Here is a 72,089-nt window from a genome sequence, read left to right as displayed (position 1 = left end):
GGAGGGTAATTATAGAATTGTAGAGCTCGGATCGTTCTTACTTTGATGATAGAGCAAGGAAACATTACAGTGCTATGCACTGTAACTTGAAAACGCAATTTGCTTTACTGGCATATGCTAGTATTAATCATTTTTAAAGGATTTTTTTTTTTTCAAATGACATCTAAATTTAGGTTCCCACCTCCCTTATTGCATCACTGTCCCAAAAACGAAACAGTTCCCCAACACATGCCATTGGCTCTTCTTGAATACATCTTAGCTATTTCGTGTTGGTATGTCTAAGGCTTGAGAATATTGTATGCCAACTTTCTTCTTTTTTATTATTTTATTTTAGGGTCCTGGGTATAGGTAGAGGATGTGCATGTTTGTTACATAGATAAACGTGCTCCATGGTGGTTTGCTGTACCTATCAACTCATCCCCTAAGTACTAATCCCAGCATGCATTAGCTATTTTTCCTGATGATCTCCCTCCCGCTTCACACCCCTACTCTGGATAGGCCCCAGTGTGTGCTGTTCCCCTCCTTGTATCCATGTGTTTTCATTGTTCAGTTCCCACCTATGAGTGAGAACATGTGGTGTTTGGTTTTTTGTTCCTGCATTAATTTGCTAAGAATCCTGGCTTGCAGTTCCATCCATGTCCCTGCGAAGGACATGATCTCATTCCTTTTTATGACTGCATAGTATTCCATAGTATATATGTATCACATTTTATTTATCCAGTGTATCATTGATGAGCATTTGGGTTGATTCCATATCTTTACTATTGTGGATAGTGCTGCAGTGAACATAGGCGTGCATGTCTCTTTAAATAGAATGATTTATATTCCTTTGGTGATATACCCCTTAATGTGATTGCTGGCTCAAATAGTATTTCTGGTTTTAGGTCTTTGAAGAATCTATACACTCTCTTCCACAATTGCTTAACTAATTTACATTCCCATCAACAGTGTAAAAGCTTTCCTATCTCTCCACAGCCTCACCAGCATCTGTTGTTTCTTGACTTTTTAATACTAGGCATTCTGACTGGTATAAGATGGTATCTCATTGTAGTTTTGATTTGCATATTTCTAATGATCAGTGATGTTGAGCTTTTTTTTTTCACATGTTTGTTGGCTGCATAAATGTCTTCCTTTGAGAAGTGTCTGTCCATAGGCTTTGCCCACTTTTTAGTGGGCTTTTTTTTTTTTCTTGTAAATTTGTTTAAGTTCCTTGTAGACTGTGGATATTAGACCTTTGTCAGATGGATTTGCAAAACTTTTCTCCCATTCTGTAGGTTGTCTGTTTGCTCTACTGATACTTCATTTTGCTGTGCAGAAGCTCTTTTGTTTAATTATATACCATTTGTCAATTTTTGCTTTTGTTGCAATTGCTTTTGACATTTTCGTCATGAAATCCTTGCCTGTGCCTATGTCCTGAATGATGTTGCCTAGATTTTCTTCTAGGATTTCTATAGTTTGGGATTTTTTTTTTTTTTTTGAGACGGAGTCTCGCTCTGTCGCCCAGGCTGGAGTGCAGTGGCCGGATCTCGGCTCACTGCAAGCTCCGCCTCCCGGGTTTATGCCATTCTCCTGCCTCAGCCTCCCGAGTAGCTGGGACTACAGACGCTCGCCACCTCGCCCGGCTATTTTTTTGTATTTTTTACTAGAGACGGGGTTTCACCGGGTTAGCCAGGATGGTCTTGATCTCCTGACCTCGTGATCCGCCCGTCTCGGCCTCCCAAAGCGCTGGGATTACAGGCTTGAGCCACCGCGCCCGGCCTAGTTTGGGATTTTACACTTAAGTCTCCAATACTTTGTTGTATAGACTTTAGTTCCTTCACTTTCATGTACTCTACCTCTTGTTTGCATTGCCAGCTCCCTCTTTATCCAACTTTTCTTCTTTACCTCTTTTTTTTTCCTAACTGATGTTGTTTAATGGTTATGACCAGAGATTTTGGAGCCAGATAAAATGTGTATTTATCCTGATGCCAATACTTATAGATAATTTTTAAGTTTGGGCAAGTTACTTAAACTTCTGAAACTGCAAACTCCTAATCTGTGTGATGGGGTAACAATACCTTTGGCATGTGACTCTGGTTTACCATTGAATTAAATGATGAAAATACACAGAGTAGAGGCTGGTACATGATAAGCAGTCAATAAATAGTAACTATGAAGAAGCTGATAACGAGCTACTATGATGAAGACGATGATGAAGAGAAAGACAAGGATGAAACCCAACAGAATGAAGGAGCTGTTTTTCACTATAAGCAAAATGTTCCTTTTTTTTTTTTTTTTTAAATGGAGTATCGCTCTGTTTTCTAGCTGGAGTGCAGTTAGAGTGCAATAAGCCACAATCTTGGCTTATCGAAACCTCTGCCTCCTGGGTTCAAGTGATTCTCCTGCCTCAGCTTCTAAATAACTGGGATTACAGGCATATGCAACCACGTCTGGCTAATTTTTTGTATTTTTAGTAGAGACAGGCTTTCACCATGTTAGCCAGGATGGTCTCAATCTCCTGACCTTGTAATCCACCAGTCTCAGCCTCCCAAAGTGCTGGATTAAAATGCTCCCTTAAAAAAAAAAAAAAAAAGAAAGAAAGAAAGAAAGAAAGAAAGAAATACAATGAAAAACAATGGAGCATGTACTAAACTACTAAATGGATGCTTACATGAAATAATGTAATCACTTGATTGAAGTGATTGGGATCTAAATATAAAAACATCCATTGAACTAACATTTAAGATTAGTGTACTTGTTACATTAAAGTATATGTTACATCTCAAAAATGTTAAAAAAAGATAATATGTTATTGATATCATCACTAAATAAAGCTATGGACACAGAAATACCTTGATAAACTTGGTTAAAAAAGGATCTTCTTCCCAAAGCCATAAACTTGTGTCTGTTACCTAGGCTCTTCCCAGTCTCTAACAGTTCCTATTCCTAATTTAAAGTAAACAATTGATATTTGTTAAGTTAGTGAAAATGTATCTTTATTACCATGTACCTATCTTGAGATTAATCTCTGCTCCTTTCCATTTATTTCCTAAGTCTCTTACATGTCCCTGTCATGCACTTGCTTTCATAAATTTGGCTGACAGTTATCACTAAACAGAGAATCCTGGAAGTTGGCTTTTGACTTGTTGGAAAATTCTGGAATAGAAAATTCTGGAATAGAAACAAAGTAAGACCATTATTTCGTTATTTTTCAGTTACTGACTTGGAGGCAGTATGGCATCCAGATTAACAGTATCATCGCTAGATTCAGATAACTACTATAAAATAGCAAATTTTTATAGTGCCTACTGTGTGCCAAACACTGGTGTAGTGCTTCACAAATATTAACTTATCCCATCTTTATCACAATCCTGTAAGATATTCAGACAGTATCCCAAGGTGATTAAGAGCACACACTTAGAAGTCATTTGTCCAAGGTTCAAATCCTAGCTCAAAACACTAATCTATCCAGTGACTGTGGACATATCACTTAAACTTGTGGAACCTCAGTTTTTTGTTTTTGTTTTTTTTTCTCTGCTGCTCAAGTCATTTCTACTAAGGCTTGGTTAGAGAAATAGAACAATTCTGAGTAAGAGAGAATAAAGGACTTACAGGAATTAGATCTTATGATTTTGAGAATAGCTTGTGTAAGAATGTTGCCTCCAGTTTTGGATCTGAAGTCAGCTGGGCAGACAGTTACAAACAACGTTTAGACCCCACAGGAATGAAGTGAAACCCATGAGAATAAACTAGAATACATTTGGTCAATTGCTACCAGCATTGATCTCTCACCACCCTAAGACTCAATAATGTGGTTGATTTTCTGGGTAATTGTTCCTGTCAGCGTATCACTGCACACACACACCTTGCTGAGGACTCAGAAAAGCTGAAGGAGATTGGTGGGACCTGGATTAGCTGTATACTCCTGATACTGCCCTATGTCAACAAGGTTAGCCAGCAGATCAATGAAAACATGCATGAGATACCAGAGTGCACAGCCCCACACAGAATTCTGGAGTGTGAAAGTGGTTGTAGCTTAACTTACACCTTCTAAAGCCTACATATTTATTTTAGCCAATTCTAGCCCAATACCGGATAGAGAATTTAAGAGATGTTGATAATACCTTCTCTTACAGTATTTTTCTGAGGATAGTGAGAATTCATGAATATATAGTCTTTAGTACAGTGCTTGATATAGGATAAATACTCAATGACTTTGATGCTATTCTGAGACGAAATATAATGATCAGGAAAAGTGGCTTTATAAAACCAAAATGCACTGTACTTTCAGGCAAAGGCAATGTTTATCTTCAAGATAAAATTTTTAAGACGACCCTTTAAAGGTCTTTGGTTTCAGAAGGTAAAAGTTCCTGGTCAGTTTCGGGACTGGAGGAATGAAGCAAAGAAACAATACAATATTGCTGTACATAATAAAATAATTGAAATATTTAGTTCATATGGAGACCATATGGAATGGAGGATGAGGACCCCTGGAAGAGAAAAAAGAGACATATTCTAGAGAATTGAAAGGACACAAAAATACTCCTAGATGGTGGAACTTTCTAGACATATTGATGCCTAATATGAGATTTGAAATTGTTTTTTAAAATCTGTTTTTAATAAACTTCTATGCCTTAATATCACAAAAATTCTCCTACTTAAGACCATGTGTCATTATTATTCTAGAGGGAATAAAGAAAGGAGTATATTTCTATCACATCCCTGAAACAGTTCAGAAACAGTCAAGGAATCATGTAAGACAGATAAAGCCAGGTGCAATGACCAACCTGTTGGGCATGGACTGATCAGGGAGAAACATAACCATTAACAAAATCTGACTGGTTACTACCACCAATCTTATCAACATCATTAATAGTATTATATTATCATTCAGATGGCAGGTTAATCTTTTTACATATTAAGAATCTTTTTTCATATTAATGAAGAAAACTCTTTTCTCTCTCACCAAGGCCAATAGCTCCCTAATGACACAAACAAGGAATTCAGGATATGTTTTGTAAATCACTCCAAAGTTGTAACTATGAAAAATGACAAAAATATTATTTAGTAGTAGTAGCTAATACTCATGAAGTACTTTGCATCAGTCACTGTTGTAAGATGATAAGTACACACTCTTAAATAATCCTGTCCTTACCTCCTACCTTCTTTGTTTCTAACTAGAAAGGGTAATGACTGAAGCGACTAGGGAAGCCATGTATGGAAGATGATGTCAAAGTTATTCCCTGCCTGGAGCTCTGAATGGCTTTGTGGAGCAGAGGTCACCTACTGATCACGGACTCGTACATGAGACAGAAGTAAACCACTATCTCATTTGAGATACTACAGTTTTTAATCATATTGCAATAGCAACTTAGTATTATTTACCCCCATCTGACACCCAAAGGCATTAAGTAGTTGAACCAGAATGAGAATTCAAGTATATTTAATGCAAAACAAACCATATTGATAAACATCTTATCCTACCTCTCCAGCTTTTGCATGCTAGGTAGAGAAGCTTTCTGGATGAGAACCTCCTTCTTTGATTTCTGACTGATAGGAATGAAAGAGAAAGAGGTAGGATGTTTTAAGGGCAGCAAAGACAATTAAAATTTCTAGATGACTTACTTTCGCTCTTCAAAGAGGTAAGACCTTTAAACGGAGCAGGCAATGCTCTGTTTAACTTTTTATATCCAGAATGAAAAATGGAAATAGGGTTCCCATTAACAGCTGTGAGTCTCTTGGCCACTGTGTTTACATTTAGATATGTCAGCAGTGTTTTCTGTTATTCCATAGTGAGGATCTCTGCCATGCAAATATCATCCCCTAGTAACATGTGAGATACCCAAGAAAATGCATTAATATTGCTAGCTCACTAGGGCACTATCGAGAGTGCTGTAGAGGTAACTTACTGCCAGAATGTGACGCCAACACAGAGCACTAGGACCCCGTCTAAATCTTCACACAAATACACAGGGCAGTCAGACTCTGAGCGCAGTGGGGTTCATCATTTTAATATCCCTGACTTGCAATTACTCATTGTTTTTCTTTAATAAAAAGAATGAAATATGAGACAACAATGTGAAATGGTAACTTTAGAGAATGAATATATACAGAGGTTGTAGAGCAGACAAATATAAAGAGATATTCAGTCAAAACCTGATAAATGGCAGCACTGGAGACCTTCTAGTAGAAAGGAAAGAAGTGAAGACTTTGAATTTAAGCTCTGCTTCTAATTTATTTAAAATAAAAGGGCTTTTTTAAACATCTGCCTTCTCTCTCTGACCCTAAGTTTTAAGAATTCCTGATAACAACATGTATATTCTATTTCTTATAGACACACATGATAAAAACCGAAGTTTGGTTAACTTGCGAACAGTTTTTGGTTCCTAGTTCAAGGATTACTTTCTTACTCTGGTTTCTGTTCTAATTTAAGTCATAATTCTTCTCTCTGCTATGGTTATGAAAAAAGAGAAAGTCTGTTACAGTATATTTGGTAAATTAAGAACATTTGTTTTTTGTACAGATTTTCAGCTTAAAATATGATTTTTTTGAGACTTTTGAGACAGAGGCTCACACAGTCCCCCAGGCTGGAGTGCAGTACCAAGATTTCAGCTCACTGCAATCTCCACCTCCTGGGTTCAAGCCATTTTCTTGCTTCAGCCTCCTGGGTAACTGGGACTACAGGCATATGCCACATGCCTGGTTAATTTTTGTATTTTTGGTGGCGACAGGGTTTCACCATGTTGGCCAGGCTGGTCTCAAGCTTCTGACCTCAAGTGATCCCCCTGCCTTGGCCTCTCAAAGTACTGAGAGGTAAAATATGATTTTAAAGAAAAAAAATGTGAGATTTCTAGATAATTTAACATGAATCAATAGCAATAACCAATTAATTGCTGTGATGACTTATCTTCTTCACAATGTTGAGATCCTCAGAGGGGCCTGCCAAGTATACTAAGTAACTCAAATATTTTATTACTTGATAATGATTAATACATAAGAACATTGTATCTATTTCACTCTCCAAAAAAACTGACATATTTTAAGTGAAATAGCTCATCTTATTTGGATTTTTAAAGGGCATATTGTATATTATTTCTTAAAATATCCACTTTATTATTTCAAACAATGGAACAATTCCCACGATGGATTATCTTTCCTGCTAATATATCCAGGCTTCCTAACACACACATTCAGTCTTTTTAGAATAGCCTGTCAGAAAAACATATATATATTATTTATTTACATGATTTGTTAGTGAAGTGTAATTATTAGTAACTGGCATGATAACATTGGACACATAAGTTAACTGTTGAAAAAAGAATTTTATCCCAATACTATTTATTCAATAGAAACCAATTTTATTCTTATGGTTTAGTTTATATTGAAGATAGTCTCCTTCAATATAAGATAGTTTACTTCTAATGGAAAGACAGTATTTGTGTGCCTGGGATAGATCATACATCATACAGAAGAATGCAGAATGTTTATGGAAATACAGTATTTGTATACTTATCTTTAGCAAAATCATAGAGATGGATGGTTCTTTATTTTGTAAAAACATACCATTATGGATAGCGAGGTATTACGCTTAAGATGTATTTTGCCATAAAATTGAAGCAAAAGCCTCAATTTGGATGTAAGTAAAAAACAAAATCATTTTAAATGCAACAATGAAGATAATTAAACATTTTCAATTGTTTTATACCATTTCAACAAAACGTGGCCTTTTAAATATTTTACTTCAGTCAAAAATATCTCTACATCCTCCCTGATCCCCTAGAATAAAAGGCAGTTCTGCATCTTTTATGTTACCCTGTGACACTCCTTTATTGTCTTAATCATAGTTGTAATTTTAGATTTATTTTAATGGTTACTTAATGCCAGCATCCCACACTAGACTGTAAGTTCTTTAAGGGCAAGCATGTTGCCTTTTTAACTCATGATGTAGTCTTGTGTTTCTAACCCAAACTGAAACACGTAGCAAAAATAATTAGTTATTTAATAATTTATCTAACCCTGCTATTTTACTCTATCATTTTACTTCCTGACATTTTATGTCTTCTTAGAAGCCACATCAAATGATTGAATCAAGGCGGATATTATGAACCCAGACCTATAAGAAAATTGGTCAGCCTTCTATTTGATGAATTAAAGCACAGTGACCTAAAGCCCTAGTGAGACAGTGAAAAGAACTACCTTCTACAGTTCTAGTCTAGCCAGGTAACTGGTCTTCATTCCCCTTGGCAAGTCACTGAGGTACACTGGAAATCTGTTTTTGTAATTTAGCCCAGGGAGGCTGAGATGGATTCTTAATTTTCAAGACAAATTCCAGGATATTTTTTTGGTGGTTCCCACAAAGTGAACTGCCTGAGGGGGCAGGGATCTGCCCCTTACCTTAAACCAGAGTGACTTCATTCTTCTCTGATTTAGCTCTAAAATACTATGACTGTATATAGAAATATCTGTGGAGTGACATTTTCTAGGCTCTGAGAATGGAAAAAAGGGTCTCGTGTTTACCCTTATCACCTTGAATGTGATAAACATAACACAGTAGGATTTTACTCTTTTCTGTAACTTCTGTTCTAACATCAAAAATAATTGAACATTTGCAATTGAAAACATACACTTGGAATTTATGTGGATATTATGTAAACTCTCCTAAAGTGTAAAAACCATTCTGAAAAGAATATTAAAACCATAATTTTTAAATCAGAGGGGAGGGCATTGAACTATAAAACCCTAGGGAAGCAAAGGGCAAAAGACAGCTTATTCCTTCTAGCTTCATTCATTTAACACTTATTCTAAAAGGGATATAAAGGTTAACAAGTGATTATATATCATTTATACATAATATGGACATACATATTCATACCTTGGTCTTAATATTCGGCATTGCTTGGTAATATCCCTTAAGGACATCAAAGGATCAGCATTTAAAGTCATTTTGATATCTAAAAATACGCAGTTTGTGCCTGATTAATGTATACAGGAGGCACGGGCAAAACTAGAGGTAGTGCCCAGGCTCTGACATGCCGAAGGGGAGGTACATGCTACTTTTGATGAAGGTGAAGTTCCTGAGGGGTCCAGGAAAAACATACTACCCATCCATGTTTCTGAAAGTCAGGTAATTCTAATTGTCTAAGCTGTTTTAACTTCCAGTGGGAAGGTTTGTTGAAATATATATATCCAAGGAAAAACAAAGGGTGTATTTCCATCCTGTTTCTGTTACCTGCTATTACTTCAAACAGGCTCAATTTTAAATAACAAAATATTCTATTACTACATTTACTTGGGCAGAAAGAAAAAGAAATGTGTGTTGACACTAGTCTTCCAAGGAGCACTGATGTCATCTGGAGAGAAATAACTCAGTCAAAAGGAATCTAAGGATGGTGAAAGCTCTAGTTGATACTATGTTTGAATTTTGACAGTCCCAACACTTGCAACCTTTGTAAGTGATGGAGAGAGAAACATATAATGTAAAATTCATTACTAGATGATTCTATAGGGACTTGGGAGTCCTATGTGCCTTTGGTCAAAGCTGAATAAAATGGTGGTGCCTAAAGTCAAGGAAATGTATCACAGAAAACAACTAAGACAGGTGTAGCAGGAAGTAAGTTCACTTAAACAGTTTTGGGATCAAAATTCAGGGAACTGAGACAGTAAGAAGTAGCAGAATGTTGAGAATAGAACCTTGATTTTCTAAATAAAACATAAAAGTTTTAATCTCAACTCTGGCACCTGCTAGATATGTAATCTTGGGAATGGTTTTTACCTCTCCTAACTGGGTTCATCAGCGGTGCATACGGACACACGATCTTACCTTGCCTGGTGGGGAGAAGATCTCATATGTTAAAGGGCCAAATATGCTTCCTGGACCTTTTATTTCTTTATTATTACAAAAAACACTTATGCTGTCTATGTAGTAGGTGCTGGGATCTAATGGCAAGACAACACAAAGTCCCAATTTTAATTGAATTTAAATTCTAATCAGGAGATAAATATTAAGTAACAATCACAAGGAAAAATATAGCAGTTACAATTTAGATAGGATATTTATGGAAAAGTCTAGGAGAGTTGACAGAATAATAGACATTTTAGTGCCATAAAGAGAACGTGCAGAATTCTGGGAAAGCAATAAAATGACTAGGGGCTGAGGGCAGAGCAGGGGCGAAGCGAGGAGGAAAGATTCTCTGAGGTGGCATTGAGTTGGAATCTGAAGAGTTAACTTTTTAAAAAAAAGTGCTTGGAAGTTGGAAAAGGGCCGCACAGGCCTAAATGGAGAAGAGAGGACAGAGCAGGTGTTGAGGCCCAGGGGCAGGAGAAGGTCAGTTCCTTCTCCAAACTGGCGAGAAAGTCAATGTGATTAGGGTGTGGAGAGTGTGAGTAGACGGAGGATAAAGAGGAGCATGAGGGTGTAGATAAGGCCCTGTAGGCAATGTATAGAATCTTTATTATTTTGACATAAATGATCTAAAATACTGAAATGTAAAAATCTTTGTTTATTGATGTAGCAATGGGGAACAATAGCAGGCTTTCATCACGACAGTTGCATTATCAGTTATAGTTGGAAAGATTTTGCCAAAAATGCTTGGGAGGTGATAAGAATAGATGTGGGAGACCTGATAGGATTGAATTATAGGGGTTCTCTCTGAGGGAGGATGGTAGCAGAGCTAGTAGGGAAAGAACAGGGAAAAGGGAACTTGCCAAGGTAGATTAGTATGTAGTAGTTCTAACTCAGTGAGTGTGGAAAGGATCATGATGATTTAAGAGACCTCTACTCTCCCATATCCCATAGTGCACAGACTCCAGTGTTTGTAATTTGACATTCATATTGATATAGTCTTCGGACAAACACCCCAGAGAGAACTGTATAGCATAACAAGTCTATCACACTGTGTGCACTGATTTTGCCAAATTATTTAATTTGCTGAAAAGCTTTGAGTTCATTGGGATGAAAGTGGAAGCAAAAATTGGGGGGTGGGATATTAAACTTAGAATAAGAAATCAACTCTTTTAGAGTTTTCCTACAGTTAATTATGCCAAAAGGGAATATGAAGAAATAAGATTGCTGTTTATGTAGTTGGTATTTAAATGATACCATGTGAGGTTAAATATGAAGTGCAATGATTTGTTTAAAAAGCGAATTAGGGCAAGTAGTAGCATACTCTTCTTTAAACACTTTGTTACTATGAAATCAGAATAAGTAACATTTTAGACTACTTGCTATGCTCCAGGTCTCATAATAAATGTATCACAAGCATGATTTCATGGGTTCTGACACAACCTCCAGTGAATTGTCCACGAATTATCCCATTTTACAGGTAAGGAAACAGAAGGTTTCAAAGTTAAGGACTGACCCAGGAACTTAGCTGACACTCATGGAAACAGGACTTCTGGATAGTGTAAATTCAGAGCATATGTTTTTTCACTTCCATGTCACACTACTTGTTTAAATGTAAATGTACTTTTATTAAACCTATCCTTTAAATATCACAGATGATCAGGTGTGTTGACTTAGTCTAGCTTTCTGCTTTCTTTCTCTACTTTCACTTCAAAGCTCTCCCATGCTTCTTCCTTCTTTTCTCTCTTGCTCTTTTCAATCCCCTCCTGTTTTTTTTTTGTTGTTGTTGTTGTTTTGTTTTTTCCTGCTTATTAAGGCTGATAAATTTAAAGCCTTCATTTCTTTTTTGTAGGGCTCCTTTTTGCACCTCGTTTCATCCACCTCTCCTGATCTAACTCACCTTCTCTGATTATACTCCCATCATCTCTGGATTGACTTTCTAAGCTAGGTCCTTCAATCATAGGACTTTCCACTGATGATCACCTTCAGAAATCTTTCTGTGGCCACAGTAGTTGCAGACAAGATTTATTTCATCTTTGACCTGAATCAGTATTATAAAATCTAGCCACCTTTATGGATATCCTTGACAAGTGGGGTCAGGAATGGAAACAAAACTCCAGGTTTCAAAAATAGATTTTAAGCATAGATTTAAATAAAATGGAAAATACCAATTTACAACTACTTATTTTTATTATTCCCAGTGAAGTGAACTCAGTATAGTTCCTTCTTTTGTAAGTCAAAAACATAAATTAGAATCAAAATATTGTTTTTTAAATTACAGGAAGAGACTTATATATGCAAACTGGGAAAGCACTATATTGTGAAATTGGAAGATAATCGTAAGTGGTCAGTAGTGAAGGTTCTTACCTTTTCTTCTTTCACGAAATATGTGGTAAGAAGTGATGTTAACAAAGTCGCTTTACAAGCACCTAGCTAATTCATCCTGAGGGAAAAGTAAAGTCATTATTCAAGTACTCTTCTTACAAAGTACGAGAGTTTTACCATCTGTTTCCCCCCCATTCGAGATAGATGCAGGTGATTCCAAGAAAAAAATTGAAAATTGTAATGTACAAATGAACAAAAAATGTTAAGAATAATTAAATTAAGAGATCCCGCCATCCATAAACTTGGTGCCACCTCATTTGACAACTTTAGAGTTTTCAGTACAAAAACAATACTAGCAAAAAGGGAATGTGAACTGAATCACAAACTCTGAGAGTTCAAGTATGGCTTGGCAATGTGTGTGTAATCAGTCTTTATCAGCCCCTCAAGGATTTGTAAACGTGTGTGTAAAAGGAGAAGTCTGTTATCTTCTATATCATTAGCAAATTTCCTGCTAGAATCATTTGTTTGTTGGCATCGTTTTATATTGATACTTTTCTTTATGAAAATAAAAATGAAAAGACTTAAAAAGAAGTCTTCATCTTTATGCTGTATTTGAGATTCGTATTAGAGGGAAATGTAAGCAAAAGAAAACACGGCTAAGGTAAGGAGATGGGGGAACACTAGATGAATGGTAAGATAGCGGGAAAAAATAGGAAACTAACAAGACTAATATCAAATAGCTTTGTTAAAGGTGCATGGAAATACGAATTGATGCAGAGCCCTGATGCATGGACTTTCTCCTTGCCTCCTGTGCCTGCAATAGCTTCTTGAATTTGAATGTAGTAGCCAGATTCTATTCTTCAGTGCTTTGCATGCTCTTTTGGTCTGGAATGCTCTTGTCCTTGAATGTTATTTGACTGACTTCTCCACTGTCTCCAGATCTTTACTTAAATATCATCTTCTCACTGTTGCCCTCCGTATTCACCCGACACAAAACTATAATCCATGTACCCTCATTTCTTCCTCCTCATCCTTGAACCTGTCAAAATTCTGAGATATTTATTTTATGCTGTTTTTATTATAGTCCCTTTTGTCTATCAGATCATTTACCTATGTAAATTAGGAGGTTAAAAATGTTCAGAAATGAATGAAAATAAATAAAAATTGATGTAATAAGGACAGTGGCCATTTATGTGAAGAAGGAAGGATAAAAGGAAAGAAAGGCAAGTTATTTTGTCTTTATATTTGAAAAAAAAATACAAAAACATGGGAACATAAAAAGTGTTGTACTGAGGGAATTTTATTTTGAGATTATAAAGAAGATACAGCTAAAAGGATACTTGCTATCGCTTTGTAATGAACCAGAGGATAGCTGTGGGTAAACAATATCTGTTAGGGGAAGCGTTTTGTCTATTTTCTGAAAATGTGGTGAGCATCAAGGTTTGTTATCTCTCACAATCTCTGTATTTAATTCAGGAAAAATTAACTGTAGTTCCAAGGATCTGAACAGATGGTTCCCGGCTGAATCTCACCACCCGATGTGTGTTATTAGGCGATGATAGCAATTTTAAATTTATAAAATGTGGGAGACTTGAGCTGAGCTATCAGCCCTCCACCCACTCGCCATTGTCCTAACCTGACCTGTGCACGTTACCTGTAGAAGCTCTCAATGGATCTGGATCTGTTACCCCAGATTTATCCTTTGGGTATTGTAGGACTTCCTCGCTTAAGATCAAAACACAACAACAGAGAGAGACAAAACTCCAAATATTGAGTATAATTCCTATGTTTTATTTAATCAGATTAAATTAAAAAGGCAGCTGGAGAATTATTGGTTCTGTAAGAGTCCAGGGAAGATTCTGCAGTTTACAAACAGAATAAATTCAGAAGATTGTTAATTTTCTGAATAGATACAAACATCAGTATCACAGGCTCCTCTCTTGAACTGCTGTATGATCATGTTGGGAGTTTCCGACAGAATCCACCAGATCCTGTGAGCTTTGGATCTCACGGAAACCCCATTCTTCTATCTTTGAAGAGATACCTTGAGAGAAAAAATGTATTGGAGGAAACCAGCGTATTTTAAAGTTTTCCCAAACTGGGCACTTTTATGATTTGATTTTTCTATTAACATTGTGACACATGAGAACATATACAACTATTTCTTTTCTCACAATCTTTCACAAATAGACATCTCATTGTAATTTTCACTTCCAAATACATACATAATTCTGTTAATTTCCCTTAATCCTCTACAAATCTTTACTGCCCACACATTTAGGAAAAGGTGCCACTAGATAGGAACGTTTGAATGTGGTCTTTTCCGAACCAGTTTGGGAGCATGTCCTGGTTTCCTGGTTTCTAGTGGCAATTCATAATTGTTTGAAAGCAGACTATCTCCTACATTTATAATTTATGTCAAAATGACCATCCCCACCTCAAGATGCAACCCTGTAAATACAGCATGCTCCATGTGTCTCAAAATAATTATTTGCCTTTCGCTGGGGGAAAAAAAAAATTCTTTATACTTATACATAAATGAATTTCAGAGGAAAAGAAAATTATAGTTAGGAAATTTAGGTAATGATAACACAGGTAGAGAAGAAACCTTGGAGAGAGCCAAAAGTTTACATTTTGACAGAAGTTTAGATGAATCATTTTAAATGTCATTCTGTAGAATGTCAGTGGAATGCGTAAACAAGTTAATTAGTTTAGTTTTCTTTGTTTCTTCTTTTGCTAAATCCAGGCAAACAAAATGGGATTCCTAAAGCAAAAATAAAAAAAAAAAAGTTGTTTATCCCCCTTAATCCCAAGATTCCTGATTTGGGGTCTTTCAGTGTTTCGATGCTTCTGGTAACGTGTTCATTCAAATATAAATGCGATCGGCATCAAAGGCTTAACATTCAGATTAACCACTTTTTGGCATCTCACCTCTTTTTAGTTTGAACTTGGAATCTCCTCCATGTACAGACCACTAATGAGAAAATCCTTGCTTATGAATTCAGTTCAGAATGGGAGCAGTTTTCCCCCTCTCTCCTTTTGCATAATGTCTGCTTTGAAGTCAGGCAGTCCAAGAAAGTGATTGATCTCACCCACGTTCATAACTTTTTCAAAGTACTGCCGATATCATTAAATTTTAATTAACCCTTTGAGCTCCTTCTATGATGTAAAGATGAGGGAACATCAAAGGCTCATGTGTTGGAACAGCAGTGGCATCTTTTGTGCTCACATAGCTTTTTAGAAGATCTCTAAGATGCAAATATTTCAGTGGGGCCTTCAGCTTATTTTTTTGTGTGTATGACATTGTTATGCTGTTGCAGGGATAGAGCTAAAATCTATTGTTAGTCTTTCAAAGCTGGTTATTTAAGCATTGCTGTTTTAAAGACTTCGACGTGGTATAGCCTTCCACCTCTTCCACATAAAACATTGTAATCAAGGAGTCTGTTTAAAATGTCACTCAGTTTGTAGCTTCCTGTGTTGTTGTCCTTCACCAGCTCTCATTTATAATTTAATCTTTATTTCCATCTTATGACTTAATGTGTAATACTTTGCATGTGGTCCTGGGAAATGATACAGTTACATTTAAATCTGCTGGATGAAGAAACTAAGGTAGAAAGGGGAATGTGTACTGCTAGAGGTTACGGGCTTTGACGTTGCAAGTATAATGTGGAAAAGAGTTTTCCTTAAAGCATTTAGCAAATATTTATTGCGTGTACAGACCGTGCCAGGCATTGTTTAGGGGTATAGTCATTGCCCTCATGAAATGTACATTCTAGTAAAGCAGCATCTGCAAACCCAGGCATGTGTGTTCTGTGTGTCTTCACATCACCGACAATCACTGTCAAATGTTATGTTATGTGAATTTTACCACCATTTTCTTCAAAAAGATTTTTGAATATTGTTAATGCCTCCTAGTTCATGGATGCCTATCAGGCCACTAGGCAGTGCTAGCAAGTTCAGAGGACCAAGGATCCTGACCCCATGCACATGACAGTGGATAGACAGTGTTCATGTGATAATTACAAATGAAGAAACTTGTGAAGGTGGATACAAGTAACTCATTCACTGATGCCTTGGTTTTCCCATACTCCTATCTATTTTCTCTTTCTTGACGAAGGTTTTTTTTTTTTTTTTTTGAGACGGAGTCTCGCTCGGTCACCCAGGCTGGAGTGCAGTGGCCGGATCTCCGCTCACTGCAAGCTCCGCCTTCCAGGTTCACGCCATTCTCCTGCCTCCTCCGAGTAGCTGGGACTACAGGCACCCGCCACCTCACCCGACTAGTTTTTTGTATTTTTTAGTAGAGACGGGGTTTCACCGTGTTTAGCCAGGATAGTCTCGATCTCCTGACCTCGTGATCTGCCCGTCTCGGCCTCCCAAAGTGCTGGGATTACAGGCTTGAGCCACGGCACCCGGCTGATAAAGTTTTAATTAATATACATAAATGTGTTTTGAAATATTACTGTCTTAAGGGTAGTAAGCCTATTCATTTTAAACTTGCTAGTTAGGTGCAGGAAAATTTGACTAGAAAATATTTTCCTTCGTCGGGTGCCTTTTCCTCCTGTTGTTTCTCTTTTAATGTGAATATCCACTACCACAGTGTTCCTTCTAAAGATCTATGGGAGGAAGAAGAAGTGATAAAAGTCTTGATTGCTTCACTTCTTCAGAAGTAATGATAAGCTCGTTCCAAAACCCAAATGCACATTTGCCCCTTTTGGGTCACCTTAATCAAGGCGTTATCACAGATGATGCGTGTCTACCAAAATAAGATTTTATGACCTTCCGAAATGAACATGATCTGGGCATGCATTTGGGGCGTCTAACTTAATGTGCTTCATGTTTATAAGACTTAAACCTGCATATATTATTGGGGAGACATTCAATAATTTTACCAATAATTTAAAAAGTAATTGATAATCTTTTTTCTCTTAAATAGAGTTTGAGACCATTATAGCAAAAACACTTTAAATATTGAACTGTTAAGTGCCCTAATAATTCTAGGATTCCTGAAAAAGACAAATACATACTGTAAAAATAAAGTAGAGGTCTAAATGGTGTAATTGTTGTTTTGGTCTCAGAATGCAGATTAACCCATGTGACAGATGTGTCCAGTATAAACAATATATTCTGACTACACTATACAGTTGTGTGGTTTTTTTTTCCTGTTTTTCCCTATATTTGAAGAGGACACTGGATAAATTAATTTGAAAAGTCAGTATGTTCTAGAAATGGACAATAATAAAGGAAAAGTAAACCTTAAGTTTGGGTTGGTAACAGATGATACTTCATATAAAAGATGAAGTTTTTTCTTATATTTCACAGTGAGGAATGATAGCCACCTAACGAGTCACAGTGCCATTAAATGTTTCATATTATTTCTAAGTCTAAGCTGTGTTTTCTCAAATTGTTCATTGCATGCAGATTCTTATACATGTGTTCACCCCAGATTTAAGAATGGTTATCATGGAGAATCAGTCCACATACTTGAGAATAATATTTGAATCATATTCGAAAAGCCATCAATAAGAAAATTGTGAAAAATGAAAGCAAAATAAACAAATTAGATTAAGAGCAATCAAAGGTTTAAAGGTTTAAAGCTATACCCCTAAAAAGGTTTGTTAAAAACGAAATTTTGTATAGATACATAAGATGGAAATAATTTGGGGGCATGCATGCAAAACGAGCTTAAAATAGGTTTTTCATAAATGATGAACATATGGTGATCTATGAATGCAGTGGCAAATGGGATTCACTGGATAATATGCCCATTCCTCCTTTTCTCTCCAATTTCTCTGTCGAATGAAAGCCAGAAGAGATTGTGATTACAGTTATTCTGAGGAAAAACAAAATTCTGAGTCATAGATTATAAGCCCCTACTTGCTGTCTGCTTTCCAACTTCCCCAAATCTCTGTTTCTGCTCAAGGGCAAGATGACCTTAGTGTTACCTCCAGATGCCCTTCTAACTGGTGGTGCCATCCCAGCAGGAGAAAAAGATTCACAATGACTGTAACAAAACTTAGCCAGGAGACCCAGGGGAGGGCGTTGACTTTCTCTAGAGATTGCCTTCTGGTGCCCACTATTTCCCAAAGCAAACTCCTCTGATTTTGATCATCCTTATCATTATTTTGGCATTTAATTTTTACTAATGCTGCTAAATATTGCATTTCAGAGATTGCACCAGAAACTTTGGACACATTATCTCATACACTAACAAATGACTCTAGGATATGCATGGTGTTATCCCCATGGAACCGATAAAGAAACTGAGGTTCTGAGCAGTTAAATACCTTGCCCAAGGAATAAGAATCAATAAATCCAAAGTTAAGAATTTAAACCAAGTTTTACCTGTCTCCAATTCTTTAGTTCCCTTTACTAAGTTCTATTGAATTTCGCACTATATTTGGCCATCTTTCTTTCTTTCTTTCTTTTCTTTTCTTTTCTTTTCTTTCTTTTTTTTTTTTTTTTTTTTTTTTTTTTGAGGTGGCGTCTTGCTCTGTTACCAGGCTGCAGTGCAGTGGTGCAATCTTGGCTCACTGCAGTCTCCACCTCCCAGGTTCAAGTGATTCTCCTGCATCAGCCTCCCGAGTATCTGGGATTACAGGTGGCCACCACAGCCACCGAATTTTTGTATTTTTAGTAGAGATGGGGTTTCACCATGTTGGCCAGGGTGGTCTTGATCTCCTGACGTCGTGATCCATCTGCCTCAGCCTCCCAAAGTACTGGGATTACAGGCGTGAGCCACCATGCCCAGTCCATCTTTCTTAATGTTATGTAAACGAGCCAAGTTTGTTTCCCCTCTCTCTGCTTTTTGATTTGTTGTTCTTCCCACCAAAAACACTCCATTCTCTTTGCTGTTAGTTCTTTGAGCCATGACACAGATTCTAAATAATGTAAACTCCAGTTTTGTCTTCTCAGCTTCCCTAACACTCATTTTCTTCTGGTCATGTAATTCAAGTGGGCTGCTACCCCCAGATCTAACAGAAGTGCTCAGAGATGCCTCCTCCCTCTGACCATAGCAATTGTTTGGAGATGAATATGCAACTGAAACTGAATCAGTTAGACTCCTCCTCAAGATGTTGACATCAACAGAACGACTTTTCCATCCTAGTAAAGTAGTTTAACTTACAGCCGTCTTTCCTGCCTTGTAGAGCATCTCTTCTAAGAAAACATTCATTCAGGAGAAATCACAGACATATGGAAAAAGATAAACTTATTCGGTTAAGATTGAGACCCTGGATCTAGCTGTGCCTGAAGCAGTCTAATTTTTCCAGTGGCAGATGAAACCACTACCCCATATTTTCTATATAAATTTGTATTGTGTCTGAAACTTATATTGATTCTCACCAATATTCTTATTGATCTATCACATCTTTTCTGGTCATCTGGCTCTTTATTATGTTACATCCCTGAATAGCCACATTTCTCAGTACTTCAAAAATGTCCCTGAACCCTCTTCTTAACATTATTTGTATCAATTCATAATCCCAATAGACTATAACTTCTAAGACAGTACAGACCAGGCCCTATTCGTACTCATATTCATTTATGCTACTAAGCATATAATGTATATGTTCCAATACATTTAATACAACAATATAAAACACATGCTTAAGCATTATCACAGATATTGAGATTAATAAGATTGAGAACTACTTCTGAGGTACTTAAAATCATTTTGCAGAATAGGAGAAAGGCAAGGCATAAATATTGAATGAAGCAAATGACTTAAAATATTTTTTTATTATTATACTTTAAGTTCTAGGGTACATGTACACAACATGCAGGTTTGTTACATATGTATACATGTGCTATGTTGGTGTGCTGCACCCATCAACTCATCATTTACATTAGGTTTATCTCCTAATGCTATACCTCCCCCCTCCTGCCACCCCATGACAGGCCCCAGTGTGTGATGTTCCCCACCTTGCGTCCAAGTGTTCTCATTGTTCAGTTCCCACCTATGAATGAGAACAGAAGCAAATGACTTTAATACAGGATGGAGGAAGAGTGGGGATGGAGGCAGAAGCTCGTATTTAATGAGTGCTTGTTATGTGCAAAGCACACTGAGTTAAGACCTTGGCATGCATTATCTCCAGAAATCATCAAAATCACCCACAGAGAATTTAACACATTGTAATATGGAGGAAACTGAGACTGAACAGAGGTTATTATCTTGACCATGTTTTCATTCCAGATGACCATGTTTTCATTTCAGATGGCATGTTTTCATTCCAGATGGCAAGTGCCACTTCTGGGAGGAAAATATATGTAAGACTGAGCAAAATGTTACTTAGGTTCTCAAGCAGCAAGGTTGGTGGCTGGTGGGCGGATTCTACTTAGAGTCCAGGAGGGAAGGCAGTGTAGACAAAGTGGTGTCCAGTGAAATCATGTTAAAGGAGTAAAATGGAGCCAAAGATAGAAGGAAGATTGTGGATTCCGAATCAACTTGGACAATACATGAGAAAATGTCAGCACGAGCAATTCATACCTAAGACTGTGAATGGGTTGCGAGTGATGACCTGATGTTCTGACTATGAAATTCAGGGATAGTATTGGAGGCTTAAAATCATCTTGAAGGTCTGGACACACAGTCCCATAGTTAATAAGAGGGAGGAAGCAAGGATGATTGGCTGCAGTCCACCTCCAAAGTCCTCATTCTTTTCCTCTAACCCAGGTGCCTGAAGTGTCAAAGAGAATTTTAAAGTGCTATGGGAGCTCAAAGGAAAGTGAGATATACTTAGAGATTTAGGAGGCAGCTTTAGAAATGAATTTCAAGGGATACTTCAGATTTTAACAGAAAGAAATACATAGAATAAGGAACATTTGTGGCTGAAAAAAAAATGGTAAGAACTTAAGTGTAAGAAATGCATGTTTTGAGTGATTGATGAAAAAAGGATGTGAGAGTTAGTTCCAGAAGACATTCCAGGGAAGAACAATGGGGCTTGTCTTCTAAAAGCCTATCATCCAATGGGTGACTCCTGTCCAAACCCACATCTGTGGTTCTCAATCATGGGTTTTGATCTGAAAAATTATACTTTTAAAAACTATTCAGGTTTGGTTTACTTTTTCTTTTCACATCATAAAGGATTGTTTAACTAGATCATGGTGCAGGCATACAATTAAATATCCTCAGTTTTGAAGTCACTGTTGAGAGTTCTTCCTTATTTGCAAGTCTATCATATTAGAGATAGAAGAGTGAAAAAACTATGAATTAAAAATTTGAATTCATTTGGGATTTGGGATAAAATCACTTGGGCTGAAATCCAGACTAAATATGTAGGCACAGGAAAGCTATTTACATTGTACTTCCTTTATATCTTTGCATGATAGTCATGAAAATCATGAGAAGGCAAATTCAATTGTTTAGCAGACTATTATAGAATAAGGGCCTAATAATCATAAGCTATTATTCATAAATTATATAGAAAAATTAAGTGCTGTATCTGATTCGCATTAGAGAAATTTATTCTTCAAGAGCTAAAAAAGTAGAACTCTACCAAAAGACTTTATAACTCTGGTATTAAAATAGAGGTGGTATCCTATGCTATAGATGAGAAACTAAGACCCAAAAATATATCTGTGGTTTAACAAGATCAGTCAATTTTCTTTAGTTTCACCATTATGTCACATATCATCATCTTTCCAGCCTCCAAAATTTATTGAGTTTTCTTGCCACTCACTAGCTGGCTACAAAGTCAATCCCAAGTGTTTATTTATAAATTTATTATTTACAGCAATATTTCACTTTAAGGTACCAGTTTCTATATCACTTACCTTTAATAGTGAGGTAGAAAGAACTTCCAAGTTATCTGTAGCTTTAAAACCACAATGGTTGATCTCCTCGTGCATGACACATGCTGAAGCTCTGCTATGGCTCTTCTCCATGTGTCTGTTTATTCCAGGATCCGTGCTGACAAAGCAGCCCTTTGTGGGCTATGATGGCCTTGTGACAGAGGGAAAAACTGTGGCCAAACACACAAGGGCTTTCAAAACTTCTGCAAAGAAATGGTAACATGTCAGTTCAGCTCCTATTTCCTTGGCCACAGCAAGTGGCATGGCCCACCTCAATAGTGACGGCCTGGAGAAGTATAAGCTTCTCACCAGGTTAGTAAATGACAGAGTCATAATACTAATGATAGGGACGGGGGGTGGAGAAATTCTAGACAGAAAAGGGTGAGTCCCCTGCAAAATCCCACTTTCAAGCTGAAAAGCCTGAAACCATGACCCAAAGTGAGAACTTACGTCCCTGTTTTTCCACTCGAATGTTGCCTTTTCCTAAACCACCATGGCCTGCCCCACCACATCCTGTGTCTATAAAAACCCCAGACTCAGCCAGTAGATGGGACTGTGGTTGGACATCAGAGAGATGTGGCTTGACTTCAGAGGGACGGCTTGATGGTGTAACTTCAGAGAAGAATCCGGCCAGAGATGGCTGGACTTCAGGGGGGAAGATTACCTATGTTCCCCATCCCCTTTTAAGCTCCCCTTCCCACTGAAAGCCACTTTATTTGGTGATAAAAGCCCCCACATTTACCATCCTTCAATTCCTTCTTGCAACCCTGTTTTTCCTGGATGCTGGACAAGAGCTCAGGAGCCATGAGTGCAGATGAAACGGCTGTCATGCTTTCCCTTTGCCCTTGTGGAGTGTAGCCACCTCACACGAAAAGGCAGAGGGCCCACTGAGCTGTTAACACTTAAGTTGTCTGCAGACAGCAGAGCTAAAAGAGCACCATAACATGCCTTCGGGAGTTGCAGGCACCCACCCCACCTGGATGCTACTGGAGGGCCTGCATGGAGTTCATTTCTGCTGGCGCCCAAAAGTGGCCAGCCAGTTCCAGTGCTTGTTCACTCCAGTTCCTGCACTTGTTTGCTCAGGCAGTCCCTCCTGTAAGGAGCTGAGAGTGGCAGGCTGAGTAAGCAAGGCACTCTTGTCGTGGATCCCATGAAAGGGTCAGGAAGATATCCTGCTTCACTAATTTTACCAAGACCTTGGAGTGAATGCTCCAAGTCTTTACCAAGACTTGACAGAATGCTAAGATGTTTTCCTGGACTTTTCATCCCCTATTGATAGCCCTAAGGATTATAAGTACAGTGGATTTTACTCCCATGATCAGGTTATGTTTTATGGCACAGTTGATTTTAAGAGAGGAAGGTTATCTGAGTGGGATTGACCTAATCACATAAACCCTTTAAATCTGGGTCTAATAGTCAGAAAGAGAAAGTTAAAAATTGGAAGCACAAGGGAGATTTGATGGGAGAATTCCTCAGTTCCTGGCTTGGAGGTGGACAGGGCCACATGGCAGAAATTCAGGTGTTCTCCAGGCGCTGTGAGAGACCACTGGATCACAGCCGAAATGGGAATCTCAGTTCTACAACCGCAGGAAATCAAACCTCATTTCTACAACCACATGTAACTGAATTTGGCCAAGAGCACTGTGAGGCAGATTCTTCCTTAGAACCAGCAAAAAGACATGTAGTCTTGCTGACACCTCAATTTCAGCCTTGTGATCCCCAACCGTAGAACCCAGTCACTCTGGGCCCAGACTTCTGACATCCAGAACTGTGAGCTCATCAGTGGGTTAAGCTACTCCCCATATGGTAATCTGATTTACAGCAGTAGAAAACTAAATTCGTTTTACTCTCCTACTTACTAGCTCTGTGTCTTCAAGCCTATGCTTTGGCTTCTCTAAGCCTTAGTTTTCTCATATTTTACAAACAAAATATCTATTCCATATATTTCATATTGTGATAATCAAATAAGGTAAAATATGTAAAATTGATTGTAAACAAAGTGCTACACACAGGTAACAGATTGACATTGCAGTATATAACAGTAGTTTGGTCATTTACTTGTATAAAGCAATAAATACAGAAATCTTTTATTTTCCTGTAATGTATCACCAAATTCAGAAAATAGTCATGGAGAAAGAGAGACAAAATAAGCATTAGAGCTAAGCAACAAGGGTTCGGTTCCAACTCTGCCACTGGAAAAGTTACAGGAATTTGAGTAATGTACTCAATTTCACTGAGCCTGTTTCTTTAAGTGTAAAACATATTTAATATCTACAAAAGATTGGTTATTGAAGATTAGAGATAATACATATACTTCGTTCCCAGTGCAGGCACATATAAGCCCCAAATATTTATAACATTTATAATAATAAGTTAAATAACACTGTCTACATAATATTAAAAATATATATAGCATATTCTATGTCCATTTACTTTCTGGCCTGTCCTGGACCAGGTCAAATTATCCATTGAGGTAGAAGTGCAAAATGAAATCTGGCAGACTATCATCCTGGGCATATTGGCTTCAGGCTTAATCTGGATGGAAACATTCTCCACTCATCACATCTTCAGCTTTCAATGATGGGTTTTACATTAAAGTTCAGTGAGCATCATAGATAAGCTCTCTTGATTGAGATCATTAAAAAATTCTTTATCTTTAGTTCAGTGGCATCTTGCCTGCAGATTTATTAGGCTGCTTTTTTGGTACACTGCCTGTTTGAGGGAGAAAATATTCCACTACTACATAAGGGCAGGATAAAGATTAAGCACAATTGCCAATTGCACATACAGAGTCTGATGTGTTCCTGTTACCAAAAGGAATCTGTAGAGTCTGATAGCCAGGAATAGGAAGAAACTTCAGAATGTCCTGAAACCCAGCCTCATGCACTGAGTCACGTCAGGTGGTGGTACCTGTTTCACATGTGGAAGCACCAGAAATGTGGGTGCTTTGTTTAGTATCTTGTAACCAGCTTGCTATCTGATCTCAGGGGGCTGCATTCTTCCTGTTGTGCCACAAGATTCATAATGCTCTTCTCTAGAGGAGGTCTCACCCACTCACAGTCTCTTGATGGATAATAAGAAACTTTATTCTCTTGATACGTGTTTACAAAGTAGATAATTTACCAGTGAATCAAATATTTATTGAACACCTACAGGGGGTAGAGGATGTTGCCAGGCAGTAAAAAGAAACTGAGGTATCCAACATACAATTCTTGTCATGATGGAAATGATAATTTGGCTAAGCCACAAAATACTTTAGTGAAATTATAAGTAACATTATCATGAAATATATAAATGTCTCAGTGAGTCCCTCAGATCACTGGAATCAAAATCAACTAGTGGTTGCTACAACCACTATATTTTGAGAATTACTTTAATATGTGCTAAGAGTCAATTATATGATAGCAGAAAAAAGAATGCTCTATAGAACCAGAACACAAGACCTTAATATGATAAATTAATAAGAGACCAATGAGTAGATGAATATATGAAGCAGAGATTGAACAAATATCAAAACAAACAGAGGTGATCAGGGATGTTAGTGATGAAAATATAAACAATTGACTAGATTCATGACTAGCAGAGAAAGTGGCATAGAAATTCTATGGCATTAATAATAATGTTACTACAGATGGGCATTTTTAATCTTTTTATAGGCAAAATTATGGTCAAAGTGGAAAGCCTGAAAGGATGGAACATTTTTGTAAGGATTCATCGTCATAATCTTTTTTCTATGGACATGTTAAAAAAATACTGAAGGCTAAATGATAATATGCAGTCACATTAAAATATATTTTTTCATCCAAGTGAAAAGAAACATGATGTGTTACATGGTATTCTAGGTTAACAATGTGGTTATTTCCTTGGAATGAAAGGCAAAGACATGTAATTGTCAGCAAGACAATTTCTTTGTCACTAATATATTAGAAGCCCATTTTTTAAAGTAGATACCTCTAGAAGAATCTTTCCTTCTGATCTCAGATCTTTTATAATTTTAATTTTTTTCAGTAAATGCTTTTAACAAAAGCAATAGCAGCTCGACCCTTCCTACAAAAACCCATTGAAATTAAGAACATGTGAACTTGTTTGGTTTTTTGTTGTATATGTTTACATTCTGTATTTTGTCAGAATAGACTGCTACAGTTTGAAAAATGTATTAGAACTTCTCATGCACGACTGTATTGAAAAAGAATGCATTATTTGTGAGCGTGTGGTATCTGAGTTTGATTTTTATTTTTATAAGTGCATTGTATCTTGATTATAAAATAATGCATACATGTAACAAAAATTCAGGTAAAACTCTTGATTTCACCATAATCCAGTGACCTAGAGGTAAATATTGTTCATCATTATTTCATATATCAACATCTTTCTCTCTCTGCCTATATATATATAAAAAATACACACACAAACACATATATATTTCTTATGTAAATATATATAAACACATATATATTTCTTATGTGTATATTATATATTCTTATATAAATAATAGGAAGTATATATTATATAAAATATATAGCACATTATATAAAATATATTAATATAAGAGGAATAAAGAGAATATATTTTTTACTTAATATATTCATTAGGTAAAAGTGGAGTATTCAACCACTTGCTTTTTTCCTCCAAATTTGCTAATATGTATTGGATATTCTTCTAGAAATACTTTTGTCCTTCAGCAAGAACAGAGACTTGGAAAAGGGTATGAAGTGAGAAGCCTCATTACTCTATTATGAGTTACACCTAAATCAGATTGGCTGGAAAACAAATGGCCAGTTTGCATTCAACTGCTGTTGAACATTCCAATGATAGTTGGCTTCTTTGTATGGAATTCAGTACTGCTTCTGTGAAAACTGTGTACAACCCCAAACAGTCCATTCTAAATCTTGTTAATAGTGTTATTAAGTTGCATTATTGTAAGCTTCATTTCAATTATTAAGAACTATCAATAGGCTTATTAAAATACTCATTCTGTTAAAATGATCCAGTACTGTTATTGTAAGAGAAGACCAGCCACCACCTTATTCTAAAATTTCCTAGTGAGAAAATTGTTTAGAATCTTACGTCATCATTATCTTACTCCTCTAAAATAAAATTTCCACATGAAATCCATTTCCTTATGTATAGATACGATCTGGCACAGTGGTATGGTGTACTCATTAAAGGTAGGCTTATTTTTCAATATTGCTGAAACTAAAAGCGTTTTGTATGTTCACTGCATTCTTGAAAATCTTAGATAAAAAAGAACTAACATTAGTAAGTTTATGGTTTACAATGTGTTTTCATATTATTTTCTCTTTTAATAAAGAGAATTTGGAAAAACATGAGCTAGATGTCAGCATTCCTCCCGGGCATTTCAAGAAATATTTTTATTCATTTGCTAAACTTTTACTGAGCACTTACAAGATTCGAAACCCCATGATACAAGGTTTAATCCAGTGGTTCTTAACCTTGGCTGTATGTTGTAATCACCTGGAGAGGTTTAAAAAGCAAAGCAAAACAAAACAAAACAAAACAAAACTGGATGCCAAGGCCACAGCACAAACCAATTATATTAAAATATTGGGGATCAGAATCTCAGCATTCATAGTTTATTCAAATTTTCCAGGCAATTCTATCATGTAGCCAAGGTCAAGAATTAGAATTTTCAACATGAAAGCATAATATAAAGATAAAGACAATTTAATCAGCAGTTAAATGTTGTATTCAAACATAAATTTAGATTGGAGTAATTAGAAATACAGAGTTAAATGTTGGGGTCCGCGTGTTTCCTAAACAAAGGAATGAACACACAAGACAACACAAGACAAGACAAACATGGCGGCCGCCTCGAATGGCGCGCTCCACTTTATTTTATACAGTCGTTTGTGGAATGTTGCCAAGTCACAAGACACATTGTTGTTTTTCTGACCTTTCCCTGACTTTCTGGATTTTCAAGATGTTTACATATAAACAGGCCCCCAACGCCCTGCTTCCTTTGCAAGAGCAGGACTTATGGGGAACGCCCTGCTTCGTTTGCGAGAGCAGGACTTATCGGGAACACTGCCCACGAAACTGCAGAGATGTGGCTCTGCCTACACCTCTTTACTCTGCTTTTCCTTGCTACTTCTACTCTGGCCACCCTGGCCTCATTTCTTGAGCATGCTAAACTTACTGCCTCAAGGGCTGTGCATTTACTATTCCTTTTGTCTAGACTGGCGCTTGCCCACATTTGGCAATATTTGCAGAAATGTTTGATTGTCACAGCTAGAAACATGTTGCTAGCATCTAGTAGGTAGAGGCTGAGAAGGTTGGTAAATATGCTACAATGCCTGGGTCAGCCCCACCCAACAAGGAGTTATCTGTCTTCAAATGTTAGGAGTATAGAGGGTGAGAAATTCTAGTCTAAACCTCTTTTCCCAGATCCCTTCTGCTTCTGCATTTTTTGTTTTTTGTTTTTTGGTTTTTTTTTTTTGGGGGGGGGGGAGCGCTCCTTAAATGTAACTTGCATAAGAAGGTATTTCCAGATTGCCTTATCTAAAATAATAGTCGCTATCACACTGTCTCTATCCTGTTATGCTGCTTTCTGTTTATTTTATGGCACTTATAAATGTAGTGTTATTGATGTTAAAATGGACAGATGCATAAGACAAATGAAAAAGTATGTTCCTACTAAATGTTCAGCAAGTTCCAAGACGAATCGTACTTTCAGTAATATTAAATGATAGGAAAAAATTACCATGTATTTCAAGACTGAAAAAACACGAAATTATCCAGACTTTACAAAGAAAACTGAGGCTTCAAGAGGATAAGGAACTTGCCCAAGATCACATAGCTCTTAAGTGGCAGAGGTAGACAGCTGATAGTTAGATTTCCTCTGTGAAGTCTTTTGGTGGGTTAGGTTGGGGCTGGGAATAGGATGATAAAGAGGCTTCAAGGATACAAAGAAAAGAAAAATAAAGGGAAGAAAATGAAGAGAGAAAGCATACAATCCAAACAAAGCAATATCATACAACAAACAATTTCCCATACTCTAGGGCATAGCATTTAGCTCATCTGTAAGAAGCACAAACTACTAGTATTGGTCAAGATGTAAAATAGCAAGGTCATTTGACACAACTACACTAAAGCAATCATAATACTTAAACCGTGAAACGCCCTGCTGTAAAACACAGCCAACATTCTACCACACTGCTAAGTATCCCCCCTGGACTAATTATTTTTAAAAGTTAGACAGAAAACCGTTATAGTTTTAGGCACTCTTGTCGACCTAGAAGTGAATAAAGCACGTTTCTGCCAACCAGAGGATGTGGTTTAAGGTGCCTGGCACTCTTTTTCTTTTTACTCATTTGATGATGTTTTCATTATGTACCAAGCCGAAGAGCTCAGTGTAACAGTATGCGGCGGCGCTAGGTGGAATAGATGTACCGTAATGGATGGTGTTGCAGATACCGTACTATAAATGATACACAAATGTGCTTTCTTATTAAAGTCACAAAATAAGGGGACAGACTTAAACATTCCTAGATTGTAGCTGAAAAGTAAAATATAAGTTTTGGAAGTAGAAATTGAACCCTTTAATTTATACAACTATAGATAAACTGAACAATATAACTGGCAGGGATTCTGAAAGAAACCTCATTAACCGGGCACAGTGTCTCACACCTGTAATCCCAACACCTTCGGAGGCGTAGGCAGGTGGATTGCCTGAGCTCAGGAGTTTGAGACCAGTCTGGCCAACATGGTGAAACCCTGTCTGTACTAAAGTACAAAAAATTAGCCAGGCGTGGCGGCGTGCACCTGTAATCCCAGCTACTCGGGAGGCTGAGGCAAAAGAATTTCTTGAACCCGGGAGGTAGAGGTTGCAGTGAGCCGAGATCGCGCCATTGCACTCTAGCCTGGGCAACAGAGCGAGACCCTGTCTCAAAAATAAATAAATAACATAAAATAAAAAATAAAACTAATAATAAAGAAATCTCATTAAGTGTTAAAAAATCACTAGATAATTTTGGGGTCTATCTACATGAATTAACCTAACCCTACTTAAAACTAATTAAAATAGTTTTAAAGGAACAAACCTCCAGTCATAAGAACAGATGAATCCCTAGAGGGTGCAGACACAGTACAGAGGGTCTTTAGGCGTGCTCAGGTTTGGGAAGATCCTAGCTGGTTTTGAATTCAGGTTCTGCCAGTTACTCACTGTGACCTTGGCTAGTTTCTCAACTTCTCTGTGCCTCTCGTTTCTTAACAGTAAGGTGGCATTAGAAATGTCAGCTACACAGGATTTTGGTGAGGATTCAACACATTCAAGGCACATGAGAGTCATGCTGGCACTTGATAAGCATTCACTAAATCGAGGTATGATTGCTATTGATGGCTTCCACCCACTACCTTGGGAGCACCTGAAGCGACACAGTACAGACCATAGACTTTTGGTCAACTTTGCCTGTAGATTTTCTTTCATTTTCTTCCCTTAAAAATTTACCTAAATATGAGTACTGGCCATACACAAACCATATAAACCAATATACTTTGCAAAATTAACCCCAAATGCAAATTCTTTCATTTGTCCACCATAGAGTATCCCCCCTTCTTTAGACTTGTTTATATACTTGGGTTGAGAGCAGGATTCTTTATATATATATAAATTGTTATGCTTTTTCCTCCATATACACTCAGTCCTCCCCCTCCTCTGCCTACATACAAAAGAAAGACCTCAAATATACACAATAGCTTTTTCTTTTCCTCTGTCAGACGTAAGTTTTGAAGACTTCACAATTTATTTGTGGACAGGTGGGAAAAGACAGTTTTCTAAAATGCAAACGCTTATAAAACTACCAGTATCTCCTCTGGCAGCACCAGCTTCAAATGATCTGCCCACTGAGAGCATCTCAGTTTGATACATACTATTTCATAAAAGTTGATTCAGGCTTTAGACTCCTACAGGGTCTTCATAAAGTAGGTATAAAATAATAAAAAAAAAAAGCTAAAGCTTAAAGATTTAATCTAAAGGATATTTATTTCTGATCTCACCTCTCTCATTTTAGAAGAGGCATGTTGATTTTTTTTTTCTAAAATATGTTGTGTTTACTTTAGTAAATTTTCTTCAGATAGGATCCAAAGAAGGAATAGCTTGTTCTAGTTTGATATTTATAATTATACATATGCTTAAGCAAATAAAACATTTAGACCTAAAGTCGCAGTCAAAGGGTTAGGCATTTTGTGTGTTTAGATCTACAGACGGTCCTTAGGGCCATCATTTTCTTTCCAATGCTCTTTGAGTCTGGTAGCCATAACAATAGTGCCGTTCTACAGTAATGAAGCTATATTTTCTCATAAAATGCAAATGATATTTGTTTAGATCACATATCTATGAAGCAAATATAGTGCAGACTTTGAAAATGGTCACAATCAGACATGAAATGTGTTAGGTAGTTAGGTTGGTAATTTCTAAGTTTAAAGGATTGAGCAAGAATGTTGTATGTTTTTTAGTTCCTAGAAGAGTGAGCCTTAGAATTTAGCTACTCACAATATTATACCAATTATAAATGTTTGCTTTAACAAGACATGACCAAGAAGCATAGACTGTCACAGTGGCCTTAGGCTGCTCACCACGCATATACATATTTCTTCCACTTGATTAGGATTTCAGAATTAGAATTGCACACTTTTAGATTAAGCAATAATCTCTTCTAATCTCAAATAAAATAGTGGCGTATTGCCTCCCTTTTGCATTTACACCTACTGGTTTTTTAAGGTCATTACTTCTGTTTTTAATTCTACACAGGTTTTTGTATAGCAAAATAGATCTGCCTTTTATAGCCTTCCCTGTTTCACTCTTAAAAGTAAATCTGGACATATTTTTCCTGTGGTGTTTATGATTTCTTGTTTTCATATTTAAAATTGGTATGCCTAAGATTATTTTCATGCATTAAGAACCTAGGCATCCAGAGTCATTATATTCCAAATGTTTAGCATTTAAAAGAATAGCAATTTCTAAAAATCTAACCATTCTATCAATTTAAATGATATGCTTATTGTTTGCTAGTTACTCATATATATATATTTGGTTCCAATATCTTTATTTCTATACTGTGAAATCGGTACCCTTCTTTTTTTTCTTTTTCTTTTTTCCTCCTGGCACGTTTATATTTCTTGCCTGTCATTTGCATTTCTTTCTTTCTATTTTTTCTTTTATTTTGTAAAAATATTTTTGAATAACTCTAATTTCTAGTTTTTTGTTTTACTTAAAGTGCATTCCTACAAACTTGCAGTTACATATTAGGAATAAGTCTATAACACTGTAGGTTACTATAGTTAGCAATAATTTATTGTATATTTTCAAGTAGGTAGAAGAGAGAATTTTGAATGTTCCCAACATAAAGAAATTAAAAATGAGGGGATGAATATGCTAGTTACCCTGATTTGATTATTGTACATTGTATAGATGTACTGAAATATAATACCACATAGATATGTGCAATTATGTGTCAATTTAAAATAATAGTTAAAACACATCCTAATATCATATTGTTAGTTCCTACAAATTTGGGGAGGTCTTTTAATTAGAATATTCATTGAATATAAAAATTTTTGTAGGGAAATATTAAATCTGTGCAATAAGAAACCTTTCTATCAAAAAGTAAGGTGTGTTTTCTGTTTATTTGTCTTGTCCTTTGATAGAATTTTAACATTTATGTGAGCAATATATTTTCATATACTTTTTTTAAAGTGTAATTACATAGGATAATTTTGTAGAACTTATTTTAAAATCTACAGAAATTTGTGAAAATATTCTTTGATTCTGCTATTGCACAGCTATTAATTTACCTCACAGAAACATTTCCCAGTGTACACAAAGTTATTTGTACAATTATGTTGACTGAAGCACTGTTCATAATATTAAAAATTGAAAGCAAGTTAAATGTATACCACTGAGAGGCTGTCTGACACAATAGGGTTCATAATTCTATACAACAAAATGCTTGCATCTATACAAAAGATTAAGGTAGATTTTCATGTACTGATGTGAAAGGCTTTCCAAACTACATTACTAAATGAAAACATATAAAATACAGAACAATGTATTTAGTAGGTTAACATCTCTCTAGGGCCGGGCGCGGTGGCTCAAGCCTGTAATCCCAGCACTTTGGGAGGCCGAGACGGGCGGATCACGAGGTCAGGAGATCGAGACCATCCTGGCTAACACGGTGAAACCCCGTCTCCACCAAAAAATACAAAAAATTAGCCGGGCGAAGTGGTGGGCGCCTGTAGTCCCAGCTACTCGGGAGGCTGAGGCAGGAGAATGGCGTGAACCCGGGAGGCGGAGCTTGCAGTGATCCAGCCTGGGCGACAGAGCGAGACTCTGTCTCGGAAAAAAAAAAAAAAAAAAATCTCTCTAAATTTTGTGTGGCCTTTAAAAGGAAAATTACACTTCACTATGCATAATAATTTTTCTAGAAAGACATAAAGTTATTTTACTATAAGAATATATCATAATGACTTATTTCATAGGCATTCAGTAGATTTTAGACATTGTTCTAAGTGCCTTCCACATAATAATCTAATCTTCATTACAATTCTCTCTGATGGCTCACGTGCTGATCAGCAGTTTATAGATGAGGAAACTGGGGTTCTGAGATGGTAAGTAATGTGATCTAGAAAATGTATCGGTGATAAGCAAAACAGCTATGATTCAAATCCAGGAAGATCAGCTTCAGAATCAATATTCTGAACAAATGCATGTGCTTTCCTTTAGAAGTGCTCATCTTTGGCCGGGCGCAGTGGCTCACGCCTGTAATCCCAGTACTTTGGGAGGCCAAGGTGGGCGGATCATGAGATCAGGAGATCGAGACCATCCTGGCTAACATGGTGAAACCCCATCTCTACTAAAAATACAAAAAATTAGCCGGGCGTGGTGGCGGGTGCCTGTAGTCCCAGCTACTTAGGAGCCTGAGGCAGGAGAATGGCGTGAACCGGAGCTTGCAGTGAGCCGAGATCGCGCCACTGCACTCCAGCCTGGGCTACAGAGCCAGACTCTGTCTCAAAAAAAAAAAAAAAAAAGTGCTCATCTTTGTGGGTAAGATCTAAGATGTTGAGTAAGAATCATTTCATTTTGCCTTTTGTAACTTTTTGCTTTTATATCTACCTTCTGATTGTAATACTTTTTATTGAAAATTAAGTTTTATCCAAGTGATCTTTCAATTTTTCTTTATTGTTTTCGAATTCATACAAAACCTAGCAAATGCCATATGAACAAATTTAAGAGTAAAAGAATAATGCAGATGTCCACACAGGGAGAATATCTCAGAGAAAATATATCTTTCCCACATGAGGGGACTACTGGCAGTAAACGTCATAAGCGGAGGAACATTGTGCCAAAGGGTAGTTGGAAATGTAATGGAAGTCTTTTGCTCATGACTCTCTGATCTGAATATATTTTAATCTACTTTTGAATCGATAAGTTATAGCAATACATTGCAAATCATGAAGATATGTAAAATATTTGAATTTTTAAACAGAAATATTTGACTGTTCCACAGGATTACTATCCATAGCGTGATTCATAACATTGTCAGTAGTTTTAATTTATAATTGCCTTCATATAGCGAGGAAGTGATGTAACATTATAGAATAATGTGTAATGTGTGATATAAATATGAAATGATGGAATGGTTGGGTCTTTGCATTAAAATAAACTTTATGAGTTACATACTGCTTTAATAGTTTCTGGCTGGTATGAAACAATGCTTTAATTGGGATTGAGCCAAACAAAAATAGTACCAATGGCATGGATTCACTTCCAAAAAATCAGTGCTTTTTTCCTGCAAACTATTTATGCATCATTTAGTTTTACAAAGAAAACGTGGGGTATGTCTCCTATGTAGTCCTTCTGGAGGCTGGTGTGTGTGTGTATGTGTGTGTGTGTGTGTGTACAGCTGTGTATATAACTGTGGTAATGTACATAACAGTATTTGAAATGATAAGTAAGCTGTTATTGCAAATTGCACCCTAAGATTGTAACGCTGAAGAAGATAGGTGGCAGGATCCCACCACCTAGCTCTAAATATAGGTTCCAGATAACACAAAACTTCCTGAGAGGTGAATGGGGTTATAGCGAATGTGGGGAAGGGATGGAAGGGTAGTAATTCCCAGAGAAATGTGGGAATGTAGGAAAATAAAAGGACAGCCCCATGACAAGCTCACTTTCTTTCTGTGAGTTCTCAAGACTCTGGTCAGATCCAGGTTAAAGGAATGTAAAATTGAATTTTGGATTGAATTTTTTACTGTCTGCAGATGAGAATGTCCTAGAACTGAAAATGAGTGTAAGCTATCCATTGCTGAAAATCAAAGAAAAGGGAAGTACAATGTTTAATTTTATGTGTCAACTTTGCCAAGTTGTGGTCCCAAGAGAGGTCATCAAACTTTATTCTGAATGTTTTTGTGAGGATGTTTTTGGATGAAATTACCTTAAGTGTGGACTTTGGGTGATACAGATTGCCCTCCAGACTGTGGGTGGGCCCTCATCCGATTAGTCAAAGGCTTGAATACAACACAAAGACTGACCTTCCCCTAGCAAGAGTGAATTCTTCAGTAGATGGCATTTGAACTTGAACTGAAACATTGGCTTTCTCCTAGGTCTCCATTCTGATGGCCTTTAGATGCGTAATTGCTCTTCTCTGGGTCTCCAGTTTGCCGACCCACCCTGCAAATTTTTGAGTTGCTAGCTTCTAAAATCACATGAGCCAATTCATTAAAATTAATCTCTGCCTATATTTGCACATTCTATCAGTTCTGTTTCTCTGTAGAACCCTGATTAATGCAGGGGACAAGGCTGCATATTTGAATGCAGTAGTGGGAGAAAAAATAAGGCAGTTTTTTGCTTGCACCCTAAGAAGTTTATCCTATTTAAGAAACTGGCTGCACACTAGACAGCCTCTCCTCTTACAATGAAGACCAGAGAATGACACAGAAAGCTGAAGCAAAGAGAATGAATTGGATCTCTTGTATTTCTCTTTTGCTTTGGCTCATTCCTTTTTCCTCTCATTTTCCCCTCTCAGGAAGTCTTAGAGTTGGTTCTATCCTTTGTGTAAAAGGGCTGAATTGGGCTCATCCCGTTATAGAATCTGTGGCATATTACTATCCAGAAATTCTTTTATGTCAAATAGAAGCAGCTAAACTGGTATGAAATTGTTGACAGATGAATAGCACCTCACAAGTAAGTGAAGCTTCTCCTCTTTAAACTGAATCTTGCAATTAATAGAGCATTTAAAATGACATGATTATTGAATCAAGTTTCAGTAGAGTTGTAATCTTCTGCAGTGCACATTCCATCACCCATTTGTATTCATTTACAATGTCATCCAGACCCTATGAAAATAAATCACCTTGGATTCAAAATACCAAGGTCTTATATCAATGCACCTTATATTTTAATGCCTCTTGTCTAATGACATGAATACCTTAGACATGCAAATTTATAATAGTGTATATACATTTGATGATGGTCTAAAAATAGCTTCATTCTCTTCTCTTTTTTAAATTTTTGATGCCTAAAGTAGAACAAAAAGGAATAATTAGATATAATTGAAAGAAATAAATTTGGTAGTTTATTCTTTGAGGCAATGGTCATTTTTCCTATAACCTACAGAGTAAATTCAAAATCTCTTCCATGATCTGACTAGAACCTGCTGTTTTGCTTTTTTCTACTAAATATCTATTCTCTCCATGAGAGCACTGTGGCAGAGAATGCTGTACTCAATATCAGGTTTCACCTCTTGTCCTCAGTATACTGCATCTACCAGCCTCTTGCTGTTGAGGGAAATAATACTCCGAGTTTAGGCCAATTGGAGGCAGGTAAAAGTGGTGTAAACCACTTCTAGATATGACCTTTCTCAATTCTCACACGATCATTCATGTACTATTATACCTTTGCTTATAATATAAGCTAATTAGATGTAGAGAATCTCGTGAAAGATTCTAAGGCCCTTGAACAGGGACAGGTGGGGTAACCACATGGATTATACCTTGATCTCTGAAGGACTGCATGGGATGGGAATCACACAGGGACCCATCTTAGACTGTGACATGAAAAAGAAATAAGTTTTATGGTGGTAAATTGCTCCAGGTTTCGGTTTACTACAGCAACTAGCATTACTGCTAGTAATATGAATAATCTAAATTTTAGCTACAGTAAATTATTTTTATACTCTGTCCATGCAGTTACTAATTCCACAGTGCCTTTCCCTGCAATACCCATCTCTGCCAACTGCGTTTCTTTTCTTTCCTTAAGACTCAATTAAAATTCTTCTATCTCCTTTATATTCATAATAAGAATGTATTATTCCCATGGAATATATTAGTTGTATTATATCACTCTTTATGTCCTAGTACATTTAGTTTTATACAGTACCTAATATATTTCTTCATTTCTCATCAGTTAGTACAATATCTGGCACATATCGATGTGTAAAGTAAAATAGATATGTCACATGACTCCCGTGGTTCATAGCCAGCCATAAACATATTATTATTTTATAACCTGTAACTATGCTAAATAACCATACTTGTATATGAAGCTATAAAATATCTTTATTTTAGTGCATTTTAAACCAAAATAGTTAATGGGAATAGTTGATCATTTTGAAAATGGCAGATTATAGTTGTTTAGAACAAAAACACTTAAGGAACATGTGTTACATACTTAGCTGTCGTAACATACTTTGCAGGCGACTCTTCAGTGAGAAGTTAAGAAGTCCTCACATTTCAGAAATCATTAACATTTGAAGTTACAGAATCCTGAGGTCAGCAGTAAGTAGACTAAATGGTACCCATGAGGAAGTCAGCACATGTCCCCAAAAGTAAATTTCTTATCCCCTTATCACAAGAAGCAGCCTATTAAGTAGTTATGGTAGTAAATTTTAAATTCCCCTGAAGAAAAGGTTGACAAAATTGAATTATGAAGAAGAGCAAAGAAGATTAAATTACCAGGAGAAGAGCAAAGTCTTGGGAGTAACTTCTCAGCAGTCTTCAGACCCAGAAAGTTTTACTAAGTAGGGAGTGGGAAGGGTACAATAAGACAACATTGCTAAATGTTTGGGCTATCTATATGTAATGTCCAACTGGTGTAAACATTGCATAGGAGGATGAAGGAAATTTGTAAACATTTGGCATTAGGGAGTGTCAGGACCAGCATATCCCCCATCCTAGAACCATATGGCTATCAAATCTACTTCTGTCATTTCTGAGATGAGCAAACTGAATTGTAGAGAGGTTAGTTAGAGTCAGAACATCACTTCAGATTTCAGAATATGAAAATATTTATAAGTCCTGCACAAACATAAACTGTTATTATTGCAACTCCTCTGACTTAAAAAACAAACAAACAAACATTGTTTAGCATAGGATGATGACTCTTAGTATGTCTCTCCATGGTTAAAAGACTCTTTTGCTCAGGATTTAAAAATAAATAATAAATAATGTAGACCCAAAGAAGAAAGGCAACCTTATACCCAGGGCCTCATGTCACTCATACATTGTATGTCATTCTGGTCATACTGATAAAACTGAGTGTATATTAAAGTTATCAAAATGTTGCTATCTTCAAGCACCTCACAATTAGAGTGCTCATTTAGCAGTGATTAATGTGGTAACTTTTTCTAATTGGAAATTTGGTAGTTCTTGTGAAACATCATTACTGCCATAGAAAAGCCAAAATAATTAGATTTCAAATATCATACACATTTTTCTTTAATGCAATAAGGGGAAGAGGGCAATTGTGATCTGGTTGATATGGTAGTATTCAGTTTACCAATTATTTTATATTTAATCTCCACAGAAACACCTTTATTTTATGAGTACCGGTGATAGATGAATAGACCGAGGCACACCAAGCTGAAGTCTCATGAAGTCATGTAGCTTCAATCTCTTCATCCAAGAATGAATGATTCCAATTCATTAAATTTATTCATTCACACAACAAAACTAGGATGTCTAATGGTGACAACTGCTGGAAACAAAAACAAATAGGGGAGGAGAGAGAATGTCAAGGTATAGGAAGTACAGTTTTTCATAGGATAGAAAAGGAAAAGCATCATTTAGAAATGACATCTGAGCAATCACCCAATCTGGGGGAGAATAGTTTCAGAAAAGGGGACAGCATTGAAAATGGCCTGAATTGAGGAGCAGCAGAGTGGTCTGGGGACGAATTAGCGGGAAATAAAGACAGAGAGCTAATGTAGAGCCAGATTATATAGAGCTTTGTGAACTACTATAAAGATTTTACCCTGACTTGACCATTACACACTCTATGCATGGAACAAAATATCACAGGTGCCCCCGTAAATGTGTGCAAGTATTATGTACTAATAATGATTTTAGTTTTTCTTAAATTGAGTGGAGAAGATATTAGAGGGCTTTGGTAAAGCGAACTGGATGAAATGACTTACATATTAAGAAGATAATTCTGGCTGCTGAGTTGAGTGTAGACTACAGGAGAGTAGACACAGAAGGGGAAATGGAGAAGCCAAAAGACCAGGGGAAAGGCTACTAAAAAATCTAAATGAGGCCGGGCTCAGTGGCTCATACCTGTAATCCCAGCACTTTGGGAGGCCGAGATGAATGGATCACCTGAGGTCGGGAGTTTGAGACCAGCCTGACCAACATGGAGAAACCCTCTCTCTGCTAAAAATACAAAATTAGCTGGGCATGATGGCGGGTGCCTGTAGTCCCAGCTACTCAGGAGGCTGAGGCAGGAGAATCGCTTGAACCCGGGAGGCGATAGTTGCAGTGAGCCAAGGTCATGACATTGCACTCCAGCCTGGGCAACAGGAGCAAAACTACATCTCAAAAAACAAACAAACAAACAAACAAAAGAAATCTAAATGAAAAATGATGTTGGATTGCAACAGAGTGGTAACAGGGACATGCTGAGAAGGCATAGATTTGAAGTTAAAAAAAAACAATGAGCTTTGCTAAGGCATGAATGTGAGGTGTGAGAAAGAGGAAACAAAAATGACTCTAAGGCTGTTTGGCCTGAACAGCTAGAAACTCAAGAGTAGTTATCTACTGAGATAGTGAACACTGTGGGAGGAACAGGTGTAAGGAGGTAAAACCAAAAAGTTGAGTTTGGGATATGGTACATTTGAAATGCCAATTTAATTTCACAGAAATATATCAAGTGGACAGTTAGGCATGTGATTTTGAAATGCAGGGGAGAGGTTCAGGGTAGAAATATAAATGTGGAAGATTTTATACAAGAATACTTAAATCCATGAAAATGGATGAGTATGCCAAAGGAACAAGTGTGTAGATAGAGATGAGGTTCACTGCCTGAGCACTGAGGGTCATGAAACTTTGGATGCTGCGGAAATGGAAAAGAATGAGCAAATGGACTGGAAAGGAGAATCCAGTTATGGAAAAAATCCAGGAATGAGTAATGTCCTGGAAGACAATATTGTTGAAATTTCTGATACTATTTTTTTTTTTTGGTTTACTTTACATCATCTGTACCTATCAATTTTAAGCCCAAACTCCCAAATCATTCTCCTCATGCTTTTGTGAAGAATTACGATTCTTATTAGGACTTGCAAATGTAGTAATTCAAATAACCTGTCAAGTATTTGGTAACTTCTTTTTCAAATTTAGATCTCCGTAGTAATTTCATTAATTAAATCAATGAACTTCCCATGTACCTAATGAAGTTATCACTGACTTCTTAAACTTTCTTGGGGAGCTATTCCAGACAGAGAAATCCAGGCAAAATCTAAACCCCACGTACAAATGGAAAATAGACCCTTAAAACTTTTTAAAAGGCTACATTCTCCTCAGGTCTCCCATTTTTAAGAGCCTAATGAGCTTGAGGTAATTGAAATATTCACGTTAATGGTAGGTGTTGAGCAAATTTCAGAACTGAAAATAAATTACCAGTCTTTGTCTTCACCCCTCTCAGTCGCAATTAGAACAAGGTTGCAAAGTGAAAGGTGGCAAGTAGAGAGATGTATTTCTCTTTAACCTCTTCACCCAATCAATCACCTACTTTAACTTAGCTTTCTAGTTCACCCCTCAACATTTTCTACCTCCTTGGAGCTACCATTCTCACCTAAGCTTCATCACTTCTCTCCTACACTTAGAAATAACCTCCTAGTTGTTTACTCTGCTTCTGTTTCCTATTGTTGTTCATCATAAATATAGTCATTTAATAGTAACACTCAAATTCACACTAGGATATTGTTCCTATTTATAATTTCATTTTCATGTCTCATTTATCCTATCTCCTTCTTTTTCTTACTCAGACATGTTGATTTAGAAATGTTTTCTAAACTTTTCAAAGAGGAAAATTTTAGTTTCATTAATCAACTGAATTTCCTTTAATTTAAATTTCAATAAATAGTGTTTTCATCTTTATTAATTTCTATTATTGACTACTTTTTCTTTTTGTTGTTTTTCAGCCTCTCAAGTCATAGGACTTATTTTTCAAAGTTTAAATTCTTCTAGTGTATTATTTTGAGGCTTCAGATTTACTTCTAGATGCTACTTTGGCTGCATCTCATACAGTACTTTTATTGTCTTTTATTTGTAAAGTGTTCAAGATTATAGTGACTTTTTCTCATTTTAATTGAGTTATTTTAATGAGTGATTTCAAGTTTCCACGTGGATACATTTATTTTTCACTGTTATGTTCAAGGTCATTTATTGTTAATTTCTATTTTTATTGCACTATTTTTAGATAATGCAGCCTTTATGATCTCTGCTCTTTGGGGCTTCTTAAAATAGTCCTTTGTGGTTTCATACACCATCCATTTATGTGGCTCTTCCACGTATGCTTAAAACAAGTTTAATGGGTTTAAAAACATGTTGGATAAATCTGGCTTAATAACAATAAGCCAATTGTCTATTCAAGTATGAAATATTTATTAGGTACCTACACTGTGCCACGCACTGTTCAAGGCAGTGAAGTGATTGCAATGAACAAAACAGACAGTTCCCATTCTCATTGAGTCTAGTCAGGAATGAAACAGTAAAAAAAGAAGGCAAACACATTGTATGCCAACACATAATAATAAAGTAAATGGAGAAAACCATTTTTCCATTACCAATCAGGGCAGCCAGAGGCTGTTATTTTGTAAGATCAGACAGGACTTCCCTGATTCAATGACATTTGAGGCAGGATGTGAAAGAAGTGGGGAGAGCCATGTGGATGTCGAGGAAACGAGTGCTCCACAGAAGGAAGGGCAATTGCAAACACTCCAAGGAAAGAACGTTCTTCCTGTAATCCAGGAATATCCAGGGGTTTGAGGTGGCTGAGAAACTTTGAGTAAGGGAAAGTATGATCATTTAGCTGTGGTAGGCAGACCACAGGGTGGCTTGAGAGCCATGGCAGCAGCACCAGCTTTTACTCTGAGTGAGAAGGAAAACCTTTGGTGGGCTTTGAACATAAAAGTGCTATGATCTGACAGAGACTTTTTTTAGAAGAATCCTTCTATCTTGCTGGGTTGAGAATAGGCTTGGTCGATGGCATGGGTAGGAGGGTGTTTGGGAGGGAAAGAGAGGAAGGGAGCAAAGACAATTCAACTAAGAGGCCAATTAGGAAGTTAGGGGAGATTTAAAGGTGGCTTTGATGAGAGTGTGGCATTCAAGGAAGTGAAAAGTGCTTGAATTTGAAGGTAGAATCAGGATTTGCAAACAGACTGGGTATGTGGTGGGAGGGAAAGAGAGAACCCCAAGATGATGTCAAAGATTTTGCCCAAACAATGGAAGGATAAAATTTTTCATGATCTGAGCTCGGAAAAATCTGTGGATAAAGCAAGTTTGTATGGGATAAATCAGAAGTTTACTTATAGACATTTTAAATTTGAGCAGCCAGTAACACATAGAGGAAGGTCAAACAGCAGTTACATAAAGGAATCCATAGCTCATGGGAGACATCTGGACTCTATAAATATTTGAGATTTTCTGGAGAGTATGAAAAAGTCCCAAGACTATACAAGATCACCTAAGAAGAGAATGCAGAAAAAGAAGAGCTGAAACTGAAAAGTAAAACTGTTAGTCACTTCTACATTTAATTGCTGGGATAAGAAAGAGAAACCATTCAAAGAGATTGAGACAGAGTGTCCCATGAAGAAGGAGAAGAGTCAGGGTATTCTGATTTCATGGAAGCCAAGGGTTTTGAAGCAGGGAGGAATCAGCTCTAAAAAATGCACTCTGTCAAATAAAATAAGGACTGGAAGGCTTGCACTGGATTTAGCAATGTGGAGACCTTGCTATATGGTGACATTGACAAGGGTTAACCAATGTTCATGATAGTGGTGAAAGCCAGACGGAGTGAGCTCAATAGAAACAAAGGCATATTTATTATTATTTCCAAGGAGTTGCTGTTAACTCCTTGAAATGAGGCCGTGTTGACAATTGAAAGTTTTTTTTTTTTCTTCAAGTTCTGGGTTACATGGGCAGAATGTGCAGTTTTTGTTACATAGATATACACGTGTCATGGTGGTTTGCTGCACCCATCAACCCATCACCTACATTAAGTATTTCTCTTAATGTTATCCCTCTCCTAGCCCCCCAACCCCCTGCCAGGCCCTGGTGTGTGATGTTCCCCTCTCTGTGTCCATGTGTTCTCATTGTTAAATTACCACTTATGAGTGAGAACATGTGGTGGTTGGTTTTCTGATCTTGTGATCAGAAAAGGACATGAACTCACCCTTTTTTATGGCTGCATAGTATTCCATGGTGTATATGTGCCACATTTTCTTAATCCAGTCTATCATTGATGGACATGTGGGCTTGTTCCAAGTCTTTGCTATTGTGAATAGAACCGCAGTAAACATACGTGTGCATGTGTCTTTATAGTAGCATGATTTATAATCCTTTGGGTTTATGCCCAGTAATGGGATGGCTGGGTCAAATGGTATTTCTAGTTCTAGATCCTTGAGGAATCACCACACTGTCTTCCACAATGGTTGAACTAATTTACACTCTCACCAACAGTATAAAAGCATTCCTATTTTTCCACAACCTTTCCAGCATCTGTTGTTTCCTGACTTTTTAATGATTGCCATTCTAGCTGGCGTGAGATAAAATCCTAGAAGGAAACCTGGGCAATACAATTCAGGACATAAGCATGGGCAGAGACTTCATGTCTAAAACACCAAAAGCAATGGCAACAAAAGGCAAAATTGACAAATGGGATCTAATTAAACTGAAGAGCTTTTGCACAGCAAAAGAAGCTATCATCAGAGTGAACAGGCAACCTACAGAATAGAATAAAATTTTTGCAATCTATCCATCTGACAGAGGGCTACTATCCAGAATCTACCAAGAACTTAAACAAATTTATAAGAAATAAAACAATCCCATCAAAAAATAGGCAAAGGATATGAACAGACACTTCTCAAAAGAAGACATTTATGCAGCCAACAGACATATGAAAAAATGCTCATCATCATTGGTCCTTAGGGAAAGGTTTTTGAAAGATAGAATTGTGGGGCAATATCCCCGAGTAAGCTAAAGGAATGGACTTCATCCCCAAGTGGAGAGAGGTATTTAAAGAAGAGAAGACTGTTGTGTTTCAGAAGAGGCAAAGTACATTACCTTGCTATGATTGGAGAAACATTGCCTATCTTTTGCAAGAAGTAGGTTTGTGTCTTTGCAATCATGTTTTTTGTTGTTGTTGTTTGGTTTTTTTTGTTTGTTTGTTTTTCCTCCCTATATCCCTATCTTATATGGAGAACAGGAAAGGCCAAAGAGAGCAAAATTTAATGTCTCCTTTACTTGTTAGCAACACCTACTTTGAGACTATGTGCTTACCAATGAGGTACTATTTTTTTTTCTCTTAAGATTTAAAGTCCCCCGACTCTGAAGTCCCTCTGACTCTATCAGTTATACTTACTACAATTAACATAACTTTGAGGTATTAATCTTTCCATTTTCAGATCTTTTGGACTCTATTTTATGGTTTTGATTTTGTTCAAATATTTGAGAATCTTTGGTTTTCTATTCATTCCTCTATTTGAGAACCTCTGCTTTTATCAAAGCCATGCTCAGATGAGAACTGCTAAAAAAGATAATGTTTTGATGTTTCTAGATGGATGTGGATCCCTGCCCTGCCTGAATTCATTATTGTGTAGGACCTTTCCTTGCCTCTCCTGCCCCAGTGCCAATTCTTACTGCATCATACTTGGGGCATATTTTCCATGGCTAATTCCTTTGCTTGGGACGGAGGCTCCTTGTGAAAGTTCTTATGGTAGCTCTGTGATTAGTTGCTCTTTCGTTTGCTCAGTGGTTGCCTTTGCTTCAGTGTTCACTCCCTGAGTGTGGTTCTTCCCTGTATTCAAAATAACATTTTAATTGTATACCTTGGGTAATAGTTGCCTTTGGTCATTTTGTTCTACCAATTCCACTCTCTTTCAGAAGGTCTCCAGAATTTCTCATTCATTAACATCATATTCCCATTTTCCAATTTTGTTATTCCATTCATTAATAAATTGCTTTGTAAATTTGTATGAGATGTGAGGTTGGGAAAATTTGGAAGAGTATTGGCAAATGTCAGTTTTGATTATCACCCTTTTAGTTTTGTGTTACAAACTTAAAAATCTTTGGCAGGTCTACATATTTTATATTTTAACTTTTAATGACAAAAAAAGCTTATATAAGAAATAATTTTTAAAAATGTTTATCATAAAAAGTGGAATTTTCCTTTTAATCTCACCTAATCCCACTCCCTTCTTGTCTTCTCAAAGAGTAAACCCCCCTTTATAATTTTATTATATATTTGTACAGTTATGTAAATAAATACTTTTTAATTTAATTTTTACATACATAAGTTTATATTGCACATATTATTTCAAAATTATTTCATTGGCAAATTTTCATGTCTATACATATAAATCTTTGCGGGTATTATTCCATTTTATGTAAGGATAATGAGTTTGGAAATCTGTAGCTCATTGTTAACAGATAATAAGTGATGCTAAAGAGTAAGAAGAGTAAAAAAGGTCATCAGTTAAAGGTGACTGAATCATATTTTATATGATAGGCTTAATTAAAGCCTGATTTTGAGAGCTCACATGTGAGCTTGGACAAGTTTTCTCATCTGTAAAATGGTAAAATAGTAATAATTATATTCATTTCATACTGTTGTTATAATACATGAAATAATACACATAAAATACCATGATGCTTGGCATATAGTAAATGCTCCAGGAATATCAGTTGTCATTTTTTTAAAGGCAAGAAAATAAGCTATTATATGATACTAGGCAAGAAATAAACACTGTTCTTAGGCATAATGGTATCTGGAGTAAAAGTAATATCCTAATATAACTCTTGAAATTTAGTGAAGGTGGAACATCAGGATGAGAGTAGACTAGTGTGTTCCCGCAAAGAAATTCTCATCTCTGAATACCTTTGGTTTTCCCTACCACACACTGTTCTCACTATAATTGTACTTCAAAGATGGGTAGGAAATGGGAGGCCATGAGGACCTCTAGTGGTTTGGTTTCTTCGTTTTTTTCCTTATGAGTCCACAGGCCAAAGAATCGCTACACAAACAGGTAAACAACATAAAAGTGGAAGCCATAATGTTACCTCTAACAAAACCGTGGTCCTAATATTGAAAGGCGTTATTTCATATCCCTCCCTCACCCACATTTACTTAAATTAGGCATGTCTATAAAGGAGGGATGCTCAGCCTGTCACTATACGGGCAAGGCTTAGGTAAAGCAGTACAGTAGAACTATTTTTCACAGTGCTTGGCCTCAGAGGATTGGCAACATCTGCATTAAATACGAGCCCTGGAAAGTTCACCACTCAGCAGACTGGGCTGCCTCAAAGCACCAAAGAAGGTTAAAGCAACATACTTACAACTTCACTTGTTTTACAGAGTTCTCCTAAAGACCAAAACCTTACAAAATGTACTATACGAATTTTTATTGTGTTTTTCTTGGTCTACTAGAAATAACTTCCTTAATTCATGGATTAAACTTTTGTTTGCAAAAGTACAAACCTATGCAACAATAAAATACTGTGTAGCAGTAAAAAATTTAACTTTTTAAAAATAAATTCTAGAATTACATTGCATGATAAATGTAACTTTTAAAAGATCGTATAAAATACCCCTTTATAAAGTTAAAAACAACTAAAATTAAACAATTTACTTTTTAAAATATGCTATATTAAGAGACCTCATGCACATACACACACTCCCCAAAAGAATGATCAACATAAGATTCAGATTATCTCTAGTTCAGGGAGGCAGGGAAACAGGATGAAGGACTTTATGAGTTCATTTGTTATTGTCAAGGTACTGGTTTCATAATAGGTGTGGCTTTCTTGTGTTATTAAAAATAAACACTAAACAACTAAAGAGAAAAGTATCATTTGTGTCATGAAACAAGCATCTGAAAAGAACAAGCCGGTTACAGGAGGCAATGTGAGATGAACCCAGAGCAGAAAGCCAGATGTTAGCAGGAGATTTATTTCTAGAAAAACCAAAGGAAAAAAGGCACCACTGAAGCCTTGTTATGTTATATAGGCAACGGTCTCTACTATAAACAAGTGACTTGACAATTATTTTAAATAAGTTTCAAGAAGCAAATTAAAGAAATGTTCATTAGTATTAATAAATAGAATCCTCCTCAAACCCAACATTTCTAAAAGAAAACTTGCATGGCTGTAGTGGCTGTGGATTTTCTTGGTTGATCTTTTTAATTAGACAAATAAAGAGGCTATTTATTAGCAAGCATAGCAAGTACTTCAACACACGCCAAGGCTGTTAATATCTACAGTCCAAATAGTTGATGGACAGGACTCAGGGACAGTTATTTAAGAGCTGTGGGTGGAGCATTGGTTTCCACCCATGAAGCCCATAAAGAGTGCTGAGGAGTAGCCACAGAAATGTGATGTGAACATGTGATAACCCTGTCTCCACTCTTTACAAAATTAAAGGACTTGGCTTAAGAGTGGTTAGGATGGCTGTGTGCTCCCTGGAATTCCTCAGGACCCAAGTCACTGTCTCTATGTTTTGATGATTAAATTGAGAGCTGGAGTGTTCTGTAAGCTGGGCAAGGCACGGCAGGCACAGAGCCTAAGCAGTAAGCACAAAGGTAACTCTATGGGCCAAGCAGGGTTTCCCCAGCACCATAGTCTGTCTTTGGTTTTTGGCCTAACTTTATTATGCCATCTTAAGAAAAAATGCCTCATTCAAGTCCCTATAGGACCCTATCTGTCCCTGTCTGTCCTTGTCTGTCCCTGCAAATCTCTGCTAGTCTCTACTTTTGTACCTCTTTAGGGTACTGACCTTATATTGCTAATCTTGGCTAGTCTTTATCTATCCCTATCTGTCCCTATGGTATCTGTTAGTTCCCGCAAGTTCCTGCAAGTCCTCGTCTTTCCCTATCTATCTCTATTTGTCTCTACTTAATCTCTTACTTATCTCATCTCTTATCTCTTACTTATCTCTATTTGCCTCTATTTATCCCTGCAGGCCTCTTCAGGTCCCTTCAGGTCTCTTCAAGTCTCTTCAAGTCTCTGTCCCTGATAGTCCCTGTTCAGGTGCCACTTGTGGCTGACTGCCACGGTTACTACTTGAGACCGTCATTACAGCGATTACTACTGTTACTGCTTGAGACCATCATTACAAGACTGAAGGAAGGGACGAACGAAGAAATGATAACAAAAAACAAAAGAAACTATTTTAAAGGAAAAGGTAGCATGGGGAAGAAGAAGAGAGCTTCTCCCTGCTTTTAGTGAGCAAAGGCAGCCCCCCTGAGCTTCCACGGCCCTTCTTAGTTATTGGGTAACAAGAGCTAAGAAGAGGAGGTAATGATTGGTCAGCTGCTTAATGGATCACAGGTTCATATTGTTACTAACAGGCTTCAAATGTACCTAATCACAAGAAACATTTGTGTGGCCTCCAACATCCATCATGATTTATCTAGATCCTAGAAAAATAAACACATCATTTAAAAAGAAACGTGGCCGGGCGCGGTGGCTCACGCCTGTAATCCCAACACTTTCGGAGACCGAGGAGGGCGGATCACGAGGTCAGGAGATCGAGACCATCCTGGCTAACACGATGAAACCCCGTCTGTACTAAAAATACAAAAAAATTAGCCAGGCATGGTGGCAGGCACCTGTAGTCCCAGCAACTCGGGAGGCTGAGGCAGAAAAATGGCATGAACCCAGGAGGCAGAGGTTGCAGTGAGCTGAAACCATGCCACTGCACTCCAGGCTGGGCGACAGAGTGAGACTCCATCTCACAAAAAAAAAAAAAAAAAAAAGAGAGAGAAAGAAAGAAATGTAAAAGTTTGCAACACAGCATATCATTTGGTTTTTCCCTCTCTCCCTCTGCATCAAGAGTCAAATGAAATACTAAATACATTGCTGCTTCTTTCAGTTCCAAGATTCTCTGACTTTTTACAAATGCCAGCAGTCACACAACTCTGGCAGAATCTTTTGATATTCACATGTATTATAATATAGAATAAAAATGCATTTTGATTCTGCCTCTTGAACTTAAAAAGCTTGTATAGTTAAAATTGCAAACCCAGGAAGCGAGGGATCATTATTTTGCATCACAAACTGCAATGATTTTATACAAGGAAATATAAGGAGTGGCTGTTGTGAGGAATACATGGTGGGAGGAGGGTGTGTGGAGAGAATGAAAGAAAGATGGGGTTAAGGTGGTATGTTATAGAAGGGCCAAAGGAAGGACAACTGATTTTATTTAGTTTAGTTTTTTTTTTTTTTCCATTTAAGTTCCTATGTTTGAATGATTGAGTGACTCCTGGAAACTCCGCTCTCAGGGGCAGAGAAACAGATGGCCAAGATCATCCAAAGTTCACCTAATACATTTCCCTTGTCTTCAAATCATTCTGAACAATTCCCTTGCATTGCAGAAGGGTTAGATTGGATTAAAAATAAGCTTTTTCTAATTTTGTGATGTTCTTTAAAAAAAAAAGAAAAGAAAGAAAAGAAAAAGAACATTTGAAACTACACCAAGACCAAGAACTCGTTTCAAATAGCCATGATTCTCAGTTGGGAATCTGTAACTGCAAACATTCAGTTGTGTGGATATGGCCATTTGCTATAGACCTCAGGGATAACCTACACATTTTGGTAATGCAGGATCTTGCTACTAGGTAGAATCTACAAAGTCGAACTCATAGAAACAAAGAGTAGAACAATGTTGTCAGGGGCTGAGATTGGGTAAAACAGAGAGTTGTTTGTCAAAGGGCACAAAATTTTAGTTGACAGGTTAAAAAAAAAATGCTCTGGAGATCTGATGTGTAGCATGGTGACTACAGTTAATAATACCGAATTGCAAACAAGTATTACTCTTAAGATTTGGAAATCATTTTTAAATAGCAGTCATATAATGTGTCAGGCTTATTAAAAGAATTGTAAGTATATTAACGTGTTGACTAAAAGTCAGTGAGACTAACTCATCTGGCTATCATAAACCAGTTGTGCTTTAACCAAATCAGTCAAGCTATGGAAGCTTCTCAGAACTCATGTGTCTTTAGTCTCCAAGTCTTTAGGTCTAGACAGGTACAGTGAAGGCTTGGTATATAACCTTTTTGACAATCCAACTGTACTTTTTCTCTTTACTATTTTGGAGCCAGCTTACCTGGGGTAAGCTGTTACAAGCAAAGTGCATGGGCAAATCAAACCCTCACCTTTCTCCTCACTTACAGTTTAGCGGGGAGAACGTGTTCAGGCTTCCCATAGCTACATTTCAGAATTTTATTGGTGTGGGAGGCTTCCCAAATGAGTATTTCAAGTGACACATGATTCTGTTGTGCCCCTTCTCCACAGCATCAATAACCACTATTCTGTGGAGGATTAACTAGAGTAAGCACCCTGCAGTCACTGGTTATGAATTGTAAATGTGTGACAATTATGGCTCTTAAGGCACAAAACACACTTTTTATAGTGATTTGTAGGGCCCATTTTTATTGAGAATGAGCTTAACATTGCCAGATTCATTAGCTACTTGAGCTACACTGGTCAGATCCTTTGTGTGTTTGTGCATTAGGCTTTCTTAATCAGAGAAATAAGCTTACATAATTTCTTTTAAATTACGTGTAGTAGGGAAGGAGGTATGCAACACAGGAAGGTTTGTGAGGAAAAAAAACTATAAAGTAGAAATGCCAAGAGTGGATTCACATTAAAAAATATTTAATGAGCAATAAAATGCTTCTGTTGTGATTCCAAGGGATGCTCAGCGTGGTCCGGGAAAGAAGCAGTGTGTGCCAGTAATTCCTCTTGAGAATGGCACAATTTAGAGAGTCCAATTATTTTCTGCTGCTCAGGTCCCCTCGTCTGATTGTCTTTTTTTTTTTTTTTTTTTTTCCTGTTTGGAGTTAGGAACAGTAAACTGATATTGATATATTTTCCAGCAAAGATGATTTTAAGGGCTGAGTGTTACCTCATCATCCATAGAAAGAATAGAAGGAGAATCTCTGTGCATGACAAACTCAAAGACATTTTTCCTGTGAAAGGAGTATCATATACACAAGAGCAGAAAAAGCAGAAAGTATAAGCACATTCCTTCAGGACATCCCTCAAATTTTTAAAAATTTTCATATATCCATCAAATTAATGAAGTATTTGAGTATGTGTCTGTATGTATGTGTGTATTATATTTAATGATGTGATTTTTATAGAACTTATATATAAAGTTATACATAGAATTATATGAATTATATAATATACAAATGAGGTGATATTTATATTAATAGGTTAATGTCATTGGCATTTACTCAATAAACTTTCATTGTGCCAGGCGTGCCCACTGGGTTTGGCGATTCAATGATAAAACCAACCCTTTATCTCCTGGAACCTGCATTCTAATCGGGTTGTGAGTTGTTAAGTCAATAATGACCCAAATTGTTGTATAATTAATAATTGTTCAATGAAGGAGAGGTACGTGGCATTATGAAAGCATGTAACAAGGTTGGGTGAACTGGCCTGTTTCCTTGCTCCCGTAATAAATCACATCGAATGGGCCCTTCAGTTTCTGTTAGGGCATTAGTGGTTCAGCCTAATACTTCAGTGTGGTCAAGGCATGAGAACAACACTGCTCTCCACTTCGTCCATATTCACGTGCTCTTAGGACCATCCCACATGAAAAAGAAAGCTGAGGCACAGAACAAAACTGTATGTTGTATCTGAACTCTTGTGGATGATGTCCTTCAGCTCAGGGCAGAGCTTGTTCCAGCATTCCCAACTTCACTTCTTGCAGTGGTTAATTTCATGTGTTAACATGGCTAGGCTTTGTGTCCAGTTGCTTGGTCAAACACTAATCTAGATGTTACTATGATGGTATTTCTTAGAAGTGATTGAACAATTACAATCATTTAACCTGAAACAAAGGAGATCACCTCCATAATGTAGGTGAGCCTCATCCAATCAGTTGAAGGTCTTCAGAGCACAAACTAGGGTTTCCCAGAGAAGGAGGAATTCACCCTGAAAACCATAACAGAGAAATCCTTCCTGAGTTCCCATCCTACTGGTCTGCCTGATGAACTTTAGATTCAGGACTGCAACAAAAACCCTTATCTGAATCTCCAGACTGCCATGCTGCCCTACAGATTTTGGAGTGCCAGACTCCATAATCATGTGATCCAATTCCTTAAAATAAATCTACCTCTCTCTATATATTCCCAATTGGTTCTGTTTCTTTGGAGAACCCTGATGTTCTCATAAACTACAAAATAAACTACCTGCAGTTGGTTTCCATAAAGCGGAGACTGAGATAAAGCTTTATGTGCAAATGATCTATTGAGGAGGTACTTTAAGGAGAAATCGGTTAGGGAGGAGGCGGAGGGATAGAAGAGAGGGAGGTCAGGCGAAGGCGGAGGGATAGAAGTGAGGGAGGTCAGGCGAAGGCGGAGGGATAGAAGTGAGGGAGGTCAGGCGAAGGCGGAGGGATAGAAGTGAGGGAGGTCAGGAGAAGGCGGAGGGATAGAAGTGAGGGAGGTCAGGAGAAGGCGGAGGGATAGAAGTGAGGAATCCCATTCCAGCAAGGGAGCAATTCCAGATAAAGGCCTATTCTCGACCTGGTTTTATGAGGAGCTCTGGAGAGTAAATTGTACCCTAGAGTTGGCGCTACCTTGAGGAAAGGGAGCTGACCTTTTATATTCTGCAGCAGTCAGTCATTGAGTAAGGGTTGGTGGGGCCCTACATACTCCTAGATAGTGCTGACTTTCTGTGCTGCTGGTACAAGTTGTTGGAAGCAAAGCACAAAGACGCTGAAGGTTGAGTGTATAAAATAGTAAGCTGGATCTTTCGGGATGTGGGTGGAGCATGGAAAGTCCCACTCTATAGACAGTTAATAAATTTGGTTGAGTTGGCCTAAGCCGTGCTATGTGCCAACCACTTTAATGTGCAGTGCTAAATCACACAATGATAGATTAAACATAGAATTTAATATGACTATATATCTCTTGCACAGGAAATAAATATTCCTCACCTTCCTGCTTCTGAAGAACAAGAAAAGAATTGTAGGTCAACTACCATCACCAGAGTCAGACAATAGTTTCACCCTACTATGTTCCCAGCATAGTACTGGATACTGAGGTACATACACAGAAGTATTAAGACCTGTTCACTGCTCCCTAGAAGTTCAGAAATTTACAAAGGAAAATCATGTAAGTGTATTTTTAGTATCTGAATGATCTTTCAGCCTCTTCCTTATTTGTAATATGGGAATAATAGTGATATCTGTCTCATCTGTCTGATATGATAATTAAATAAATGCATTCAAAATGGTTAGCACAGAGAAAAGCACATAAATGAAAATTATTTCTACTTTTTATCTTTTGCCAGACTATAAGCTGCATGAAAGCAGAGATCTTGTTTTCCAGGCTATTTCCCCCTACCCACCACCAGAGTCTAGCACAGTTCCTAGCTTGTAACAGGGATTTCATATGTATTTCAATGAATAGGAGATGTGAACTAATGAATTTTCATCTCTTTTCTGTCTCGTCTAATGTTGTAACTTTTATTTTTAAACATAGGATTCTCAAGGGCAAAGAATTAATGCTAGTTATAAGTTATGTACAGTTGGCACTTAATGTTAAGTAATAATATTTGAGTCAATTTGCTATATTTATTGTTCTTCAGGGAGGTACCCATTGTTTATTAGCCTTTAGGGAGATGTCTTAACTGTAAGGGAAAATAGAAGACATATGGGGTGCAGGTATTCGCTGAGCTGTTCAGTGAACTACATTACTGAAATGTTGCCAAACACTAAAGTTCTATTCAGAATTGTTAATCAGTCTGCATATTCTCGTCTCATCTTCAAAGTTACTAACTGCATATCATCATCTGTTTCTTATGATTGTTCAAAGTATAGCTAATTAAATTGTCCTTCTCTACCTGAAATGTGCTCCTCTCTTGACAAGCTAAAGCTGTACCCAGGTAAAGGGGCTGCTTATATGTTCGTTCATTCACTGATTTACTTTTCAAATTTGTATGCCCCCATTGTGCTGGGCACAGTGATATACTTTGAAAATGAAAAGGTGAATAAAAGTGCCTCCCCTCAGGTGATTCAGACATTGGTAGGGGATCATATTATTTTTCAAATTTTCTGTTGTGGCATGCAATAAATAACAATAAATTTGGTGAACAAATCTTAAATATATAATGATGAATTTGTGCCTAGGCATAGATCCATGTAACCACCACCTATATTTTAAAACAAGTATTCCAGAAGGCTCCTGCCTGCTCCATCTCAGTCAATAATCCCCCACCAAGAAAGCCTACCACTCTGACTTCTAGCACCTCAGATTAGATTTACTTGCAAAGAGCCATTTAATGGATCATTTTGATACTATTTTAAAAGTACTGTATAAAGATGGGTCCAAGGAAATGTTAGATCATAGTGAAGCAAAAGAGATCCTAGGAAGGAGAAGAATGTAAATCTTCATAGAGAAATGACATTTCAATTATATGTAGAATCATATGCACAATTTAGGAATGAAAAAAGTGGAGGAGAGTGCACCAAAAGTGGTGTGCACTGAGAGCATTTTGTGTTCAGTAGGTGGCAGGTAGATCACTTTGCTAAACAGTGAGTCAATGGGAGGAGAGACCTGGGGTATCAGCAAGAAAGATTAATTGGCATCAGATACAAGACTTTTTGTAACGTGTTGGGAGTTTTTCATGTCATAAGCAACAGGAGGCTAGGATTGGTCTGATTTGTGAGTGAAGAGATTTAGAAAGGAATAATGTGAAGAAAACTAACAGAGTTCAGAGACCACATTTCCCCCTGAAGAAGAAAGTAATAACAGAACCATAATGCCAAAATGGTAACTCTGCTGTCTCTTTCTAGGTAGTGGGTTTCCAGGTCTTAAAAATCTAATGGCACAGGGGTACTATGGGAAGCATTAGAGTCTTTGTAACAGAAAATGCTCACATGTTTAAATGAGTTGGGAAGTATGCAGTTGTCTGACACAGGGAGATCAAAGGATGACCGGCTGGTTTGTGTGCTTTCATGAGCATGTGCTCATACTCAACATGATAGGGACTAATGGAGTGTGTCCTTTAAATGTCCCTCTGGTTTTTTTTGGTTAATCTGGAAAGGAGAGGGTAGAGAAGATACTGGTGTAATGATTCAATCCTTGCCATAAGATGAATAACCTGATATAATGACTATTATGCTTGCTTTCTTCCCTAAATCACCTCAATTTTTTTTTTCCTACCTGATACAGTGGTCCTAGGACCAGGACCGCAACTTTAAGTGCTGGAAGCAGGGATGATTCCTAAGCAAAATACTGCAACTATGTTTTCAAACCTTATGTCAGTATTTCTAAGGCCCTGATGAGAGAGTATTGTGTCTTCACCCATCTGACAAAATTGGGTCTCAGAGTGAATGCAGCTGTAATGACTGGTGGTAAAAAAAAAAGAAAAAAAAAAAAAATACCAACTAGTTCTGCTAGTTACTTACCCTATCTGAATGGGAGTGGACTGAGGAGGAGGTACTTGCTAGACTAGTGAAAATGTGTGGGTATTAATGGAGAGAAGGAGGAATAGTAGCTGAGGGTAAAGAAGTGAATACATTAATTATAAATTGATGGAAATCCAATATTCACGCCTTAAAAGAGGCTAAAGCAAGAGATTGTATTGTCTAAGAGCTCCATTCTACCAGATGCATAAAAGGGTAAGGCTACATGTTTCCCAGGCCCATGCTGCTTTGGGGACCCGGGAGGAAGAAATGGAAGTCTTGAAAACCTGAATGACCCCACTCTGGGAGGTATTTTCATACCATATGATAAATTGGACTAATTATTAATGACTGAGTGGGATTCTAATAATGTGGCAGTCTCCTTTGAGTTATATATCATTTTGATGTAAGAGATTCATGTTTGAAGACCAAGGGCTGACCATGATTTTTTGAAATTTATGCTTGGTCTCTGTCCCTGTTACCTGGCCTGCAACTCCTGAAGTCCTTAGAATCTCCAAAACAATGTCTTTTTGCTTGCTACTGAGTTGACTGATGGCTGGTAGCCCCTTGGTAGCTTCAGGATGGTGCTGGTCACCAGAAAGATGAAGACAGAATTAGAGGGTTGGTACTTTCACCCCCACCTCCTCAACCTCCAGGGAGGAGAGAGGGACTGAAGGTTGAATTGATCACCAATGGCCAATGGGATTAATCAGTCATGTCCATGTAATTAAACCTCCGTAAAAACCCAAAGGACAGGGTTCAAAGAGCTTCTGGATAGCAAAATACATGGAGGTCCTGGAGGATGTTGCACCTGGAGAAAGCATGAGAGCTTCTTATCCCTTTCCACATGCCTTGCCCTATGCATCTCTTCACCTGCATCCTTCGTAATATCCGTTGTAATAAACCGGGAAATGTATTTCCTTCGATTCTGTGAGCCCTTCTAGCAAATGAATTGAACCCAAGGATGGGGTTATGGGGTAATTTATAGCCAGTAGGTCAGAAGCTCAGGCTTGTGATTGGCATCAGCAGTGATTGGCATCAGGAGGCAGTCTTGTGAGACGAAGCCCTCAACCTTTGGGATCTGATGCTGTCTCCAGGTAATCAGTGTCAGAATTGTATTGAATTAGAGGATACCCAGCTGGTATCCACTGCAAAACTGATTGGTTGCTGATTTGTAGGGAAAAAAGAAACACACACATTTGGTCACAAAAGTCTTTGTGTGGATTTTTGTGGGATGAAGGTGGAGGAAAAAATTCTTAAATACACAACAGTCAAACATAGTAGGTTTCTATAAATTAAGAGTGCCTTTAATATATGCGTTGGGATCTTGGGAGAGGGAATATTGTATATTTTCTTTTGTTTTTATGTTTGAGTAAATATTTTTTTCTCTTAGCTTATAGCATCTTGTGGTATGGACAGTGCTCTACAGTGCACTTTGTGAAACGTTGTTATACAGTGAAAACATGAAAAACGGCCTATAAGAAAGTTCACCTCCATCATGTAGGTTGAGCTAGGTTCATGTCATTCTGAAATATATAATTATTTCCATAAAATTAATCAAATCATCTGTTAACCCAGAGATTTTAATCCTGGGCACTGGATCCCAGGAATCTTCAAAGGTAGTTAAGTGTTGGTCCTCAGCAATAAAAGATAGAAAATCCCTAAGCCAATGAAAATATTTAGGAATGTGCAAGTAACATTTTTCTTCAACTTGAAATCCTGCTCCTGAAAATAAGATGTTAGAAGAAGACAGGGCTCTGTGAAGGAGAGCCCCTCTTGTATCACAAGAATGGCTCAAGATGCTAACTCAGGAACAAGCCTGAGTGATAGCTCAGTGGCACTGAGATCGAAAGCAACGTGAGCATTGTGTGCTGTGAGGATGGACTTGCAGAAAGTTTTCTCTGATTGGACCAGTTCACAGCCACAGCACACGGTTTAAGATTCGAGGGTAAATGGTCTTTGAGTCTGACTGGATGTATTGACTAAAACCAGTGATGAACTCTCCACTTTAAAAACAATGAAGTGAATATCTGCAAAGGCCATTCCTCCTGCATGCTCCTCAGACATGGTTATAAGTTAAGAGCTTAAGACAGAGCATCCATGCTGAGCCTGGTTTGGTTTCATTTTTGTGTTCTAAATTGAGCTTTTTTTTTTTTTCTGGTGTTCAAAGACTACAGATACCTAGGAGAAGGGAGGATATAAGCAAAGTACATGCTTCAAATTTTGTAAAATAAGTCTTATTTCTTGTGATTATATCTTGATTATATTTTGATAATTTGTCAGGATGGCTGTGTGCCCATCATTGTTTCTTCATAATTTTTAGTTTATGAGTGTGGAAATGCACAAAAAAATAAAATATTCTCAACAACAGTACACAAAGCATAACTTTTATTTTACATTTTAAGGTAACAGTAAGGTTACCTTGACAGCATTTAAGATAACTCAGAGTAAATTTTCAATGTTTTTACTTTTCAGTATGGCCAGAGTTTAGGAATAAAGTTTAGAAAATGTTTGATATTTTTGGAGGTTTATCTTGTATTATTGTTATTTTTTACCGGAAAATTGATAAAAATCAGTTTGCTTTCAACCATAAACCTCCAAAATCATACTGTTTCTAAGCATCTTATCTTACAGCAAATGAAACTCTTCTGCCACAAATGTTTAATTTATGTCATACTGAAAATAAAATTACCTCAAAATTAGGAAGACCAAGCAAGCTGCATTTATCTCAGTTTTCTTTTAAATTAAATGAAGTTTTGAAAATCTTCCATCAGCTCAGTATGTCTGTGGCCATTTGTTAATCATCAAGTTAATTTGTGATGATTATTTTATGTTCATATAACATTTTTATGCCTTATAGAAGAGAGAGCACACTCATGTCCCTTAATGCACAGGCTCTTTACAGCATATCCATGTGAGGAGTACACACCAGGGTACTCCTTTTACAGAAAAACCACAGCTCGGAAAAGATGTCCTGTCCAGTGTTACCCAGTGAACATAATTCTCACCCCATTTCTTGAAGAACTATATATAGAATCTATTTGGAGAATTAATTAAATCAGTACATTTTAATGCTAGAAAGAAGTCCAAATATCATCTGGTCTTATCAAATGTAAATGAGATGACAAAGGCTCAGAGATGTCCAGTCATTTTCTCAGCGCTATCCCCTCAACCCCATCGCCATCCCACTGCCTTAACTTCTTAGAAGCAGAATTGATACTCGAGTTTTAGATTTCTGACATGTGGCTTCCATGTTCTTTCTCCCTCTTAGGAGGGACTTCACCTCCTTCATATCTGCAGCTTTATTTATATATTTTTCTCATTCACAAGCAATTTTAATATAGAGTCTTAGATTATCTAGGATAATAAAGAATACTACTGACCATTAAATCCAATCCAATATATTTATTTTCTAGATAGGTGAATGAAACCCTCTGTAGGTACATAACTTTGCAGCATGAGCAAGTCATATCCTAAAAGGTATAGCAGATTTCCTCTGTCATGATCTTAGTTGCTGAATTTACTGTCAAATCTAAACTCAGATGTTTATAATTGGCATTAATGCAGCTTTCTTGTTCCATTCCAGTTGTACTGAAATGAGCACCAGCAGATACTATTTGCAGTAGGTATTCTCAGAACCGGAAGAAAAATAAATGTTAGTGAATAACAGAATTAAGATTCATTATTCTAGTAGATCCTGACAGTATTGAATATGACTGAATGCAGAGTATAGAGAAGTGGTTTTGTTATATTCATCATTGTGGGCTTTGAAGAGCTAGAATAAGAAAATGGATTTCAGTGTGAACTCCCATCCTATGTTATATATATCTCCAGGTTAAATATGTTGAACATTTTTGTGTACCATGAAGTACATTCAAAATAGATGCTTTAAAAATATATAATTTTATGTATACAGTCTTACACACATATGCACATACACATTTCATATGTGTGTGGCATTTAATTCCCATCTGTATACAATAGCAAGGTTCAAAGTACCTTTTCTGTTGAAATCACTGAAGCTTGATTTCCAACACCTTGCTATCTTATCTTCCTTCCCTTCAATCTCTCAGTTAATAGGATTTCTATAAACCAGCACAGCAGTGGCCTTGGTAGCTCAGCAGATTAGCCGGTGAGCTTTCATCCTTGGAACCTAGTTCAAATTCAGTCCTGACCAAGATGTTCAATAATCCTCCATGGGCAGATTGCTCTCAAAAGGGCATGAAGTCTAGTTTATCTCTGAACGTGGAGCTCTGTTTTTTGAACCCTTCCTAAAACCTGAGGTTTCATTCATGCAACTGGGAAAGAAGATGAAATATAGGCATTTGTTTTTAGGTTATAGACTAGTTTCTCTTCTGCAAAGAATTCAAGATATCTCCAGGAAAAAAAAAAGAATGCCTTGCTTCTCTCTATAACCATCAATATTCTAGAAATATCCAAAATTAGAGCATTATTTTAAATCTCTTTACAACCCCTTTACCACAAGGATCTGTCACTAGTTTTCACCGCCTCTTCATACCATTCTAACTATACTATTGCACCTGGAAACACTAGAATGATATTGTTATATTAATCCCTTAATAAGACCCTGCAATGATGATGCTTTGTTGTTTGTTCTGCATTATATCCAAACATACCTGAAGAGCAAGTTGCTACATAATATATTTTTTCCCTTCTCATCATGGTCAACATTTTAGTTGGGCAGAAAAATGTATCCTCCATAAACACCATGCTTCTCTGGTCTCTGAGCATTTGATACTGATACAGCTCCCAGACCATTCCTTCCCAACTGCTCAAATGCCTTTAGTATTCTTTTTCAGTCGTACCTATTCTTTAAAAATTACTGGCTTCATCTCCTCTCTAAATGTGTTTCTGCCATATCAGTTCACAAAATCTCAAACTTTTATAAGTTAGAAAGAACACTGCATTGGAGTCAGGTAACCAGCCTTCTATTCATTTCTATTTCATCAATTAGCTGTGTGATCTATATCAAGACATTGAGGGTGAAGATGATGATGACAATGATAATGTGATTTAAAAAAAAAAAAAAAACTGTAGTTATCTGCTAGATCCTAAGTTCTGTGCTAGGTACTTTATCCAAAATGTATTTCAACATTTCACTATGAGTATATAACTCTAATATTCAATCCTATAAATAGCTTACATGTAAGACACGCCAACTTTTATAGAAAAGGTTGTGGAGAACTTTAAAGCAATTTTCCCAGGTAGTAATATAATCTGGAATTCAATTCGATTCGGGCTGATTATTTGTGTAGCTTCTAATAATGACTCTGTTGACTCTTTCCCTTTAATCTATCTAAGCTTCACCTATCAAAGGAGAGGATCTCAATGTGTACTCATGGAGTTCTTCCAGAAGGAGAGGTGCAATAATTTTATACATTCTTATTTCTATTGCACTATGCATTTTTCTCTGAGTAGTTGTCAAACACTCAAATATATATATATATATATATATATTTAAGAACATTTATATATGTATATATAGTTTTTATTTATACTTTATCTATAACTTACACTTTTAAAAAACAAACATACATAATTTATATTGCACAATCAACTTTGGGAATTCAATTCTTTTGTCTTTTTTATAGACAAAACAAATTTTTAAATGCATAACGTATAGTCATTTATTTGCCCTAAAAGTAGAAATAAAGCAGTCCAAATCCTGCTTCATTGAAACCCCTCCAAGCATTCGAATCCTCCTTATCATGAAGAGTAGGTTATTGCACTGAGAAATTTTCTGTAAACTAATAGTAAAGAGATATTTGAATAATATTTGAATATTGTTTATGTTCTGCACAATCCAAGCATGAACTTTCAAACATTTTAAAATAGGAAAAGATTAAAAATGATATATAATTTGAAAGAAATTGCCTATTTTTGCTAATTGTAACCAGATTTATTTAGAACAAATAATACTTAGGAAATGGTTATAACCTTATATTCCCCAAAATGATGGAGGAGCTAGGAAGGCTAGAAAATTTTCCATTAGCAGTGAACTGAGTCTGAAAATCTCTTTTCACAAATGCTGAGAAAAATAAAAAGCTAAATGTTGAGAAATTTTAATCTTCAAATAAATCTCTTCCAACACTTTTATGTAGTCCTCCTACATTAATAGACATTGAGTTTTAATGACCATATCAGTTTCTGTTCACGAATTGTAATAATGAAATTTGTCCTTTCATATTTCTTTTATTTTGATAATACAGAAAAACTAGTTCAATTTTTAGAAATTGCCCAGTCACTTATTCTAACATTTTTCTGATGCCAAATCAAATGTGAATGGCTGATTGATCTGCTGAAGTTGTGATAAACGTATCAGACAAGAAAATATTTAATAGTTGATCCAGCCACTTAGAAACAATATTTTAAGTCTCTCCCTTAGCTTCAAAAAAACTAGGTTAAATTTTTAGCTTAAAAAAGCAATTATCTGTGTATCAATATTATTACTAATTTAATCAAGTTTGGTGAAGCACTATGACATAATAATTTTAGAATCATTCAGAATTAGGTTTAAGTCTGGGCTTTACTATTTTATTTACTGGACGTTGGACAAATTTCTTCATATATATATATATATGTCTCAATTTTCTTATTTTAAAATTTAAACAGTAAACATTACTTTTCCTAATAGAGTTACTATAAGGATTAAATGAGATCCTTCACATGAACTTATCAGAGTACCTCACATATAATACATATTTAATAAATATACATATTCAATTAATGTATGGTAACTTAAGCATAGTTAATGTGATCTTAATGGCATAGTTAAGGTAAATGTCAATACTTTCAAGAACAATGAGAAATATTTCGGTGGGGAGATAATTATGTAAGATCATTTAGTTTTACAGATTTTTGTTTCTGGTGCTCTAATAATCTATATTTAAAAATTTAGTCGGGGACTGCATGAATTCTAGGATTCAGGGTATATTTTCATCCATTTTATTAGAGCCTATTGTATACAGTTAATGTCTTTATCCATTTATCTTTTATGCTAAAAGGACTATGAGGTTAAATAAAGATGGTTATAGATACAATAACTATGACCTTACCCATATCTGCAGACCTAGAATCTGAGATTAGGTTTTCCGGTTTCTGTCTAAATAGTTCTATCCAACAGCACAGCTATCAGGCTACAGAAAAGAAACTTTAAACTCCCTAATCTAGCAATGATTGCTCTTAGCATACCTGATTGATTCATTCATTAATTTTCAAAGCAGATTTTAGTATTTATCGTGTGGCCAGAATTCTGCTAAGTGAAAGTTATATCATCATAAGTGAAAAATGTCCCTTACGGGCCAGGCACAGTGGCTCATGCCTGTAATCCCAGCACGTTGGAAAGCTGAGGCAGGCGGATAACCTGAGATCAGGAGTTCCAGACCAGCCCGTCCAATATGGCGAAACCCCATCTCTACTAAAAATACAAAATTTAGCCAAGCGTGGTGGCAGGCGCTTGTAATCCCAGCTACTCGGGAGGCTGAGGCAGAAGAATCGCTTGAACCCGGGAGGCGGAGGTTGCAGTGAGCTGAGATCTCCCCACTGCACTCCAGTCTGGGAGACAAGAGCAAAACTCCGTCTCAAAAACAAAAAAAAAGAGTTCCTTACATATGTAGATCTGATACTGTAGCACATGGTTGGCAAACAGACCGTGGGCGAAATAAGTCTGGCCCATTACCTGTGTTTGTAAATCAAGTTTTATTGGACCACGGATTCACTAATTCATTTACATATTGTCTGTCACAGGTTTTATGCAGGGGTAGAAAAATGGAGTAGTTACAACAGAGGCCTTAGAACCAACAGGAAGTAAAATATTTACTATCTGTCCTTTTGCCAAAAATGATTGCCAACCCTTGGTCTAGAGGAGAAAGCAAGTATTGGAATAAGTAAATCAAATATATAATTAATTTAAACAAAGTTGTGATAGGTGCTATTAAAGCAAAAAATAGGGTAAACGTAATTTGAATGGCCTTCAAATTGTGGTCAGGCTACAGTTACCTTTATTTTTCTCTGCACGATCAGTTGTGGTCTAACCCAGGGGTCTCCAACCCCTGGGCCGCCGACCAGTACTGGTGGTCCATGTCCTGCTACAAATTAGGCTGCACAAGCAGCAGGTGAGCAGCAGGCTAGCCGGCATTACCACCTAAGCTCCACTGCCTGTCAGATCACTGCATTCGATTCTCACAGGAGCAAAATCCCTATTGTGAACTGCACATACGAGGGATCTAGGTTGCGCCCTCCTTATGAGAATCTGACCCTGATGATCTGTCACTGTCTCCCATCATCCCCAGATGGAACCGTCTAGTTACAGGAAAACAAGCTCAGGGTTTCCACTGATTTCTACATTATGGTTAGTTGTGTAATTATTTCACTATATATTACAATATAATAATAATAGAAATAAAGTGCACAATAAATGTATGTGCTTCAATCATCCTGAAACCATACCCGCCCCCCCCAGTTCTGTGGAAAAATTGTCTTCCATGAATCCAGTCCGTGATGCCAAAAAGGTTGAGGACCGCTGGTTTAGCCAACCCTCTAAGACACCTGTCCTCCTTGTGGTGTTTCAGTGAGACACTTAGGTCTTCAGGCTCCACCATCTCAACAAATTCATTGTCAAAAATGAAGAAAGTCAGCAGAATCACATGGGTAGTTTTCACTGCCCCAGCTTGGAAGCGACACTTGCCATTTCTGCTTGTCATTGACCAGAATGAGTCACACGGCCCAGCGTAACGCCAAGGAAGCTGGGATGTATCTCCCTTACATCCTAAGATGTAACTCCCTTACGCCTAAGACAGAACAGAAGACCAGCAATTGTTGAGCACAAATGTTATTTGTCACGTCAGGGAAAGCCCTTTTGAGAAAGTTACACGTACTGTAATCTGAAACCTGAAAATAAAGAATGAGTCTGGCAGGTAAACACGGATGTTCTCACTCATAGGTGGGAATTGAATAATGAGAACACTTGGACACAGGGTGGGGAACATCACACACGGGGGCCTGTTGTGGGAAGGGGGGAGGGGGAGGGATAACATTAGGAGATATACCTAATGTAAATGATGAGTTAATGGGTGCATTAACTCATTAACCCCTCCCCCCCCCTCCCCCTCCCCCTCCTCCCCGTCCTCCCCCTCCCCCTCTTCCCCATCCCCCACCTCCCCCTCCTCCTCCTCCTCCTCCCCCGGAATCTCCCTCTCTCCCCCAGGCACAGTGGCACAATCTCAGCTCACTGCAAACTACGCCTCCCGGGTTCAAGTGATTCTCTTGCCTCAGCCTCCTGAGCAGTTGGGATTACAGGCATGCGCCACCACACCCATCTAATTTTTGTATTTTCAGTAGAGACAGAGTTTCATCATATTGGTCAGGCTGGTCTCGATCTTCTGACCTTGTGATCCACCTGCTTCAGCCTCCCAAAGTGCTGGGATCAGAGGAGTGAGCCACCGCGCCTGGCCAGAACCATGTTACCTTCTGAACAGACAGTGGATTGGAGAATTTGTCTGTGTCAGGCAAATCCAGATGAAATTCTGTTTTGTTGTGTTTTTTTGTCCTTGGGCATCTCATTTATAGATACTAAAATATTTAAATATTTTGCCAGTGAAGGTCATAAAACAAATATAAGAATTAATAAAGAATTTTTCTCTTACAGAGATTAAGGCATACACATATACTGAAAAGTTATTTCCTTGAGAAATATGACCTAATACCTGCTACAAATCCCCCAAACCTATCCCTGTTTGTATAGATTATGCACCAGCAGGAGACGGAGATTAATGATGAAGAGCCTTATCAGGATCCTCTTTGTTTTCCTTGCTATATAAAATGTAGCTATGAAACCACTCCATACCGAAAGCCTGTGTTTGTTCGCCCATCTTCATTCCCTTTCTTTTTTCAGGTGCCAAACAGTTTTTATACATTAAAGAGATGGATTTTTATGAAACAGAAAATATCTTTTTTTTTTTTTTTTGGCTTGACTCTTAGGTATAAATTTTGTAAATACTAGAAAATAAATCATGAAGCACTGAATAATATATGTGTTGTTATAAATTTAATTTTGATGTTTTCATGACTAGCTAAACAACATAATTCATTCACAGTGTAATCACACCTTTTATAACAATTCTTATATACATATATCAGGTTAATTATAGTCTGTGTATCTGACAAGAATTTTATGACAGTCAAAAACAGTTTTCATTTTTCTTTATAAGTAGGCGATATCTTTTCTTCTTTTAGGCTCATTTTATCAGTTGTATTCAGCATGAACTGTTGAGAAAGGACTCTCTAAAATCCACAGTTCAAGTTTTTGAGGTTGCCAAGTTTCTAAATGCAATTCCATGAGTAGCTCTTTTTCCAATTAAAGTTAACCCTGAGTTTTACACCACTTCTCATCTTCCTCCAAGTACTCTCGAAAAGGAGCCAAGTTAAGAACCAGCTACTTTTCCAACTACTGCCTCTAAAACAATTGGCCAGGAATGAGAAACAGTGTGCATCTTCTCTTGTCAGCGTAGAATCCTTTAAGCCATCATGACCCTGACACAAAAATTGCCTCCTTTGGAGACATCGTGACTTTCAAAAAATAAAGTGCTCAGAATTTTTAGATACCTTTATGTATCAGAGGGGAACAATGGGATGCATTCACAGGAACCACCTCTCCCTCCCAAATATCATTTGAGATAGTTAATGGGATGAACAGAAATCTATACCTTAAAACTATAAGCTGTGGATCTACTTGTTCTGTAACAGCGTGAAAAATCACATCTTGAATCAAGAAAACAAAACATAAACTATGTGTCTTTCCAGCACTGGGACATCAAAGCTTCTGGCTTGCCAGCTACCCCATAATTATTGTTTGTATTGCTGCATGGATGGGAATCAGCATACTTTTATTTTGATAACATTAACCAATTATATGGTGAATGAAAGCAAATGATACTGGAGAAATTGGGGGGGTTAGAACGAACTGCAAGAATTATAATAATTTTGACTTCTTAACATGTGCCAGGTACTGTGCTATGTACTTTTTAGGTATTCTCTCTTTCAATCCTGATGAAAACTAAGTAGAGATATTATTCCTTTTTTTACAGAATAGTTAACTGAATCTTGAGTTAAGCTTTTGCTAAATGTTACTGAATTAAATATACACAGCAGCTCTGAAATATACATCTAGTCATTTTTCTTAAGACTGAATTTTAAATATTCATTTTGCTTAATTTGCACTCTTCTTTTTATAAACAAGAAAATAAAAGAATGTTTTTCATATTCCAAAAAGGCACCAAGTCTATGAGGAAGCTTGGTACAGAGATTAAATAGATTAAAGATAGTTTAATGATCACAGCATAGACCAGTCCTTCGTGATATGCCACAAATCTCTGAGCCATTCAATAGTTTTTTTCAGTGACGTAGGTGTGTGTTTATATGGCTGTTTATTCTTAAGAAATGCATGGATGTGTGTGTGTATAGACAATTAGGAGGAAATAACAAACACCAAGAATGACTGATGATAACATTTAAAACAGTAAACATTCTCTAGGAGATTGTATTTTAATTAAAAAGAAGTCTTTAATTTGGATCAAGAAATAACTATAATAATAATTAGCCTGTTCAGAACACAACAAGAAATACTTTCTTTAAGTGTCCTCATATCGTGGTAGGTACTCCGCCTAAATTAAGTAACATAAGCTTTGTGGCTAATCGTTATTCACTTTAAAACAAAACAGATGAAGCTCAAAAAAAATTGAATAGCTCATTGGGGTCACGGAGATAATAAGTAGAGAAGAGGGATTTAAAGGTAGATTCTGTTGCCACAGTGTGTGTGTATGTGTGTGTGTGTTTACCTTTGAAGCAATGCATTCTCTTGATACCTGGTAAATAACATCATGTGAAAAAACAGGTTTTAGTTGAAAACTCAATTAGCAGGAGTTTACAAATCGACACAGCTAAAAAACCAAGTGCATCTGTTCTTTGTATTAATTACAGTATGGTTTCAGAGCAAAGAGAGGGCTGGTCTGCCCTCCTAGGCCTTGAAATATTCATATCACACCTAGAAACCTGGCTTATACCTGGGACCTCAGACATGAAGAATGTTGTTAAATGGCAGCAAGCAAAAGACAGAGACCAAGTTGAGAGAGCTCCTCTCGTGAGGAACAATAAAAGGACGGAAGCTAAGTTTAAGTTGGATAATTTTTTTAAAAAAGTAAAAAGAAGTGTAGCAATTGGGTTAAAAACTATTTTTATATTTGTAAAGAGTTACTTTATGTAAAAATGTTAAATCTTTCAGTGTGACTCTAAAAGGCAGAAATGAGGCTGCATGATAGATGCTAGTACAAAGCAGTTTTAAACTCAGTGTACAGACAAATTAACATATAACTCTAAAGTCCAATATGGGAAACTTAAGGAATAGGAGCTTTTTCTTTGGGACTAGAGCTGCACAGTTGCTGAGGTCATTATAACTGCTGTAACCTGTGACTTGCCCATTTGTTTCTGGATAATTCAGATTGCTTTCAAGGTTGACAACATTTTTTACTTTTCAAAATAGTTAATCCAGGGTTTTTATTTGTTTGAAAAAGATAGGAAAGTTGGGAATGATGTCATATTGATCTGCCATTTAGAAGGAATGTTCTAAAGCTTCCAATTCTGAGAGCACTGTCATTCCAGGACTTTTGAAAGGTTAGGAAGCAACATGGCAATGATACTAATTCTAGAAATCTTCTCTTATGACTTCCTCACTATCTTTAACCAATAGACCATACTGTTATAGATTTGTAAGTGAATTATGTCATCTTCTCCATGATCTGGACTATTCTTGCCTTATCCAGAAAGATACCCACAGCAAATATATTACAGCTTGAAAGTTCTACCATTCCACGCCAATCATCTAAAGAAAAGCTTCTATAATCTCTCAACACTCTGGTTCATGGCCCATAACCCTTATTCAGCAATTTATGTTTGGGGACCAGCCTAAATCCCTCCCAGCTATGGTCTCATCTTATTGCCTCTGTTTTTTCACATTATTGTTGAATTGAACTCTGTCTGAAATACAGTTTTTCCCTATAGTCCAAGTCTCATGTTTGCCCATAAAATAGAATAGGGCAGGTGACAAGGACCAAGGACTTTTTCCAGGTGGTGTGGAGAAATATATGCATGTGTATATATGTCTGCATGTATTTATACCTATAAATACATGTTTGTGCATGCGTGTGTGTGTGTGTGTGTGTATAGTGTGGTATACTAGGACAAAGGCCATACATAGATGAGTAAACCTGTTACCATGTATGTATGTGGGACCCAGTTGTTTGCATATGTGTGAGATGGATTTTTTGTGCATGTGCTTTTTCTTTTCAAAATTAATTTCTACAGTAAAAAGTTAAATTCTAGTCTCTTTCTTCAAAGAGAAATTTAAGCATTTTCTAGTCTAAAGTTCTGTCATTCCTATGCACTTGGTAACTTGCTAATTGTGGCAATTATTTCCAATCATTTATTACTCTAAAGCTATTTAATTAAAATCATACAATTCAACTTTGTGCTTTTTATTACTATTTTCTCCTCCTCAGTTCTCTGGGAGACAAGGGCTTAGACTGGGAGCCATGTGGTTCATAGGTTGCCATATGATTAATAATGGAGTGCCTGGAATTTGTCATCTGGCAAGTATATGATAATCCCCTACCTGTAAAAGATAAATGAAGCACTTCAAGACTAAATATTTTATTCACTTTTTAAAAGAAAAAATAAATAAATATAATGTATGTTCTGGATAAATTCGGATCTAAATGAGTTCAGTGACTTTTTATTTTATGTTAGGTCAGTTAACTTATTCATTTTCATTCAAACAAATATTAATGAAAAGGTTTTGCTAATGTGTTAAGCCCTCTTCTAGGTCATGTGGATGTGAACACAGCAGTGAACCAAACAAACAAATATGCCTCCTCTCATAAGGTTTGCCTGCTGGTGGGAAGAGACAGGAAAAGTAAACAGACTAAATAAGTAATGCTTCCTCTTGACCAGAACCACCGCCATCCAATAATTTTCCAAAATGACAAACAGTGGAAAAGAGGAGTGGCACCTGATGTATATTTCCTTGGCCTTTTAGAAAATGTAGAGTTGTTCCTTTGGCCACATACATACGAATCTACAAGAAGGGTGATATTACAGACATCGGGGAATGGGTACTGCTCAAAGAGGAATGCCCACAAATGTTACCATGGCAAAACTGTGTCTTCAGCATTAACCCAGCATGTCACTGGCATTGTTGTAAACAAGCAAGTTAAGGGCAAGATTCCTGCCAAGAGAATTAATGTGCATATTGAGCATGTTAGGCACTCTAGGAGCCAAGATAGCTTCCTGAAACCCGTGAAGGAAAATGATCAGAAAAGGAAGCCAAAGAGAAAGGTAGCTGGGTTGAATGGAAAGACCAGCCTGCTCCACCCAGAGAAGCACACATTATGGGAAGCAATGGACAGGAGCCAGAGATGCTGAATTCATAGCATACTAGGTGTTTTTTTAAAAAGTGAAATACCTCTGGACTATAAAAAAACAGTAAATAAAGAAGTGAAATATGTAGTGTGATAGTGATAAGCACTGTGGAAAAAGAAGAAAGGATAGAAAACGCTTGAAAGGATGGAAGGAAGGTTTAATATTAAATATGATGACAAGGAGGCCACACAGAGAAGCCATTTGAGTAAATACCTAAGGAATTGGAGTGAGCTCTGCCCCTACTTAGAAGAGTGTCCCAAGAAGATGGGCAGCCCCTGACGAGGCCCTGGAGTGGAGATTATGTGAGATGTTCACAGCACAGAAAGAAGGCTAAGGTGGCCAGCCCATCTCTCCTCAAACCATCCAAGGGCTCACACAGAATAACCCGTCTCACACAGAATAAAAGTTGAAGTATTTGCAATGGCCTAGAATGACCTACCAGATGTGGCTTATATTCAGGATGGTGGGTTGAGAGTAGATTCCAATAGAAACAGGGTGAAATAGGTTTGCACTTAGAGAGCTATTGTAATAATCAGGTCGGCTATGGTTGTACGTTGGACCATGATGGAAACAGTGGACATTGCAAGAAGGATTCAAATTGTGTATATGTTTTGAAGGTAGCAGCAACGGAATTTGGTGATGAAACTTGTGGCACATGAGAAAAGGAGACGTCACATGTGACTTAGGTTTTTGACCTGAATCAATGAACAAATAGATTTGGCACCTACAGTTCAAACACAAGGATGAAAGCACGATAAGGAAAATAAAAAAGAACCACTTGCTGATTGGCAAAACCAAAGGCGAGTGATCCAGATGGTTACATTAGGCAAGTATAGTACAGAGGTGTCTGTGAAACGCTTGTACAATGAATCTCTTCATGAAACCTCCTTATATGCCAAGCCAATATGAGTTGTCTTCTCGACAATCTACTTGAAAAACTTCCCATGTGACGTACAGGGATCTAGATTTTGGAGTCAGAAAAACCTACATATTATATCAGGCCTCTGCCATTCATTAAGGTAGTTTTTCTCTTCTGTAGAAAGAGATGGGATTGTCTTTGCTTTAAATTAAGTAATTAATAACATATATAAATAAACTAAGTTGGTTCCTAGCACACAGTAGATGCTTAATAAATGGCAGCTGCTGTCATTGCTGTTGTTATTATAACTACTATAAATCTTGTCCTTTGGCTCAGATTAAGGACTCTACCTACTGCTTATTTCTCAAGCTCTTTTAAATAATATTAAAATAACACAGTCTGCTGGGTTTTTATAATTAATATGTAACTGGCGATAAATTCATCAACTTATTTTTTTTAATGAATAGAAAACTAGAAGGAAAAGGTAATCGCAACATAATTTTTCTGGCCTTATGGGTGAAATCTTACCCAATTTAGAATAATCTTATAAAATATGGGAGTCTGGATATTATGCATGAGTCATAAACAATACATCCTCTTACAGAACTAATATAATTCAGTAGATGCTTCAGATGCCTTAGCAGATGTATCATACCAACCTAATCTAGACAAACTATGCTATCATTAAGTAATTTTATGGAAGTAATTGCCTGTATTAAAAATCTGTCTTCCTCTCCTATTGAAGAGGTTGCCTTCTACTAGGCACAGAAATGTTTTCCTTTCAGTCCAGGCACACCAGTTCCAGGACTTAGAAAAATGGCTGAGAGATTTCCCCTGAAGCAAGCCTATAGCGTATTAGTATTCACATGTTATTTTCT

Source organism: Chlorocebus sabaeus, chromosome 23 (genome assembly GCF_047675955.1).
Source record: "Chlorocebus sabaeus isolate Y175 chromosome 23, mChlSab1.0.hap1, whole genome shotgun sequence".
In the NCBI taxonomy this organism is placed as follows: domain Eukaryota; kingdom Metazoa; phylum Chordata; class Mammalia; order Primates; family Cercopithecidae; genus Chlorocebus; species Chlorocebus sabaeus.
Note: the sequence above shows the minus strand (reverse complement) of the source record.